Here is a 57,293-nt window from a genome sequence, read left to right as displayed (position 1 = left end):
TTGTTTGTTGCTTTATTGCAGGAAGTTGAGAAACTGACATTTGTAATACTCAACATCTGCCATCATAGGGTAACATGTGCAGCAAATTAGGATTTTCTTTTTGAAATTTGACACTTGAGAAATCAGAGTTTTGGCACGATTGTCAGCTGACAATTTCACGTGCTAGCAGTATGTGGTATAGTATATTATTCTTACTTTTGTATCTATAGTACTGTGCAATTGTTTTAGCCAGGTGAGGAAAAATGCTGGAAACAAAGAATGCTTTCAAAAATGGAAGTGTTAATCATTTATTTTCCTTCTGTCTCTTAATGTAATCCCAGATACATTTGATGATGTTGAGATCAGGGCTCTGTTGGGGCTATACCATCACTTCCAGTACTTCTTGCTCTTCTTCACGCTGAAGATAGTTCTTAATGACTTTGGTTGTATGTTTGGGGTCATTGTCTTGCTGCAGAATACATTTGGGGCCAATAAATAATCATTTATATTTCTGAAAGCATTTTTTGTTTACAGCAATTTTCACATCTGCCTAAAACCTTTGTACAGTAGTGTATATAAAAAAGAAACAATAACAACAATAATATCAATAAGGTCACCAGAACTGCTTTCAACTACTGAAAAATTAAATAAATAAATAAAATAAAACATAAGAACATTTTTATATCAAACTGACTCTGACAGATTGCTCTATGCATTTATGTCAAGCAGGTTAATCATTAACACTCTGTTAACCAGATTATCCAAAGGATCATTGGATTGAGCCACTACCAGAGTCCTTAACCGCACATGGAAACTTGAACATCTATTGAAATAACTTAATTGGCTCTCAGTTCAACACTGAATTATCTTTAACTTCCTTCTATTTAACCCAGCGAGACCTCTCATGTCATCAGGCGCAGATCTTTTAACTACTCCTAACCACACAGCAAAGTGTGCTTTCAGAAACTGTGGTCCTGTTCTTTGGAACGATTTGTCCGCTGACCTGAGGTCAATTATAAGTGTGTTTACATTCAAAAGCAGACTCAAAACCCTTTTTACTTTCATAGACTTACACTGTATGTGTTTGTGTGTGCGTGTTCGCTTGAATTTAATGTTTTTGTAACGTTTTCTTTTGTTGTTTTTATTGCCCTACGTACAGATCCGTGTAATTTTGATGTCTATCTTTTATAGGAAGAACATTGAGTTTACGTGTACTAAAATGTGCTCTACAAATACAATTCCTTGACAATTCATTGACATTGACCTCTTGTGTTTAAGTTTACAGTGTTCACATCAGTGCCAATCAACATTTTGTAGTCCAATTTAAGGTATTTTAAATATGGCTTCAACACATTTTAACCCTTGCGAAAGTCTTCTTCTAGGTTATTCTTGCCTTCTCTGTGCAACTTGGTTAGATGCGTTCGTTGTGTGTTGCTGTAGTGGTTTTTTGGCCACATGACAAGATAAAAATTCTGTGAATTAATCTGGCTCAGAGGTTAATATTTCACGATATTACACCAGCACCCATAGTTTTGAAGTCGGTGTGTACCATCAGTGGAGGTGTAACAAGGTGTATGCAGAAAACTCCGCAGCGGTTTGTGAAGCAGCACCCACTCCCCGAATTTAGCGGGCGGCGCTGTAATATTAAACAAGCTTCCACCGTGTCTTTGCGGGGTTGTCTGCCATCAGAGGAGATCAGTTGGCTAGCGGAACAACAGCAGCAGCAGCAGCGAAGGGTTCAGATTCAGAGCCCGAGACCGAGATTTATCACTGTATTCAGTCCTTATCTGAAACCGAAGGTAAAGTAGCCGTTCTTTCAGCGTGAAGAACCGGCTTATCTACGATAATGTGCACGGTAGGCTGAAGTCAGATATGTATCGTGGATGTGAACTCAGGAGTCTAAGAAAACCGTAGCGGTGTTAGCTGTTAGCTAGCTTGTTCGGCGGAAACGGATTTGTCGTGGATTAGCTAAAATGCTTAACGGTGTAGGGCATCGCTGCTCAAATCTTAAACGAGTTGTTTGTGTGTGTGTTTTTCTTTGTAACAAAATAGGTAGATTGGGATAGCAGTAATTGGCTCATTCGGCTGACTAACAAAAATACTTTTAGTACATTCAGTTAAGCGTGTACTCGTGTTTAGCTTAAAGCGTTCCCTGGCATCAGTAGTTTCCTTTAAGAATTAGCTACAGAAAATGATTAGTTTGAACAACAGTGGGGGGTGTCTTAGCCTTTTGGTGCCCACCATCATTACATTCTTTTCTCACCATTGATTTGGAAGTTCCTATAGGGTTCCCGTAGGGATAGAGATGTTTGTGTAAGACATTATGTAACGAGAAGACATGTGCTCGTGTTGTTATTTTTGTTGCTACCCAGAAAAGTGTGTGTGGTGGTTGTTGATGGGCAGATGAATTTGATAGGCGAGCAGATCAGTCAGTAGCTAACAGCTGCTGTGTCCTAGCCCGTGACCGTCCAGTTCATAATTACTATGTGCAGACAGGCTTTCTACGGTGGGCACAAAAGTCTGCCAGCCTCTGTCAAATTATTGTTTAAAATAGATCGTTAGTTGTTCAGCTGTTTGTTTAAGTGAGGCAAAGTAAACAAATTTACACATGTTCCAATTTAAAGCTATTCCATGAGTTTGATCACCTGTTCAGTGTCCCGTACCATACAATAATGCTAATTCCTTGTCTCCACAGGTAACTGGTCTTTTATGGAATGACCACCTCGCAGAGATATATTGAATCCAAACCAGCGGGTAAGTTGACACGCTGCTGTCACCATGCATAAGCCCTGTATCATTTCCACATGTGTTGATGTTCTGCTCTGCTGTCGTTGTCCCTTTTCACAAATGTGCATTAGCCCGGTTTGCTGACATGGAGTGGCAGACGCCAGCTGTGTCAGAGAAGTTCCAAAGCCGTTTTGGCCGCCGGCCCGGAACATCAGACAGCGGGGACACTGGTCTTGGCACATCAGCATCTGACAGTGCAGAAGGTGATGACTTTTGCTTGTTCTTCCTCTGCCTGTAGTGCCTGTTGTGTAACATTGTTTTGAAGACTGTCTCACTGCAGTGACCTGAACACATCCATTAAACAGTGTTGGGTTTGTTTTTCTAATGGTTGTGCACCCTTAAACCTCTGTTCTTTAAAATTGCTCACTAGAAAGTTGAGCGCAGTCATGAAATATTTAAATTAGGTAATGCTTGGCACTTAACAATTTTGGGGAGATGAAGCTGGAACACACTGTGTTGTCCATGGTGTTGTTTCTAGGTCTATTTATAGGGTGATAAAATGTTCATGATTCACCGCTGATGCCTGGGACATTTACAGAGATACTCCCCAGCCAAAACTGACCCAAGGTGCAGCTTGTACTGCTCCAGAGTTGAGGTTAAGTGAGAGGAGATGTTTGAATGCCAAGGCTGTACCTTGCCTGTGGCGGGAATATCACTGCTTTCACATTGTTCTGTTTAAAATGGGAATCTCCCAATGGTTTGATAGCTTGTGTGTGCATGCACTAGTGGAAAAAATAATGGACTGAAAGGCTGTGTTTAATGGATGGCCAGCTGGGATGGGTGGTCCCTGTTTCCAAAGGAAACATTACAAAATAATAGGCTGCAGAGTAGCAGCACTGTAGGCTTTGGGCTGGTATTTATGGGTGGATTGCCAGGCAATTGTCAAGGACAAGGAAAAATATTAGTGAGGTGATGGTGTCCCAGCACACTGAGTAAACTGATGGTTATTTTGGTGCTCTCCCTGTCACTATGGTGAATTAAACAATCTCTGCTCCTGGCTTTTTATCAGTTAGCTTTAAGAGAACCTGTGGAGTTCTTTTTTTTTTTTTTTTTTTTAAATTATTTAACCAGGAAAAAATGTCTTCAGAGTGTCCTGGCCAAGAAAGACAACAGTACAGTCAGTGGAGCATAAAACAAATAACACACAAGCAGAGATACAATAAGAAACAACCAAAACTTTCAAACTTCCAGTAAATACCAGTTATTAGTGTTAGTAGATGCATGCGTTCTGTCTTTGAAATAAATGAAAGCAGATGCCATTGAGGTGGCCAGGGTTATCTTACACCTCCTGAACATGTTAATCGCTGAGCTCGGCGCTTGTAAGACAATATTCCTATAACGGTCAGAGCTGTATTCAAGCGAATGGTTGGCAGGCTTGTTATTAGATACACTAATTGCTAGTTTTGCATTATTTTGTCCAACCCTCCACATGTTCATGTATTGAGTTGTGTTCCCTGAGCAAATTTCGTTTATAGCAATAGTTGTAAGCTATTACAGAGCTAAACTAGCAGCACTGACCCACTGTACAATCCTGAGTAGTTTGAGTGCTTTTCTGGATTTTTCTCTGGAAGTTTTGGTTTCCTGCCTTGGCTCATATCATATTCTCAAGATGTCAGTTTGATACGTTGAATAAAGGTGAAATTAAAATACAAAACAGAAGTCTCCAGACATTGTCTACAGTTTTGTGCTCTCCTTCAACAGACAGTTGTCCACTCTGTTCTCACATAGGCAAACTTGGAGCTGAGAGACTTTTCATTGGATGATATCTAGAAACGTTTCAGGCTATAGTGCATGTGGGAAACTGGCTTTAATATATCCAGTAATGCAGCTATTAGGCTTTTTTCCAACCACCTAGACTGATGGCAGTGCCTATAAATATAGCAGATAATTAGGGTTTGGAATTAAACTGCTTCCAGTTTAGCACCAGTATCAAATTGTCCAGTCCATTGCATTCTTGTGGCTCCAAGCTGATCAGTGCCTTTTAATCGGGGCCTTCATGATTTCCTGACTTTTGCATATTTTATAGAGGGACATCAAACTCATGGAAAAAGGTTTTTGCACATCATAGTCACACACAGGCCTTCTAAAAAAACAAAACTCTGTTTCTAAACTGTGTTCAGATTCAGGTATAGTAAAACCTCTGTGTCTAAGCTGAAAAACTATGTACTTGGATGATTGATCATGAATCAATGAGGGTATTGATAAAGAATCAGACCAGCAGGCAGAAGAGATAATGACATTGTTAACAATGATATCTTATCAGTGTCTTTCACTAAAAGCTACGATAATGAGTTTTTAGAGTCACCGTGAAGTGGGAAATACACTCGATTTGGTATACAAATGAACAAGTTTTGGGTTTTTATGTCTTTGGGTAGGAATGTGTGTTGAGCAAACATCTAACAAAGGTTGTTCTTGCTGAGGAGTTCAGACATGTTCTAGCCAGTCGTGATTCAGTGGAGCCTTGAGGCGTCTTTTATATCAGATGTGTTATGTTTAAAAAAAAAAAAAAAAAAAGTTTGTTCTTTTTTTCCCCCCACCCTATTTTGCCATGTTTGCTGTTTATTTTTGTGTGCAGTGATTATTCAGGGTGTCTTAATTTAAATCAGTTCTGGTTTAAGCTGGTAAGAGGTAGAAGTATCCCATTCAGTATTTGACTTTGGAGGTACACGTGTGATGTGTGGTTCAGTGGGAGGAGGCAAGGTGCTTAAATAAGCGGCACCCACAGATTGCTCTGTAACTTGAGAGGTGGGCTATAAATACCCCCTAACCTTTCCTGCGTGTGCCTGTTTGTATGCGTTCGTTCAGGGCTCGGTAAAGGCGAGGTCTTCTGTTGGAGGACAATACGGCTTTGGGCTTGCTCGTCGGGCGGCTGTCAGTCTTGGCTTCACAGGTTGTTCTGTTGCTCTCAGGAAATGCAGAAGACTGTTCTGTGTTTTGATTTAAAGCGTTCTGCCGCTCTGCTCACTTCCGCTCATTGTTAGAAAACATGCCACAGCCTCTAACACGTTTGCTGTGTTCGAGTGACTGCCCAATTTTCAGACTTCAACACTTCTCTGAGGTTTGTAGTGCTGGTAAAACAGTTGTGTAATGTGTGTTGAGGATTGTGGAGATGGCTGGTGTTGGGTTTTCCTGTGTTCCTAAAGTCATTTATCATCTCTGAAGCTTCCAGATTAACATTGCTGTATCTGCTTGCTTAGTAAAGTGGACTCTGTGTTTACTGAAGCTGTAGTACCCCATGTGTGTTGTCAAAATTTTGCTAATTATAGGGCTGAACTTTTTGTCTGCCCTTCTGCAGTAACATATTTTTATAGTGGGTTATAATTGTACATGTTTCAGGCAGGTATCAGCAGGTTTATTAACACAGTGAACACAGGAAATGTTTGTCATGTAACACGGAGCTCTAATTCTGTGCAGTGCTTTAAGTCTATTATAAGCCTATTCCCTGAGTTGAGTCAGTCAAAGCCATTTAATTCTTTCAGCGGTGACACCTCATCATCAAAGTAGGCCACCAGTAAACCCTGCTGCATCTACTTTACACTGCTGACTGAAAATAGAGAAAATGGCCTGCGGTAGCGCTCCAGATATTCTGCACTGGTTTAACAGGGAACATTTGTAGTGTGAGAGAAATCCTCTTAATGTTGTTTCTAATGTTTGTCTTCTTTTATTTTATTTTTTTAAGATTTCTGCAGTTCCAGCAGCAGCCCCTCTTTCCAGCCCATCCGCAGTCAGATCCCCATACCCACTGCACATGTCATGCCATCCACGGCCGGAGCCCCGGCCTCAAAGCCCCAGTCATGTGTCCAGGAGGACTGCCTGTCCTCAGCTGCAGGTCACAGATCTTCCTCTGGCTCCAGAACCCCAAGCGGCACCACGTCAAAGTCCTCCTCTCTCTCCAAATCAGCATCTTCGCCCAACTTGGATGCTGAAGTTGGCGTGGGAGGAGATCCCGTCGGGGTAAAGCCCGACTGCCTGAGTCGATACCGTAGTCTGGTGAATGGGCTGGACCACTCGCTTTTCCCAACAGACCATACGCGATTGGACGAGGGCCACAGGTTTGATACTCCTGCGGTGGAACCTACACTGAATCAGTCAGCCATTCTGGGTGGGTTATGCCCTGACATGAGACTCCGGTTACAGACCGGGATTAGAGACACTCCAGACTACGTGTCTGAGGCCTACAGAGGAAGTTTGGAGCACAGCTATAAAGTTCTGCCTGAAGCTAGGCCTGGCGTTCCTGGTACTGCAGAAGCCTCTAATCAAAGGGGCGGACAGCCTGGTGTGGCCGGATCTGCTGGAGTTTATACGAGTCCTCTTAGCCTTCAGACGCAGGCTCTGTTGAGAGAGCACGCAGGCTCCAAAGGTTATGAGCCGCTGCGGCAGGACAGATGCAGTGAACTTCCAAGCTGGCAGCAGCAACAGCAGCATAAACAACTGGAAAGCTTACGCTTGCAAATGGAACAAATGCAGGTATGTATCTCAATATAAAACATCTACTGCTGCAAGATTGTTGGTAAAGAAAGTGAGACCAACAAGTTTGGATTTCAAGTGTATCTTGTGACACTTTTTCCACACAATATATTTTGCTAGGTGGCAAAACAAAAAAGGCAGCTTTAAATGGGTTCAGATGTATCTGGGAAAATGTAAAAAACTGAAGATTTGTGGAGTAGCTGTTTGTTTGTAAAGATTAAAACTTGGCAAAAGAATAGCTTCTATACACAATGTATAGATTTTCCCATTTCTTTATTAATTACATATAAAATGTGGTCTAATACACATTTAAGTTTATTTTAAAACAGGATTTTAAACAGATCAATAACCAAAATTTAAATTTCAACTACTTCAACCAATTATATGCTGTCTGCAGATATATTTAATTATTCGATCTTTTGTTAACACTGACTTTTGTTATGTTTGGGAGCAGATGCTGACCGAGTGCCACTTTGAAGTGTGACTTTTAGCAGTTTATCAAATTTTTGCTTACAAATGAACACTTAAGTACACTAATGCAGTTTTTCTGGAACTAACACTGAACAAAAACAAGCTAAACCTGATCGTATTGAGAGGTAATTATACTATATGAACAGGCTGTACAACCTCTTGCTGATTCAAAGCCGAGATCGATGAGCTGCATTCACTCATTTCTAATACATAACGTTATTTATTGTATTTTAAATGCTTAGATATAATTTTTGTGTCCTTTCCCAATAAGCGTTTTTGTCCTCAACATACATAGCCTATTTGACATTAACAAAAGAAGTAGATGACAGGCTCGTGTTCATGTTTCTTGGGAATATATTTGTTATGCCAGTTTATTTGTTCTGTCACTGTCAGGTGGCTAGCTGTGTGCAGATTTAAACCTGTTATGTTGTCAGCATAAATGTGGCGTGTGTGGCTCTAAAATTATAAGTATTTAATGTAAAGATGTTGGCACTAAAGCAGAAATCAAACAGGTACCAGAGCTTATTTATTGATCATAAGAATACTGATCAGCTCCAATGTTACCAGTTGTACTATTGGCAGTGAACAAATAAAGAAACTTGGTGTCCTTTACTATTGTTTTATTAATAATATATTGTCCAGTTTGTATTTCAAACTTTATAATTTGGGGTTTAGAATCAGAAGTTCATCTTCCCTGTTTCTATATGTGCGTGAAGGCCATTGGCAGCTGCAGCACAGTGTAGCACGTACAAAGCTACACAATGAATTATGGTTCCTAAAGTCATAAGTACAAGTCTTTTGCATATAAAGGCAGAAACTCCAGCAGTCTGCCGGTAGCTTGAAGGGTTAATGATTAAAAGTAACCGTTTTGTCCTGAGTGCACACATGCATGACGAGCATCACTATCATTGTCTTTGTCCTGAATCCTGTTAATTTGTTTCTTATACAACATCAACAGTGAAAGCACAAATCACCAAGTAGTGTTGATAAGACTAGTAGTACCATTACAACCTTAACATTAGTCATCTAAAGTTTTACTGGAAAACAAACACTGCTGGCACTGCTAATTATTTCATAGCACAGTGACCCATGACCATGTGATTTGACAAAAAAGTAGTTGTTACTTTCGTGTTGCATATGAATAATTGGAGGTTATTCATGAGGCGTTTGCAGTACTCGGTACTTTAAAGCACTAGATCTGTTGTTGCTAACCCCTGAATTGTGTGAAAAAGTGGAAAGTATGCAGGTGTGTCTCATCACTTGTCCGCCACTGTCAGTTAACACTGACACGTAATACATTTCTCCCTCTCTTGTTACAGCTAATGGGTGGAGGAATGGGTCAGTACCCACCTCTATACTCAACACCGGTTCACTCTGAGTCGGGCAAGTGGGACGCGCTGGTCAAAGCCAGCGAGAGCCTGCTAAAGGAGAAGGAGCTTATCATTGAGAGGTAAGTGTTTGTAATGGGTTCACTGCTTTTATTAAATTACCAAAACAAAGCTTTGTGAATGTTTGTGTTGTTGTTGATGGTTGGACTTGGTTGTGATCGCAGACAAAAGCAGCACATGGCCCAGCTGGAGCAGCGTCTGAGGGAAAGCGAGCTGCAGGTTCACGGAGCCCTCCTGGGCAGAGGAGCTTCTTATGGAGATATGTATATGCTGCGTCTACAGGTTAGTAAAAACATGCTCAGCCTCCAGAAAGCAACGCTTAGGACTACTATACTGCTGTCATGTTGACTAACTGCACCCATATCTTACTCAGCTGAGTCTTTGATGTTGACTTGCAGGAGGCTCAGAGGGAGAACGCGTTCTTGAGGGCGCAGTTTGCAGAGCGCACAGACTCTGTTGTTCTGGAGAAAGCAGAGGCAGAGCGCAGACTCGCGGCAGTTGAGGCTGAGATGCGGCGACTGACCGAGAATCTGAAGGAAGCCTGCGAGAGGCACACGGAGGAGATGAAGAAACAGGAAGAAAGGGTTTGTGCTTACCCAACACGTCCTTATTAAGAGTCATGCACACGAGAACCACAATATCGAGACTGAAAACCTTTAAACCCTAATGATGGCCAATGCAATGGTTGTTTTTTTTTTATATATAAATAAAAACCCTGCCCAATACTTTGCTCTAGCATGTCCCAGTATTTGATATTAGCTAACAGCAGAGCAAAACACTTGACGTCCTTGAGCCCAAGGACATCAAGTGGGAAGTTGTTGTCTCCCACACAAGAAACAATATGGTGTAGATAAAAATCGGTCAGGGTTAATCACTCGAAGCCTGAAGCACGCTTCCTCTTTTCATTAAACAAACTTCTTTGAAACTAAAAAGTAACAATGGGTTTGTCATTTTCCTTTATTCATCATCAGATGATTGAGAAGGGCTGTAATCAGTATTGAGCGGCACATTTGGGTACCGTAATGTTATCAGATTAACGTGTGTTTATGTTTGCAGATCCGCAGTCGAGACAAGCACATCAGCAACCTGAAGAAAAAGTGTCAGAAGGAGTCGGAACTGAAGAGGGAGAACCAGCAGCGTATTGAGACTCTTGAGCGCTACCTCGCTGACCTGCCCACCTTGGAGGACTACCAGAACCAGAACAAACAGGTTAGGACACTAAACTTTAACTCCTTTTCGTTTGCTCAGGTGCACATGTGTTAATCATTAAACCTGCTCATGTTTGTTTGCTTTTTTAAAATAAGCTGTTGGAAGCTGAACATCAGGTAGCAGAGCTAGAAAGGAAAGTAAAAGAACTGGACGACTGTCTGGCGACGACAAACTCGCAGCTGAAGGAGAAAGACTCATACCTGGAGGAGCAGAAACGCAGGGAGAGGGACCTGCTGACCACCATTACTGAGTATGTGTACTCTTCTCTGTAGGCATGTTATTTCTCCTCGCTCTCAGTGTAAAAAGAAAACCTAATAACTGTGCATAATGAGTGTTCTGCGTTATTTTTGTCTTCATCAGTATGCAGCAGCGGGTACAGCAGGGCCTGGAGGATGGAGCCAGACTCCCTTCTCTGGATTTTGAGAAGCTTAGAGGAGAGAACAACAGTTTGAAAGAGGAGCAGCAGAGACTCAAAAAGGTCTGCTTGGTGTGGTCTTACATGTGCAAAGAAGGTTCACCTTTTCAGATCAGGACAGAAAACAAAGACAGGATTCAGAGTGTAAATATCACTGGATAAACTAGAATAACTAAGGACTATTTGTATGTAGGTTTATTAAAAAGTAATTTCTATCCCAAAGTAAAGATGCAGAAAGAACCCACTTTGTGCATTGACCTCAGATGACTCCTGAGCTTAGAGGAAGTTCATGTTCAGATGAGTTAGATTTACAGAGAAGTGAGTATTTCTCTGGGAAATGACTGTATTATGTGGTTTACAGCATGTTCTCTGCAGTGTGTACTGAATTTGCTGTGCTCATGTGTGCAAGTTAGATCAATAACATGGAAAATATCCAGCACACGCTGGTCGGTAACGCCTCATTGGTGCTTAAGTTGGTGTTGTTTTAATGCTCATTTCTTCTCTTTGCAGGTTATTGAGAAGCAACACAGGATGATGGAACAGCTTGGATCACAGATCCAGGTGTTTATCTCTTCACAGGGAATCTGAATGAGTGCGTGTTTGCTGTTTCTGTAGCGCGCAACATTTTTAAATCTTTTTTTTTTTTCTTTTGCAGGCTTTGGAGGAGCAGATATCTCAGGAAGAAAGCAGCTCTCAGGCTCTCAGAGAGGAGGTGCTGGCCAAAGAGCAGAACGTGTTAGAGCTCCACACAGCCATGAAGGAGGTGAGCTATATTAACCACCATCTCCAAAAAAGCACCAACTTTCTCAGTTTCTGTTTAATTTAGAAATCAGACCTCTGAGTCCTCAATAAAGCTCGACAGCTCCTAACACCGATGCCGATCATTGTGTTGTAGCTGTCGACCCAGAACCAGGAACTAATGGAGCAGAATTTGACGCTGCAGGAGCAGATGAGCGATCCAGAGCAAAAGTGCACTAACCAGGCTTCCTCTGTCCTGCAGCCAGCTGGGGCTAATCTCACAAAGAGACTGCATGCTGAGATCGCTTCCTGCCTCAGTGACCTGCGCTCACTGTGCAGCATCCTAACCCAGCGAGCCCAGGGACAAGACCCCAACCTGTCCCTGCTCCTTGGCCTCACTTGTAAGCACTACTCGAGTTTTTATTTCTGACCTTCATCTTTTTCACTGTAGTGTTGAATTTGATGTTTAAATTAAATGTAATCGAATGAGAACCAATTATGCATTGTTTTTCCAGCACCCCCATCCGTGGCGGAGCACGGCGAGGACTGGATGAATCCTGAGGTGCTGCAGAAGAAGCTGGTCGAAGTCCAGCAGCTCCGGCGCGATGTCGAGGAGCTGCGTAACGTAATACTGGACCGTTACGCTCAGGACATGGGAGAAAACTGCATAACTCAGTAACCTCGACAACCAGCCACGATGGAGGAAACTTGCGGGAACCTCTTCATCTCGGAGGACTCTTAACAGGCTTTTCTTCCACGCTTTGTTCCTGAATGTCAGAGGACTGGACTATAATTTCCTTGAAACGAGGACAAAGGAAAGCCCATATGGTTTAGCTTCTACTTCTCGACTGACTGCATGTCGAGTCTCAAGCCTGCCTGTAGCTCAGAGCCCCCACCTCCCCGCCCCCATCCCATTGAGTTCATCTATTTCAGTCCAAGGGCTAACAGAATATAACTTACCTCTAATACTTGATCCTTAAGCATTGTGTGTCTGTGTGTTTGTGTGCGCACGTGTGGGTTTTTTTTGTTTTTATAATGATGACGACATGATGCTGTCAGTTACCAAAACAGTCTTATACTTTTTATTCCACTTTGGTGGAAAACTCTTTGTGTAGAGGTCCTGCAAATATTAACTTATTTAAAATTTAATTTCCCTCCAAAGGGGAATTATCTGAGAAGTAGTTGACAATCAACTGAAAATATTTAACCTTTGCTTTTTACTTTTGCTTTTTTTTTTTCTTCCTTTTTTTAACGACTTTGCAAGGAAATGTTACTAATGCGCCATTTGAAATGGTGAACACTGTAATACTGGACTCTGCTGTGAGGTATGAGGCATAATAACTAAAAGAGGTTTAATACCAAATCAGCTTCTCACACCAACAGGCCTACCGTATACCAAAGAAACACCGGTCGAAGCAGTCGTGCAGGTGTGCGAGCACTCCTCGCTGCTGCAGGCTTCCTCCTGAATGAATTACCAACATGTGCCTTTCTGTCGCGTTTGCAACTTCAATGCTAATTTCATCCCAGACCAACCACAAAGGGCTGATTGCAGCTGACTCTTCCAGTATAACCGTTCACTCAGTGTGTCAACCAGTAGGACAGTCAATACATTCCCTCTGACACTGAATGTAGTAGGAAAAAAAAAAACGTGTTGCAAAGCTCGAGTTGGCCCTGGTAGATGATTAAAACACGGTGAAAGTCTGAGCGTAGATATAGCGTAGATTTCATGTCGATGACAGCAGACTCGCATTCAAGCCGAGCGGTGAACTGTTTGAGTAAATGTATGAATGAGAAACAGTATTAATCTTCAGTATTATTTATTGTTATTTTAGGGTTTTTTTGTTTGCATTGAAAACTCGGTGTGAAAGTTTTCTGGGTCTTCCTAACGTGTTGTTGCTGTAATAATGTGCTAACGTGTCTCAGCAAGCATCCACAGTGTGCAAAGGTCCCATGAAGTGTCTGTTAGATTGTATTATTTCTTTGTGGTTTGAGGTGTGATGAGATGGGATGTTCCTTCAGGCGTTTTGACTGTGGAGGTGACTGTGGAGGGGTTGGCTGGATCACCCCATAATCACGGGTCACATCGAAGTGAATGGAGTTTTTGTATTTGTCCTGACGGTGAGATAAGCCATTTAAAAGGGGAAAACAAAAACGAAAAAGCATGACACTTTATGGGAAGAGAAAGGGATTTTAACATAAAAATATGCAACAATGACTTTTATTATTCTGAACACCACCCAGGGACACACAAGCCATTTTTCATTTCATGGGACCTTTAAACTTGAGTAGCACAAGATTTCTCTTTGAAAAGTCGGGCTCCGCATGCCTTAACATCTCAAATGTTTTGCAAAAGGGAAAAAATATGTTTATATTTTCATACTTTTGTCCTTGTTTGTATTTGCATATTTTAGAAATAAAGATTTTCGACACTTGGTTTTGTTTTAATTGGTCTCAGATTGCTTTTATTTGTTTAACTTTGCAGAGAAAGGATGAAAAGACCAGACTGTTCCTGCAGATGTGTCAGCTGCACATTCATAATGAGTCCAGGGAAGAGATTGTCCTTTAAAAGACACAAATTAGGAGATTATGTCCTACCACCAGCAGCCTGAACCTTACTTTTATGTTTACTCAGAATTCTGAACGTATCATCCAAGTATTGCAGCAGAAACAGACTCATCAGACCATGCAACATTCTTCCAGTCTTAATCGTAACTTCAGCGTCCTGGTCTCAACTGACAGCAGCCGGTGTGGTCCTCACCTGCTGTAGCCCACCTGCTTAAAGGTTCTGTGTGTTGTGTGTTAAGAGATGCTCTTCTGCATATTGTGGATGTAACAAGTTACTGCTCCTTTCCCATAAGCTCTAAGCAGTCATTCTGTTTCTCCTATTTCACCCAGAGAACTGCTGCTCACTGAACGTTGTCTCTGAACTTTAGAGATGGTTGCGTGGAAAATCCCAGCAGACCAACCCATCTGGCACTAACCGTTCTGATGATCTGTTTGAACTTTAGCAGGTCAGCTTGAGCATGTCTACATGCACTGAATTGCTGCCATGTGATTATCTGATTAGATATTGGTGTTAATGATCTGTGTCCCTGTTAAGATAAGAGCAAAGGTATAAGAAACAAAAGGAATAATGGCTCATTGGGATTTTATTTCAGTGTCATGGGTTTGTGAATGCTTTTGGCCTCACTGTCACAGAACACAGTCGTCATTAATAACATCAGCAACACCTTTACTTCTGCTCACGCTCCGCTCTGCTGTGAACAGCACTGATGTAACAAGATAAAAGTAATTCTTTAATCTTCAACAGCTTTGTTGACGTCGGCCAGTGAAGGATCGGGCTTCCTCTGTCGCAGCAGTAGAGTGGCGTTTGTCACGATTCCACGCGACTGGAGCGTCTGACCTTCATCATCATAGTTGCGCTGTGGGAATGCGCTGATGATGTCATAACTGGGCACACCGCCCCTTCTGTAGTGCAGCGACAAACAAACAGCAGGCTGGGTCACGTGATTGTAAAAGCAGCGGTGCGGTCAGTGCATTGAGATGTGTCCTCACCTGTGTTTGTCCAGGAACCTCCGCAGGTCACCGACTGTTTCCGACGGGGACATTTTCACTATGTAAGTGTGGCTCCCGTCTTCTGACTTCACCTTGAGAGTGATGACATTACAGGCAGGCTGGTAGGCGCTGAAAGCCTGCAGTCTGGTGGCAGCCATGACGCATTATGGTTGTTAGAAAAATGTGGGTGAAAACTGGAGCGTTGCATCACAAACACGGTCACCAGCTGATGGCTGCCCTCATTTTCAGATCAGCACATACAGTAATCTCTACAATCTGGACGATCAGTGGCCAAATCGGGATTTAAGCAGGTCTTACATCAAGTGTGGTGTTCTTAAATTCCTTTAACCCACTTTGTACTTGTCATTTTTTTCATGTGGTATTCATTTGGTATGGCAAATGTTTTTAAGCCATGCTTATTTGCACAGCATGAGTTTGTGATGACTGACACCCTCTGGTAAGTCTGTTAACTGGCAGAGACAAATATTTATGCTATACACATAAAAAATAAAAGAGAACATTTGGTTTACCTCTCAGTACTCGCTTGCAGTGACGGTGTATCTATCAGTATCACTGAACTGCTGCTGTCCACATCAGATGTACCCTGGTAGAAGCACACTGATTATCAGTGCTGTCTTATATATACATGAGGACTTAACCATTAGGCCCTCTATAAAGATTTTCCCAAGTGTTGCTAAACAGAGAAACAGTGGAACTGAAATCAGAGATTTGTGCAGGCCTTTAATAACACTAATGACAATTAATGTTGATTTTGGCCTTCTGGAGCCTGGTCTTCACCAGGGGTGACTATGTTTTGGGGCACTGTCGTGATTAAAGACAAAGCAACAACCCAGACACAGGTTTACTGGTGACTGCTTGAGATTTTGCTCCCAAATCTTCACATATCCTTTTATTTTGATTTCTTCCACCTTGAAGAGATTCCCAGTTCCAGACACAACATAATACTGCCACCACTGTGTTTCAATGTGGGGACGTTGTTCTTTGCTTTATATGTCTCTCACTTCTTTCTCCAAACATAAAAAGCATCTCTTTGGCCAAAGAGCTCTAGTTTTGTCTCATCTGATCAAAGCATGTGCTACTAGTATCTAAAATCTTTCTCCAGGTTGTCCTTCAGTGAGTTTGGCATGAAGTTATCTGTTCTGCAGAAGTGGAGTTTTTCTTGTTCTGCAGCTTTGCAGTCCATTCCTGTGCTGGATTCTAGTGATTATCTTCTTTGAGACTATAATTCACGACTCGAGTAAGTCTGAACGGATTTCTTTTGTTTTTGGTAGCATGCTTTCTCAGGTGGCAGCTTGAAGTTTTTATAATGTGAGAAAATTGGAAGCTAACTCTCAGTTTCAACTTAGCTTCGAGCATTACAATGTTAAAGCTCATCATTGCACAGCAGTAGTGCCTGCTATGGTTTTTCAGGGAACTAATAATACTGATCCTGGTAATTTTTGCTTTTTTCTGAAATGGTAATAATAGTTGATGCTTTATAAAGAAAACTACAATGTTTACAAATGTTATGTTAAAAAGTCCTTGGTCTGTTTAAAAAAGCACTCGGAAAAATGTTGACGAAGCTTTTAAACTTTGTAGGGTGGCTGGTAATTTTGTCCTCATCTGTATATTTGTACAAACAGATAATTGCTGCTTCTCTACGACTCACCTGCAGCTTTGCCCTCAGCGAGTTCCTGATATCAATCACTCGGCCGGCCTTCACCACCAACTTCGGCAACTTGTTCAGGAACTGATCTGTGGTCAGCTTCTTGCCTTTGAATCAGAAGAAAACATGAGAATGACAGCAAAGTCTCTGAGGATCTGCACCGCGGCTTTGATCAGGGTGACGTTTGCAGAACAGACCGGGGAAGTGAGAACTCAGCGAGCTTGCTGATTCATCTTTGTCCCCACAAACAGCCTGTCCTTTACCAGGAAACGTTTCCCACGGGAGCCTAGAGTTGAATTCCTCGTATCGCCTGTCATGAAGCTGCAAAGAGAATTTTTGTGAAGACAGTCGATTGTTCCCAAAAACAAAATAAGAAAAGGAAACTGAGACTCACCTCAAAAGGTACACCATCCGGAAATCTTTCTTGAAGCTCAGATGGAAAATAGCCATCCATTAGATCTTGCATGCACTGCTGCAGGGACCAAGAGTTTACTTTTAACCAAGGAAAGATTCCAGTTTAATATAGACTTTGATTTTCCTTTTTTAGTGTAGCTAACCTGCGTGCTGTGCTCCTGATATGAGCGGAAAGGACCATCAAACATTACAATGCCATTCCTGTAGAGCCTCAGTGGAATGGGATCCTTTTTTGCCAGCTGTGCTCCTGTCGCTGTCATTTGCACAAAAGACTCTCCTTCCCCTAGGAGGACGTTCAGTTCTCTGATCCTCTGCAGCACGAGATCAAAGTTTATGTGGACACCTCTGCCACCAGAAGTCTCTGCAGAAGACAACAAAACAAAACAAAAACAGCACAGCTTTAACATACAAAAGACACGGAGGGATTGCAGGTCTGCAGGACTGGTGGATCTACCTCGCTCTGCAGGATCACCAGAGTCTGTATCTCCCACCCAGATCAAACCATAATCATTCAGAAAGTCCTGCAACAACGACAGCAGCTCAGTGAAACCTCCACACTGATAAAATCACGATCTCATACTTTATGAACACACCTTACTCACCTCCATCTCATGCACTTGATTTTGCAGTTGTTGGCACTGGCTTTCGAGATCATCTCTGCTCCTCGGGTCATGCATGCTTCCTAAATCCACACAATCATGAAAACGCTTTGATCGACTTAACATAAATCAAACTCAAGTCTGTGCCTGCTGTAGGTAATTACCTGACTTCTCCTGAACCCTCAGCTTCTCCTCTAAATCTGAAATCTGTTTATCCTTGGGAGGAATGATGAAACCATAAAGTGAGGTTTAAATATGTTTAAAGGATGGCTGGCAGTTTTGGTATTCGTTGAAGGGGTTGCATGCTCACTTTGCGCTCTATCTCCTTTGCATGGCTCCTCACTGTTTTCTCCAGGAGGGTCACTCGCTGCATCATGGCAGACATGAGGTCAAAGTTGGTCGGAGGACACCCTGGAAACCAGCAATTAAGTATTGGAAAAATAAAACTTATAATCATTTTGTATGTGATAAATAAAAGAAGATATATTGACACTGGAATATGAAGCATTGTGTTAAAGCCTACCTTTCTTTAATGGAGCTCCCGTATTTGAGGTGGAGGCTTCGTTGGTTGTAGTGTGAGAGTAATCAGAAGACTCATCGGCCAATTCAGCCTCAAATTCTAAAAACAAAAAGTATCATGGTTATAAAAGATGTTTTGCTATTTTTTCAACTGGAAAAGTTACCTGATAAACTTATGATCAGTTTCTCCAGTAAGATATAATTGTTATTATTCGTCAAATGTGAGGATTTGCTGCATTTTGCTCATCACAGTTTAAGTTATTTATGTTGTGGACACATGAATACTGTTAGATCTCCACACACTTTAAATCAAACAATCACAGTGTGTCTAAAGTGCAGACTTTGAGCTTTAATTTGAAGGGTTTAAAAGGAAAGTAGTTCTAGTTCTAGCTGGGATGTATTTATTTATTCTGTACTTGTACTTTACTGAATTTGCAGCGCTGCTGGTGATCTGTGAGTGCATCGTTACCTTTCAGCAGATTCCTCCTGAAAGGAACTTTTGATTTGCTCCTGCAGGTCGAAGAAAATTAAGTGTGGCGACATGATTGATACGTTTATTCTGCACAATAAAACTACAGTCCAGTTTCTACCTGTGTGGAGTTAATCACCTACCCTTGGTCTTTGTGAGCGCCCTGCAGAGGAGTGCGTTTGGTTTTCTTTAGCATCGACAAAGGAGAGCTCATTTTAAATCCAAAGCCTGAATATCCCACACTTATTTCTTCTTTGGACTTCTTTCTGTTCAGAGAATGAACTATAACAGAGGTTCAGAGGGATTTCCGGTGTTTTCTCAGTTTGTGTGGAGTCCGTTTCCAATAGCAACAATGTAACGTATAAAGTGAAGTCTGCAGAAGTGCCTGTTTCATCCAGAGGAGGTCGCTCTTTCTGTCCTCACTTTAAAATTATTAATTCATTTCCAAACTAAGTGATTGTAGTTTTTTTTAATGTGAGAAGTCATAAATATTTAATGTTTTATTCATCATAATAAGATGTATTATGAAATGTAAGCACTGGTGATGTCATGTTGGGAAACTAATGAGACAGAAAAACAAAACAAAAAAGCCTTTTTTTCATGAAAGATAAACAAACATTGATGAGTGGTGTTTCCTAAATTTGCCTTTACTATTTAGATGCCGTTAACCATGGATACTCAGAAATTATGACGGCAGCAACTAATCTTTGCCATAACATTTTTTCTTCCCAACTTTGACATACAGACATACCGCTCAGGCGGTAGAGCAGGTCATCTACTGATTGGAAGGTTGGTGGTTCGATTCCTGGCTTCCCCTAGTCTGCATGCCAAATATCCTTGGGCAAGATATTAACCCCAAATTGCTCTCCGATGCATCCATCGGAGTGTGAATGTGTGTGAAAGTTACTTAGAAAGCACTTAGAACAATAAGCTTGTGCGAATGGGTGTGAATGGGTGAATGCACAAGTTGTGCTCAGAAGAGTAGAAAAGCGCTATATAAGAACCAGTCCATTTACCATTTATGGTAGAGGTGGGCAGATTGATCAAAATATCGATACCAAAGCTTGTATTGGTATCAGATCAACACTAGCGCATTAGATTGATACTTTTTTGCCCTATCCTCTAAGTTCAGTATGGAGCCCACTGAATTGTATTCAATTTTTTGGGAGAAAATAAAAAATAAAAACACATTTTCTGTTGACTGTCACATTTATTGTATTTATAACCGATAGTACAGAAGTTGGTCCAAAGCCCTTTAGAGACAGGCACATTTACGTCACAGATCTCCAAAATAAAAGGTTTTGTTGTGCAAACAAATTACTGTGGAAAGTAATTAGTGGTTTAGTGATCATCTGTGCGTTTAATACACATTATTAGTCATATTTAAAGCACATATTCAACTGGATACACAATAAAATAGTACCTTCAGAAGCAATCTAATTACTTGTATAACCTAAGAATAATTCAGTGTCTAAGAATAATTCAGAATTAATAACCACAGTTTTCAGTTTAATACACCAGTTTACGCTTTAATTATGAAACCTGAGCCAAAGGCTTAATCATGTTGACCAGAATCCTCCAAAGTAAGTTTGTTTCAGTATTGTTTACACCATTGTTTCAGTCTCTTAACTACATAAATGCTGTCCATGTTATATTAAGCAATTAAAAACAGGATAGATAATACAGAATACAGATTTCATGCTGTAGCGCCTCAGCAGCAGCAGGGTAATATGCTTCCATAATTACATATTTCCAAGACGAATTTGCATGACATACAGCCCACGTGTAACACACGAGGGCTGTGTGCTTGATAGGTTGCTGAAGTATAACACTGATTTCATGGAATTTATTGACATTGACAGTGAGGTAGTGTTACGACATTAAGACATTAAGGACTTTGATAGATTCCATATCTTCCTGTCAGCCAGAGGACCACAGATGGAAACCTCTCTTGGGGAGACTAGTCAAAATCAGGTACACTTCGCATTTGCTAAGTCATAAAATGTGTTTCAACAGTTATTAACAATTAGTCAGGATCAGATTTATTTGCCAAGTAGCAACTACAAGGATGAAATCAATTGAATTATTATTCAGAATTTATTTTAGTCTCTCTAAAAATCTATCTTTATCTTCCCTGTCTCCAAGACTGGAACAAGTATTGCATCACTTTGCAGTGATCCTGAAGCATCATCCAACAACACACCAACCGCAGGGGATATGCATCGGTGATCTAAAGAGTGCAACCAGGCAGTATCACTTTATTGCCTTTCTATCTATCTATCTATCTATCTATCTATCTATCTATCTATCTATCTATCTATCTATCTATCTATCTATCTATCTATCTATCTATCTATTAGGGGTGCAACGATACTCGTATCGATATTGAACCGTTCGATACAGTGCTTTCGGTTCGGTACGCATATGTATCGAACAATACAAAATTTGTAATTTATTTTATCAACTTTCCTTCTGATGATGCTGTCTGTGTTGAGCGCTCAGTGAATCTGCGTTCGACTACTCCGCCTAGGCTGCACTGTCGAGCCTAGGCGGAGTAGTCGAACAAATATATATATATATTCTTCCTCAGTTCAGCAATCTGTATGTAAGGATCTGGTTCTGTTGATACAGAAAGAGAAAAAAGGGTGTATAATCATGTGCTACCAGCAAAAACCTCAGCCAACTTATTTACAGTTTTTCTCAGTCGCTTTGGTGCGTTCCTCAGAACACCATTAACATTTGCACAGCAGTTAGTGCATTTCCCAAAACAATTAGTGCAAACTGCAAAACCTAGTGGATAGCCTGCAAAAGCACGTCACATGCACAGAATTGATTATCCATACCTCAAAAGCAAGTATCCATGTCAATGAAACTGTCAGTGCCATCAAAATGAAAAGTCTTGACACCATCTTTATGAACAAGATAGTCAAATGGCATTGTCATGTTTCCACTATGACAGTTTATAATCTCAGTGTTTCCCATTGCAAAAACAATTGGTGACACCTGAAAATGCTGACAACAGCACTATGGCCTACCTGTACAGCCATCTGAAATGTGCAGTAAAGTCACTGTAGATGTTATGGGAGTCTTGGGAGTAACTGAGACACTGAATACGTACGTTTCACATTTCCATTGTGTAGAAATGTTTGTAATCCTACAGAATTGTGCAAAAGAAAAATATGCTACAGTCACTTGTTCACTGTAGAATACATGTAAACATAAAATCACCCATTTGGTAGAGCTGTGCACTAATGTGAACAATAAACATCACATGTAACAGTACAGTAAATCATTCTGGCACATCCAGACGTTCCTGTCTGTCTGGCCACATATTTTCATCTACATCACAACAGATGTTATCCCTCGCAATGCAGCGAGGAAAGTATCTCCTGGAGTGGCGAATCCATCCTCTGCAGGACCCTGCTGTGATGTCGTCACATGCTGCATCCATGGCTGCTAGCAGGGCCATTTGCTCATGTGGATGCCGGTCATAAACTTTCCACCTCCAGGCAGAGAAAAACTCCTCCATTGGATTAAGGAATAGGGAATATGGAGGGAGATATTCAACCAGAATTCTGTCATGTGCTGCAAACCACTCTCTGACCAGATGGGAGTGGTGAAAACGGACATTATCCCAGACAACAACATACTTGCTGAGTTGGCCTCCACCTCTCTCATTCTCAGGGACTAGGTCCCTGTAAAGAGTGTCTAAAAATGTCAGGAGATGTTGGGTATTGTATGGACCAAGAAGGGGGATATGGGTGAGGACGCCGTTGTCTGAGATGGCTGCACACATGGTAATATTCCCTCCGCGCTGACCAGGGACTTCAGTGGTTGCCCTCTGTCCAATGCGATTTCTTCCACGCCTTCTGCCTTTGGCCAGATTGAAACCTGCCTCATCAACATACAGTTTTTCTCAGTTGCTTTGGTGCATTTCTCACAACAGAATTAAACTTTGCACAATAGTTAGTTCAACCTCCACAACATGTAGTTGTTTTGGCACAACCTTGTGCAAATGCCTTTGGACATGAAGCAGTTGAGTAAGTACAAATATCTAAAGAATGGTCACTTTTGACTTGCTATTCATCACTATCTCCTTGCTTTTATCATGAATGTCACAATTATTTATACTTGTACCGGCTTAATAGTCATTGTCCTCACAACTAATAGTCTTCATTTCATTGCTTGTGTCAGTGCACTCAAAATTGTTGAACATCTTGTCAAACAATTTGTACACCCATTTTGAAAACCCTATTTTTAAGGAGTTTCCATGAAAATCTCCATAAATTACTTTTCTCAGGTGAACCTTATCTCACACTAATGAAAATTGGTGTGTGTTACTCTTACTTGCAACCAATGAAAAGCCTCTTCTACCCAGTCACAGGTGACGAGTGAAGGAGCTCCGTCACCAGTATGTACAGGTAAAACATGTTTGCATATGTACCTCTGTTTACTGTAAAAGTTTAGGCCATGTCCTGCACTTACATTTATGCATGTTACTGTAATCCTATTAACAATTCAAACTGTACAATCTGTTGTGCGAAATGCACCATTACAGACTTTTTCATTCTCATCCTTTGTATAGCGTATCCTGGAATTGGAAGCCAGGGAACCCCTGCACACGTTTGTATATCTTGACGAAGCGAGATTCAATCTCGCAAAAGGCAGATGGCGTGGACGAAATCACATTGGAGAAAGAGCCACCATTGATGTCCCAGGCCAACGAGGAGGAAATATTACAATGTGTGCAGCAATCTCAGAAAATGGCGTTCACACCCATATTCCTCGTATTGGTGCATACAATACACAACACCTGTTGGCTTTTCTGGACGCTCTTTATAGGGACCTAATCCCACAAAATGAAAGGGATGATCCTGGTGACAATCGGACAATGTATGTAGTGGTTTGGGATAATGTTAGCTTCCATCACTCTGCTGTAGTCAGGCAGTGGTTTGCAGCACACGACAGGATGCTTATGGAGTTTCTTCCTCCTTACACTCCATTCCTAAATCCAATTGAGGAGTTTTTCTCTTCCTGGAGGTGGAAGGTATATGACAGGCATCCACATACCCAAATGACCCTGCTAGCAGCTATGGATGCAGCTTGTGATGACATCACAGCAGCGTCCTGCAGAGGGTGGATTCGACACTCCAGAAGATACTTTCCCTGATGCATCGATAGAGCTGACATTCGCTGTGATGTTGATGCAAATATGTGGGCAGACAGACGGGAGTGTCTAGATATCAATGATTGATATGCAGCAGTGTCTGTTTTTCAGGGTTTTGTTTCATAACTACTGCAGTAAGGTTTACTGTCTAAGTGAGTTTATGTTTGCTGTAAAATGTTTGATTTGTTGTATTTCCCCAGTTGCACAATGCTGTGAACAGTTTCAATTAAATATTATCAAGAGTGCATATGAAGTGTCTTGATTTTCCTTTACAATTTATGGTTTTCAACATGCCATGGATGCTGTCCAGACTTGACATGTCATTGGGGAGCACCTACAAAGAAATCCGTCACAATGAGAACATGTTCAAACCATTTGATTTTGTGACCAAAGGTGCTGGTGTAATGACTTGTAATTGTGACAGCCCTGACACTTTGATATAAGTACTTGCTTTTGATGAATATATTATCTGTTTTGATTAAGGGACTTGCTTTTGAAGCATTGACTACTTATTTTGAACAACTGACTTTTCTTTTTGATGAAGTGACTCACTTTTGCAAGTTATCCACCATGTTTTGCAGTTTGCACTAATTGTTTTGAGAAGAGCCTTAGTAGTGGTGCAGAGATCAATTCTGTTGTGAGAAATGCACCAAAGCAACTGAGAAAAACTGTATATGAATGTGTGCAGTGTTTCCCTGGCTTCCAGCTCCAGTACACGCTTTAGAGAGAGACAGAAATGCAATGTCACAATATGCCTGTGTACAGTAACAAACAGTAATGCATGCATTTGGTAAAACACATTGTAGAGTATGTGCTGTGGAATTGCAAGTGTACTGCATGAAACTACGAAGTACTGTAAAACAGTTTGCAGTGCAGAACATAGAAGACCAGCTTTACCTGCACATACTGGTGACGGATCTCCTTCACCCTGTCACTGTTTCGTTCAAATGGCACTTTATACAATTGCTTCATGTGGATTTCATTTTTCTTGAGTACTCTGTCAATTGTTGAAATTGAAACAGATTCAATATTGCCAAATACCGTGTAATTCTCTATGACAGCGCTTTGTATTTCTCTCAGCTTTATTGCATTGTTTGCAATGACCATTGCACAAATGGCTTCTTCTTGCTGTGGGGTAAAAAGGGACCCTCTTCCGCCTCCGCGAGGTTGTCTTACAATCCTATGTGGTGCAGAGTGAACTTCTTGTGAAATTGCAAATACAGTACAGTAACATGTGATGTGTCTGAGATGGCACAGTACAGTACAGTGTATTACTGTTTGCATACCTGTTTTCCCTACGGAATGTTTGAATGATTGAACTGACAGTAGTTCTTCCAATATTGGGTTGCACCCTTCGACCAGCCTCCTCCATGGTGAGGCCGTGATTGACAACATGGTCCACAATTGTAGCCCTTATTTCATTAGGAATCCGCCTATATCTGCCTCTTCTCCCTCTTCCCCTTCCTCCCCGCATCCTCACCCCTCTTCCACGGTGCTGACCTTCCATTTTGTGTCACAGAAGTGTAGAAATGGTACACACTAGCTCCTGCGCAGTTTATATATGCTTGCCAATTGGGGATTCACAGGATTCATCCATAATTGACAGTGAACAAGTTGTTTGTCATTGGTTACAACTAAACTTTCACACGCCTCCTCATGAGTGACAGCTGTAATTCACCTGAGATCAACTGTTCAATTTCGGAGACATTTCCAGGAACAATGATACAGAAAGGTATAGGATTTGCTTGACAGATGGCCAATATTTGGCATGTGATAACTAGTTCAACAATTTTGTGTGTGATGACTCAAGCAATGGATGTATGGCTATTAGTTTTATTGGGAACGACTATTCAGCATCCATAGGTATGATTACTTTTGACTGACATGACATAAGCAAATGGAAATGTCAGAAAGCAGCAGGGAAATGTATGGAAGCAACTGATTCATGTCCAAAATCATTTGCAGTTTGTTCAGAGAGAGGAGAAATTGCTACTATGATGTGCACAAATGACTGAGTGTTGTGGAGGTTGAACTAATAGTTATGAGAATTTCAATTCTGATCTGAGAAACGCACCAAAGCGACTGAGAAAAACTGTATTATAAATGTTACAATCATTCCACTGGTGTCATTTCAATTGCAATGTAAAAAAAAAAATGGGTGTAATATTGTTGCACAAATAGAAATTTGTCTCATTTGAATGTCGTGCTTTGTATCTGTTCACCTCCTTGTTTGTGTGGTCCTCACACTTGTAACTAGGGCTGCCACAAACGATTATTTTCATAGTCGACTAGTCACCGATTATTTTTGCAATTAGTCGACTAATCAGATCATGCATCCGTACAGCTTATTGCACCAGCACGCATCTGCTCTTATATAACTATCTTTAGCTTACAGCTTTAAGTGTTTAAGGTATGTGCTAACTAAAGATAAAGACAAGATGATAGTTTATTAAATTTTAATGAAATCTGCAGATTGTTTCGGTGAGGTTTAATAAACTCCTTGCTATCTATAATATAACGGGAAACCGGAGTATATTCTTGAGCATCTCACACTTCTGATAATCAGCTGTCTGCTTGACGTTTATTCAGCTGTGTAAAAACTATAACTTTAATCTCAGCCAAACCGATTTACTCAGGAACCAAGAAAATACTGAAAAAGGCCAAACAATAACATTTTAAGTTATCTAAGTGACTTATATATGTTTAACCTGAGTAGCGAAAGACGGCGGTGGGTTTGAAAACGATTTGCCGGGAGTCCGGTGTTCTCACGGACTCTAGTGAGCCTTGAACCCCAGTTAGCTATCGAGCTGGTGGGTAACAGACACCGCCGAAAACATCAGAGTGCTTTTGAATATGTGGTGTCTTGATAAACTGTGCAAATATTTAAGGTTTACACTAGAGATGGACCGATCCGATATTACGTATCGGTATCGGTCCAATACTGACGTAAATTACTGGATCGGAGAGAAATAAAAAATGTAATCCGATCCATTAAATATCAAAAAAGCACCTCACAAACATGGCGACATGGCGTAACTCAGCTCATAACCATAGCACATTGGCGCAATATGCGTCACGTGATAGAGCGGCTGTGTGTATTTGTCGCCTCGCTACCAATCCGGCATTTCATCTCCGAGGAAGTGATCCCAGAGAGAAGTAAAGCAAGTGTGTAAGTTCATCTCTGAATGTTTGTAAAGCATTTCCACGTTAAGCTTAACAACCGATATATGGAGCGACTGCCTCTCCCTCTCCTGCTGCTACTTCAATCGTGATACTGATCAATGATCAGCTGATCGGCTTTTGTTTATCGCCCACTTCGCGCCAGAAAGAGGAAACCAGCAGCTGAACAACAGCAGCACGTTTAAGCTTGATAAGCTGTTGTTAGAATTTATTTAATATTACTTTCTACACCAGGATCTTTTTCTATGTAGCTGACTGCTGGTAACTGTGCAGGGGCGGATCTAGCAAAGTTTAGCCAGGGGGGCCGATAAGGCATGAACAGGGAAAAGGGGGCACAAAGACATACTTTCCTTTCTTATTCTCATTTAAATTCATATCGGTATCGGCAGATATCTAAATTTATGATATTGGTATCGGTATCGGACATAAAAAAGTGGTATCGTGCCATCTCTAGTTTACACAGCTACATTCTCGCCTGAAAATATGTTAAACGTTTATTTTGTGACCCAGAAAGAATAATAAGAGTAATATTAAAACTAACTAGCTGCCGCCATTGTTGGAAACTGAGCAGGGCTGCGCTGGGCTGCACCACGAATTCTGGGACACAGGTCCTTCTTCTTCTTCAGGGTTTAACAGCAGCTGGCATCCTTGTACATGCAGTGCTGCCATCTCCTGTTTCAGTCCGTTATTACACTCTTAAATCCTACTACTTATTCCTGCGTCTTTTGGGATGTTACAAAGTTTCAAACGATGCGTCGACTATTAAATTAGTTGTCGACGATTTTGATAGTCGACGTAATCGTGACTAGTCGACTAATCGTGGCAGCCCTAGTTGTAACCTACTTCTTTAGAGTGAGATGAGCTTCGAACAGGACTGCCTGATGAAAGGAGGCTGTCTGGGTCAAATGCACAATGGCATACACTACAAAGAGGTCCGACAGTTTCAGTCCAGAATGACAAAGTAACCATTCCTCTGAATGATGGACTGACATGTGCTGTGGATCAGGTTCAACATGTGTATCACTTTATATATATATATATATAATTATATATAATGACAAGCTTTGATACCATTAAGCTGTATTTGAACCCAAGGTACACCGTTGTATACCTTGGATGCTATATTCGGCGAAATGTAAATGTTTTTTTGTTTGCACACAACTGCATATTTGTTGAATGTTGACAATTTGTTGAAGATTACAGCTGTTACCTTTAAAAAAACTGCATTCATGTATTGTCTGGACATGATTATTTCAGAATATATATGATAATTGCATTATTTCAAAGGTTTATTTTTGACATTTTAATAATCTAGAGAGCTAGAACGTTAGCCACATATTAATGAGTCTGTCGAATAGAAATTGTTTTGATATATAAATTTAGTAATATAGACTTGGTTAAAATTGACTTTAATAGATTTTAATTTAAAAGATTCTGAAAACTGTCGTTTATTCTGTTTGTAATAAATAATAATGTGCCAAGTATAAAATGGATCAATAAATGTATACTATATATACACATCTTTTTCTCATTTCTTAAAAAAAATGAAATTTACATGTTTTACTATGTTTTATCTTTGTGTCAAAATAACACGTCTTTGTGTTGACTTACTTGACACAGAAGATGTGTTAAAGGAGCAGACACATTATTTTGTGTTAAAATTGACACGTGTTGTCCCTGAGCAGATACAGCACATGTGTTAAAATCTAACACGGTGTGAGATTTTTAACACACCCCAAAAAGGGTATAAACTCGCCATTGTATCGGGTCAGTAGTGATAAATGATCACGATGCGTTTTTATTGCTTTTAATAATCACGTTGTTGTTCAGACCCCACGTCACCGTGACCTGTTTATATTCCGCGTCTCGCCGCTAGGCGGCCCGGCGCAGGCTCGCTGTGGGCAGAGAGCGGGCAGACAGGGAGGATGCGGAGGCCTGCCAGTCCCACAACAACAACACATCTATCATCCACCCGGGGCGACTAGGCCGGTCCGGGCTATGGCTGCACCTATTGCACATTTCGACGACGACTGGCCGAACCTGGGTGATCCGAGCATGGTGTCACAGGAAGGGCTGCTGCCGCAGAAAGGCCGTGTCGCCGCCGCCGCCGCCGCGAGCGAAGCGGCGCCCGAGTCGCTCCTGTTTGGCGGTGATGATGATGATGATCTGCACGACAGCAGCTTCTCCCCTAGAGAGAACGCGGGGTTCCGGTCCATGGAGGATCTGGTGAACGATTTCGATGAGAAGTTAACCACGTGCTTCCAAAATTTTGACGCCAAGACGGAGAGCATCGCTCCCGTGGCCGTGATCGCCGAGGACACGCTGCTGGAGAAAGACGAGTGAGTCCACGGCCTGTCTACGGCAGGCTGCGTGTTTCCCATCCAGTGTGCATGTGGAGGCTCCAATACAGTTTAAAAAACACGGAAAGACATGTTGGGAACATTTAAAATAGGAAGTAAAGGCATCGACACATCACCTGTTATCAAGATATTCAAACTGAGTAAACTTTAGTTCAGATTAATCTTATGTGCCCTATATTAAAGATCGATATTGGCCGATACTCACAGTTGTTTTATTTTTAACCCATTTCTAAAATCAACATCTTTGTGATATTTTTAAGAGATACATTTGTTGCAAAATAACTGCGATATTATATTTAAAGCTGGTTAAAATAATTTTTTAAGTAGCCTATGTAATAATAATAATTTCATATCAGGGTAGGCTGCTGGTTGTTTAAAAAGTCACCTTGGGCATTTTTACCACATTTAGAAGTTGGGGATTGTTTTAAAGTGTTCATTCCAAAAACATTTACAGTTTCCCAACCTATTCACAAACTGAAAGGAAAAATCAACATTTTTAGTTTCACACTAGACTTAATCCATGTCTGGGAAACTGAGCCTTAAAGTGTTAAATTGAAAAGAAATGGGAGGTCAAGGGTGGAAAAATCCTCAACAAATCCTAAATAGGAAACATGAAACTTGGCTTAAGTGCTCCATCAGGAGGCATGATGCTTCAGCTCTGGGTGTAAGTGGCGCTTTTTAAACGTCATCATCTGTGGTATTTTCAACCTGATAAGCTGTGTAGGGGATTATACTTTTAACCTAAGCATCAGACCTGCTTAATCTGATTGTTATGTTTTTAGATGCAGCATTAAAAAAAAGTATTTCTGTGGTGCACACAGTCAGTACCAACATCCTTGCTGATAACGTAGGTTTGGTTTTTAGTAAAAAAATGTATCGCTAAAGGGGAATTCCAGGAATGCTGTGATTATCTCAAGTGCTGCAAACAGGAGAACTGTTGCTTTTGTTGGTAAAGATTAAAAATGAGAAAATAATCTTTAAAAATGCAAAGAAAAGATGAAGTCCATCCTGATATGTACCTCAAGAAGATATAGTTTCAGTCTCAAACTATAAATAGCCTCATTCTTTTTGCAGTTCATTTGTTTATTTTGATTGATCTCAACCTTGACATAGTTTGTAACACAGATGCTAAGATATTTACAGTCATCAGATCCCATTGGAAACATGTTCAGGCAAATGAAATCTGCAGGACAGCCTTTTAAAGACTATGTGGTTGAAAGTCTCGTGTCCCCTCAGAATCTGGAACACTCTGACGGCTAACTACGGACATGTGATGCCGGTGGACTGGAAACGTTCTCGAACGCGCTCCCTCCACGTTCCCACAATCAACCTGGAGGAGAAACCTGTGAGTGATCCCACTTCTTCCGGCCCATCCTATCTCTGTCTCATTTTTCCCTTCATCCCACCACCCGGCTCCCCTCCCTCCAATGCCAAATCCCTCCTCCGGTCATCTCGCAAATCTCAAATATTCATTGTGCCAGGGTTTAGTGCTTTGATTAAATTCCCTCCTCCTGCTCTGTTCCTGGTTAGAGAAAGGCAGATGTCGCGTTGGAGCTGTCTGACGATGAGGAGCTCAGGGATCAGCTAGACATGCACTCCATCATTGTTTCCTGCATCGCAGAGGAGCCCCTTTTCACAGCAGAGCAGGTACGTTACACAGCCCTGTCAGAATCCAGCATAGTTCACCCCAGAAGCAGCCACACTGGGTCAAGCCTGTATAGGCAGAGCTTAACATGGCTGAAATCTTTTCCACAGATGTTTAATAACTCGTGCTCGATGGGTTATTTTAAGAGCTGGCTCTTTGATGCAGGTTATTGAGGAGATAGAGGAAATGATGCAGGACTCTCCTGACATGGAGGCAGAGCATAATCCGTCACAGTCGGACCTGTCGATGCTCTCTGTGGACGTTCAGCAGCCCAACAGCTGCCCTGACTACGAGGAGAGTGAGTGTCTGCTGATCAGAACAGTGTGTTATGATGAGTTATTTTGTTGCATATTATATTAGTAATTTATGGGAATATGCTTTGGTGGTCCAGGGATGAAAGCCTTGAGCATTGCAGAGCTGAATGAGCGTCTGGAGGAGACTGAAATGAAGATCAGGAGGTTTTCAGAGGAGCTGGTTCAGCAGCTGGCTCTCAGGGATGAGCTGGACTTTGAGAAAGAGGTGAAGAACAGTTTCATCTCAGCCCTCATCGACGTGCAGAACCGGCAGAAGGAGTACCGCGAGGCGCTCAAGAAGAAGAAGAAGCTTAAAGGTGGAGCTGGGACATCGCAAGGTCTTCCGGAGAAAACATCTGTGAGTACTTTAACTTTACAGCCAGGTTTTAAGGAATTCTCACCAGGCCTGAGGTGTTGCTAGAGTGAAAGAGATCTTTCTTTTCTAGTGTCTGCTACATTTACTGTATCTTTTTTTCCCTTTGTTTTTCTTCCTTTCTTGTCAGCGCTTCAGCATGGAGGGGATCTCCTCTGTTATCCAAAACAGTTTCCGTCAAACTTTTGGGAGCGGGTGCAGTGAGAGACAGGTTACTGTGCTTTTCCTTTTCTCTGTGCTTTCCATCTGCTCTCGAATGGTGATGCCAAACCTAGGTTCCCACCTGCAGTTTATCTTTGGGTGTACCTACGTTGGGTATAAAGTATGTGGACAGAATAGCTCTAGTGAAAGTAGTTCAAATCCAGTTTGAAATGAGCTCAAAGGAACGTGTTTGAATAAGAGAGGTGTTGTTGAACAAGGGTTCTTGAGTTTATCTGACAAGTGCTACGTCAGAAAAATAAGCGTTGGGAACCACCCTAAAACACAAACGTCCATTCTACTCCGCAATCTCAAAACTATTAGTAAGATCAGACACTTCAGTTTAGGCTTAACGTGTTGTTTTCTTTAATATCAGTGTGTTTTCTCAATTGTTTTACAGTATTTGACCACAGTCATCCCTTACGAGAAGAAGGGACATCCTCCTTCGATTGAAGACCTCCAGATATTGACCAAGAGTAAGTTGCTTCACCTGCACTGTGCAGTTTGTTGCAGTTGACTTACTAACTCTGATTCATTCAATTCCCAGTTCTGCAAGCTATGAGAGATGATAGTGACAAGGTGCCCAGCCTCCTAACAGACTACATTCTCAAAGGTGAGCTTTTCTCTTGTGTTGTTACACAGGGTGCTTTGCATTTGAAGTAAAATAACATCACAGAGAGACTCCCAACAATCCCGTGTTGGCAGTACGTCTGCATATGTCATCCTTGTTCCACATAACCCAAAAGATCAATAGCAGTCAATTATTACTGTGCTGATGATGTAAGCTCAAAGGGACGCGGCAGCGGTTATATATGCTGCAACCATATGTTGTAAATCATTGATGCTCAAATTCGTTTGATTTCAGTTCATTACAAAATCCTCTGAAAGCTTCAACGTGAGTTTTTAACTCCAAGCTAGACTGTGAGAGTTTTCCTGCATCTAAACAAGCCTTTAGGGGGTGACTTTGGCCTGTGTACAGTGATGAAAACGGGTCTTCTCTATTACCCCATTAAAGCATCGTCCCCTTATGTGTCACCTTTTGATATGCCTGTTGTGGAGTTGGCTTAAAGTTTTTCGGAGACGTAATAAAACCTGATTGTGTAAAAGTCCAAATTTAACATCTGGTTTCTTGCTGGTAAATCTTCATTAAGTATTTTGAACACACCAGCAGATCCTTCAAAATCACTTTCAGACTGTAATGAAATCAGCAATAAATTTGGAAAATTACTTTTGGTACCACTTTATAATAGGGTCTGAACTAAGGGTGTAATTCAACCGGAATTTACTGGAATTAATATAATTTAGTCTGAAATTACAGTGTGATTATGTTAATCTACACATACTTATGGGTGAATGAACTACAATAAGGAGTGTATCAACAGAGTATAAGTAGTCAAGTTTTTACTGGAAAAATGTTTTACTGCAAGTAATTTCATTGTAATTTTACAGGAGAAAACACATTATATAGGAAGTAAGAAAAATTATATAGTAAGTACATAGTAACTCATTTTAAGTAGTGCGTGAATTACTTGAAGTAGTGCAAAATTCATTGTAAGAGGTGTGTTACTTCCAGGTAAGTTTGCGGAAGAGTGTAGTGTAGTGGCTTTTGTGTAGAAAACACAAAATAAACCAAAGATATGACTGAAATGTACAAATGAAAAACAAACCTAAAAGTATTCATAGCTAAAAACCCCAGTTTATTCTTGTTGTGGATATGCATTAAAATGATTCTATTAGTCTTTTTTCACTCATATTAATCAGGTTTTTTACCCCTCAGTCATAAAAGGCTAATGGGGTTAAATGCTGATGTCATCCACCCACAGTAGTTATTTCTTGCTTCACCCTGCCCGGTGGATGGGTGGGTGGCATGAAGTCTGTAAATGCAATAATCACTGACTCATCACTATACGACTTCACGGGCCTTGATGGACGTCCTGCGATGTTTGGTGGAGTTTGTTTTTTCTTGTAATGTTATATAACAGGGCAGGTGAATAGTGGAACATCCATAAAGCAAAAAGACGAGTTCAGTGCACCACTGCTTACAGTTACTTACACACTATTTAAAATTGCTCTCAGTATAATTTGAGTCTCCTTTCCTGTAAAAACCTGAACTGTTACCCTTTTATTCTGCACTGTGTACTGGATAAGGATTCGTAGGTAAATATAATTACATTGTAATTTCAAATAAAATACACTGAAATCCCATTTAATTTTTGGTGAATTACACCCTTAGCAATGGGTCATATTTTAAAAATGCTACTTGAATTGTAAACACTGTGCACATGATGTTTACCGAGTACAGAACTTTAGTATCTTTAAATATTTGCAGTCTGTCCTTTTGACTGTGTCGTCCACATTTCACTTTCTGTTTCATGTCTTTATTTTTTCTTCCTGTATTTCTTTTGTGCTATTCTTCAAAACAAATCGCTGCCCCACACTCGTAGCTCTGGTGTGAGCCCTGGATGGAGAGGTTTGTGACAGTTCGATTATGAATGTTGTGGTGGTGTTACTCATAATGAGAGAGCGCCTCCTCTTGACCACTGAACTGTAGTGCAGAATGACCCCGATGCTTTCCCTCGCACTTCCCCTCTCTCCTGCACGGTTGTTAGTGTCCAGACCTGCAGACTGTGACTCACAACCACTCACATAGAGATCTGTTTACCTAGCACTTAATATATGAGACACTGCTATAAGGATTAATAGTTATTAATCACAGCTAAGGCTGTATTTGAATCACTCGACCTGCACCAGAAATAGGTTTAGTTGCTCTTGTACATCCTTTTGTTTTTCCTCATCTTTATCTCCTGGATTGTTATTAATGCCTTATACTGAGGCTGTGTCAGCGGCTCCATGGCAGCTTTGTTAATATTGATCTCTGCTGTTGTTCCAGTGGTTTGCCCGACATAGACGAGAGGGAGGCTCTGCAAAGATTGTTAAGCGTGATGAAAAGAAGAAGAGGACTCATTGTTTTGTTTTTTTGCAAACATGAAGCACACTTAATTTATTCCTGGATGTTTTTACCTTTGTGTGTCCAATTTTTTTCCCCTGGATTTTCATTAAGTTGTATTTATTTTGTACAAGCACTATGATTTCAAAGCGTGTGTATTCTTGTGAATTTTTGTTTTTAATTGTCTCGCAGGGTGATAGTGTATCCTAAGTTAGTAAATTATATAAGAAATGTAGACTGGCCGTGCACTGAGCTTTGCTTATTGATTAGAGCAAAGCTGCACCGCGGTCGGCTTTGTGTTTATCGGAAGTGCTGAGCTGTACACGGAGCGGAGAACGCGATGCACAAAGCGCTCTGATACAGATGTTGCAGTGATAGAGGATCGTAATAGTGAATGTTAGCAAGCTTCTAAACTGATAAGCTTACACAGAAAATAACTTAAGAATTTTAAAAAAGAGGAGAGTGAACCACAAGATAGTATTTATTACAGTAGCACCTGAAACAGATGAGAGAGCTCTAAGGGAACAAGATACAAATAATTAAATACAAAATGATGAAGATTACTCAGATTATCTGAAACCTGTGTTTATAAACACAAAACTATCATATAGTTCAGTTTTCCATGTAGCCGCAGACAGAGGGGAGCCATCTGCTTTCATCTTAGCACACTGCAAACATGATTGTTATAATTTCATAGAAGATGACGTACTGTATTGATGGCTGAGGTGATTTAGTCTGGACTGATATTTACTGATTAACTTACTAACTATGCATTTGAGTGAATTGTGACCCACGCACTGTCTGTACTCTTGCCTCTGTGCATGGGGCGGCGTACACTACCAATGGGCATTGCTGTTCTCTATGTATTACTTTATACAAGCTGCCTTTGCCTTTGGCTGAACTTTTGTACATTATAAATGACTTATTTTCATTGAATGTCATGTTACTAAACCACAGAACCCGCTTCCATGTTTATTTATTTTGTAAATATTTTCTTGATAAAATATTGATGATATTGATAAAATCGCATCGTGTCGTTTCTTAATTTCAAACAATGCTCGCTATATCTTGATGCATGCTCAATTATCCAGGTAAGGAAATCCCACTGAAACGCTACGTTCATAAGGACAGGATCAACTTTTTGGGAATGCTCACTATAGTGACAATAAGCACCAGCACTTCTACCTCAAACAGCATCACCGAGAAATATATGCGCCTTGATTTTCAGTCAGTGGTTTGCAACAAAAATACAAAATGCAAGTAAAATGTACAAAATACTATAGATAGATGGCCTAAACACCCATATCCCCTTTATTTAATATCTTGCTATGCTTAAGGGGTCTGTGTCTGACAATTTTGTCAAAAATATGCACATAAATAACCTGCAGTGCTCATCCTGTTCCACCTCACACAAATGAACACATACCCATCCTGCTACTGAATTGATGCCATCCTGGAGAAGCTGCAGCTGTGCAGCTTGAATTGGCTGGAGGAGAACAAACAAACTGCAACTGTAGAGAAAAATCAGTCAGCCGGGATACGGAGGGAGGAATGGGCTGCATTTCTCTCTCCACTGCCTGCAAACTGTTCCCTTTTTGGGGGAGGACTACTTGTTGCCTCTCCAGCATATGTGCTGCCATTTTCAACAACGGGGGATTTAGGTTTGTTTTGTGGCTACAGGACCTGGGCACCTTCCAGTCATTGAGTCAACCATGAATTTGTCGGTATGCCAAAGAACTTGTCAAATATGAGCTTAAGCTGTGTGTCTGACACCTAAAGCTTGGATAGAACAGTCATACAACAGGACAATGATCGCAGCACATCAGCAAATCTACAACAGATTATCTGAACGAGAAATGAATCAGCATGTTGCAGTGGTCCAGCCAATTCCAGACCTCAGCCTGAATAATGAGCTTGTAAACCTGAATGAACTGAAGCAACACTGTAAAGAAGAATGGACAAAAAATCCTCCACAACTTGAGAGTCTGATTAAGTCATACAGAGTACAATTACTTCAAGTTAGCGTTGCCAGAGGTGGTTAAATCGTGGGATTTTTCCACACTGCCTCTGGTGTAATATGTCATGTGTTGCTGTTCATCCGAGTTTGCATTTTCATTATTTTTAAGGACTGTACACGTGAGAATGATAATTCTGTTTGCTTGCGTTTGCCAGGCTCTGTGAAATGTGGCTCTGTGGATAGTGATTGGTTGGAGTCTTGGCCAGTCTTCCCTTTCATTGCTGGCTGATGGTCAGTAAAACTCTATGGGCTTCCAGAAACATTTTAAAGTCAATTTCACAATAGTGAAATTACTTATTACACAAGTCTCTGCCACATGTCAGCTACACACCCTCCAGCTCATTTAGGCGATCCAGATGTAAGCTGTGGACCCCCCCCAAAAAAAAAAAAATCCAACCTTTGGCCCTTAAAAGAAATACAGCTGGCTCTGTGACAGGAAAACAAGAGATTAGATCGACAGTTCAAAAAACTAAGATAAAAGCCTTTTCATGTGTTCGTCATTTTAATAGTTGTTGCCGTTAAACAAAAACCGATGCAGGTAATTGACAAAATAGCTTCATCAACATGCCGATCCTGTTAAATTCTATTAATGTAATAAATGACTGCACACTCAAAAAGACAAAAGGATATCTGTAATTTATTGGTGTCTTACAAACATATGGAAAAACCAGCCATGCTTGTCTGAACACTGTTAAATACAAAAAGCTGCTCCCCATCCATCTCGCCTCAGCCTTTCAAAAGCAACACAAACCTCTGTCAAACATCTGTAAAACATTTGTTCTCTCTCAGATAAGATTTCCTCACTCCGCTCTGTGCCTCCAGCCCGAGTGTGTAAAACGCCACAGTCTGGCCAGCGCTCAGAAGCTGTGCTGCACCAAAACAGGCTCCCTGCATTGGATTTAAGGTATTTTTTCCAGGTATGATGGATGCTAGAGGACTTTGGATGGTGCTCTGCCTTCTCTTGTTGGCACACTGCTCACCCCAGCAGAACTCGAAGAAAAGAAATGGCAAAAAAGGTAGGACTTCATATTCACCAGCTGAATATAAAATCAGTGGCTTCTACAGGACAGTATTGTTAGAGTTCACCTTGTTTTTTTGTTTCGGTAATTTTGTGCAGAATCTGCCATCAACTCTACAATCGAGAATCTGCAGAGGCAAATTGATGACATTACTCGGGATCTGACCGTGCTGAAAGAGCAGCAAGCTTTACAAACAGGTGTAGACTTCTTCACAAACACCATGCAGTTAGATTTTTTGTAAAGAATGCCCCAAAGTTGCACAATCCACTCAAGTATTTGCTTCAGTTTGCAGGCTGCATGTCCTTTTCTAGTTAAACAGCTTTCTAGAGATGGAGAGCTGAAACAGATCCAGGGCTTTTGAACCACTTCCTCATAATTCCCTCTCTATCAGTTTGTCTAAAGGGCACAAAGATCCACAGAAAGTGTTTTCTGGCCAATCTGGTGAAACAATCCTTCCATGCCGCCAGTGAAGACTGCATCGCCAAAGGAGGCAGCCTAAGCACTCCTCTAACAGGAGACGAAAACGACCATCTCTACAGCTACGTACGCCAGAGCATCGGCCCCGATGAGCACATCTGGCTGGGCATTAATGACATGGTTACCGATGGCCACTGGGTTGACCAATCAGGCTCTAATGTGCGCTTCAAAAACTGGGAGACTGAAATCACCCAGCAGCCAGATGGGGGATCCAGCCAGAACTGCGCCATCCTCTCCATCACGGCCAACGGGAAGTGGTTCGATGAGAACTGCAGGGCTGAGAAGGCGTCTGTGTGCGAGTTCAACATCGTCTGAGAGACCATCTGTTGCTCCGTTTTTCAGTCTCTGACATTGCTTTGTAAGCATGAAGTGCAACATTATGAAATGCGCTGAAAAATAATGCGCTGCATCTTTAATCAGCCTGCATTTTCTCGGCCAAGCCTTCCAGATGTCAGTCCAGAACAGAGATTTCACTTGGTGCTCTTTGTATAAGCTACACCCACTTGTACATACACTCCATAAACAATGCTTTAAATATTCATTGAGGTAAACACTGGAGGGTTTGTCTTTATTTTTCTCTTATTAGATGCCAGTTAACATAACAAAATCTTTTCTTACTGAGTTACTAAGTTCTTTTTACAAAGTGCCTTTTCTGTGCCACCTTCTTTATTTCTAAATGTTAAGTTATGCTTCTCATGTTTTATTACAGGATATTAATGAACATGTTTACCATTTTATTCTTCTCTCCGATGTAAAAAAAACAAACAAACAAACAAACAAACAGCAGCAGATATAATGTGAATGTACTACTCCTCATACAGAAAAAAGCTTTTGTAACAAATCTATTACAACCAAAGGTAATAAATAAAACCTGGGTTATGATTGTTGTCATTTTCACGGTCACATCATACATTCATTTCCTCCATGAATAAACTAAACAAAAACAAAGCATGAGCATAGGGTAGTTTCTCGTTTAGTTTTGGTTTTTAAATAGGTGTGCCAAGTTGACTGATTCATTGTATTGTGCAACTGATTCAGTATGAACGTAAGACTCCCGCCTGTCCAATTTATACTGGAACTAAATCCAGCCTATTCACTAAGAGAGAATGATGAGAGTATGATGAGTACAGTCACGTAACACACACACACACACACACACACACACACACACACACACACTACATTTTGTGTTTGCATTCAAAGTACTTTACTCACCCAAATGAAGGCGACAGATCAACAAGTCTGAACACTTCCAAACTTCCGGATTTTAAAGGCTCCTCTAAAGTTTCTTTACTCACTGTGAGCCACTGAGACTGTAAAACATTTATGGCCACACTACGTGGGGAAGAGGAATTTTCAAGACCAAAGTCCTTCTGAAGCACTTTTCCTCAAAGAGGACAGATGCATGCCTTGAAAGAAAACTTTTCTCTTTCATCTTTAGGCTCATGCTAGAATAAGGGACATTTAAACTGCAACATATTACAGCTCACTACTAAATAAATACATTTTATGGCAGATGCAGCTGCTGATATAATGCAAATAAATGTATATTTTTCCTCATTGTAATCCAAACAAAGCTGTGTCTGTCCTCATAACAAATGGTGAAACAGGTTTTTTTAACTACTGATCAGTGCTGATCATGATATACAGTCTCAGTATGAACTAGTAGCACTTTAGGCTCGAGCTTCTCAAATGCTCGGTTTCAGTTTGGCACCGTCCCAGTAACACAAATGACTGAAAACAACTATAAGATCCTTACTAATTTCTAAAGGGAGCCTGACCTATATGTAAGGCTCATTTATGGTGTAATGACACTACAGCTAGAAAACAAAAAGCAACAATGAACAACAGAAGGACATGCTGCTGCAACATACGGCTGCTGCAGTCCAGACCGTTGTGTTCTGATAACGATATAATGTATTTACAAAATATCACAAATGGAAAACTTCATTTCCTGAAAGCAACAGAAGACCTCTTTATAAAAACTAAAAACCTGTGTAGAAGGAATGATTAAGTGCTGCTTTTGAAAAAGAAGAACCTTAACCTGAGACAAAACGCTGTAACAGCTGCAGACAGGTTTGGAAGCTGTTTGTGTGTGCCTCACTTTAGTGCAAAAGCTGCACTCAACACAAAAAAAGTGTCTTTTGGGGGTCTGAACAGCGAGCAAACACACGGGGAATAAATATCCCAAAGTTCAAGTGGGTCAAGAGAAAAATCAAAAAGTCGAGTCCAATCTTCTGCTCAGTTGCCGCCCTCTGGCTCCAGTCGAGGCCCCAGATTTGAAGACTGTTCGTCCTCACTTTGGTCCATCAGGGTTTGGTCTTGGCTCGGAGACCTGTTGGGAAGTGGAGGACCCTTCTGTGACGAGAGCAGTGGCTTTTGAGAGTCTGTGTGTCCCGTGAAATGTTGGTATGTTTCTCCATAGATGCCAATATCTGCACCCTTTTTCAGCAGGTGTGTGTAGACGAGTGTGTCGTCGATGGAGGTGTACACGTGAGCGTCATCGTCTTCGTGTGTTTTCGGGGGTCCGTTGTATCCTGGCAGGAAGTTGATGCCATTTGGATTATAGACAGAGACTTCGTGATTGAGCTGCTTCTTCTTCTTCTTCTTCCTATTTGGCAGAAAAGAAGATCGGAGCTTTTTTAAATTAAATTTACTGATAAATTATGCTCGCTATGATTTTCGATGAAGGACAAAAATTTCTAGCAGGTTGAGGAGAGCAGATAAGTAAACAATGTGAAAATACCCATGTTAACTGTAAAGAAAAATAATAAAACTCAAAGAACAAAGGATAAAAGAGTAATACTCACCTAATCACCACACAGACCACAACCAGCACCATTACAAAAATGACCAGCAGAGCAGCCACCACACTCAGGATGTTGATTAGTAAAAGGCCTAGAAAGAAAAAAATGGCAACAAACACCATAGTCAGCTTTTTCTATCACATTTTTCCCTGACATTGACAGACGGATGGTGGACGCTCCTGCAGTGATGCAGACACTGCATCAATCCGTTGTGGTAATGAGAGCTGAGTATGACAGCAAGGCTCTCGATTTACCGGTTGATCTACCATCCAACCCTCACCTATGGTCACAAACTCTGGGCAGTGATTAAAAGAAATGAGTTTTCTCTGAAGGGTGGGAGGTCTCTCCCTTAGAGAGAGGTAGGTGGTTCGGGAATCTGACTAGGATGGCTTCTGGGAACCTCTTGGCTGAAGTGTTTCCGGAATTTCCCACCGGAATGATGCCCTAGGACACACCCAGGACATGCTTGGGAGATTACATCTCTCAGCTAGCCTGGAAATGCAGCAGTATTCCTCCAGATAAGCTGGAGGGGGTAGTTGGGAAGAGGGAGGTTCTGGGTGTCCTTGCTTAGGCTGCTGCCTCCTGAAGCTGAAGAATTAATAAAAATATAGATAAATACAATCCTGGTACTGGAGCTTTGTTCTTGCACAAGAGAGAAAGAAGGAAAGTAACTGCGTAAGTAACTTTTCCCCCAAACAGAACATTGATTAAAAATCAGCAAAGCAGAATAAAACTTTGCACTAAGGTTAAAAAAAGAAAACAGTTTCAGTATCCATGACCTCCACGCTCCCAACTTTGAAGCCATACTACAGCTTCATACTCCTGTATGCTACAGCTGCAGCAGTTCTTTAGGCGAAATACTAATGCCAATCAGTCAGTGATGATACTTTATGTAAATACATCTGGTGAGCAGAGCACCAACAAATTAAATTCCTCAACAAGCTGCGTATGACATTTTACCAGCCCATCACACCTCCAGCTGTACGGCAAGTCTGTGTATGAATCTCATTTCTTAATGAGAAACCAAAAGCACAGAACAGAGCAAAGTCTTCACTTCACACAACTGGGAACCAGTGCTCAGTCTGGGCAAGCAAGTCATGTTTCTGTGACACATCACCGATGACACATACTGTCATTCTTTCAGAGCCGTTAAAACAACCTGCCCTGACTGAACTGACTGTGCACTGGTAGGATCACATGGAGGAGGCTTTTGAAAGCAAGCTGGCCAAGTTTTAAGGACTTGTTTCGGGAGGACTGCCAGAAAAAGGTCATCTTCCTGTTGAAGTAGGCTGCAGAGTCCTCACCCTGCCAGGTGTGAAGAGACCACACAGAAACACAGCTATCAGGACTGCAAAAGAAGCAGCTGATGGAGCCTCCAGGTGGATTAAGTGGGGAAATCTGAGGCTTAATGTCAGGACCTGATCAATCCCTGGCTGGGTCGCCAATCCGAATCACCCAAGGAATCTAGGAAAGATCACTGATGATGCTCGCCAGGATGCATCTTTCATCTACATATGCACAACAGTGTATTGACCGAAATGTTCAGCTGGCTAACATCCTTATCAAGGCAACAGAAACAAGCTGATGCATGCTGAAAATTAAAGTTTGTCACATTTGTCTTCAAAAGCCAGAGGACCTTGAGTGTCTGGACAAATTTTCATGGAAATTCATTGAAATATTCTTGAGAATTATATATCTATTTTTTAAAAATCAGAAAATTATGATATAGATTAAGTAACTGTAAAGTTTCCTCTTACCATTGCTCTTCTGCAGGGAGATCTTGGTAATTACGCTGAAGTTTCCTCTTTCAGGCAAACAGTTGGACATGTTGAGGTAGAAGCTCTCAGAGACCGTGAGCTCGCTATTGGCCACCTCATCCTCCCTGTGGCTGTAGTCCTCCTTGGGGCTGCCCATTCTTTGCACCCGGATGTTGGTGTGGCGGTTGATGCACTTGGGCTGGCTGAGCTTGGTAAAAATCAGCTGCGCCTCCATCTTCGGAGGAACTGAGACAATCCAGGAGACGGTGGAGTAGGCCTTCATTCCCGCTGGCCAAGCTGGAGTAGCCACAAGTTCTGGGGTGTCTTTCTTTGGAGAAACGGTGAATATGTATCTTTCTGAAGGTTATTGCAAAAAGAAAACAATGTGAAATATTAATGGTTATTTAATGTTCTTATTTTATTCAGCTTATCCCCTTCAAGTGTGCTTGTTTTTACCTGTAATCTCTTTTTCAAAACTGGCATTCAACACAGCCGATCTTGGTGCTTTAGCATTCATGCTGGACCACCATGTGACAGACACACTTGTGTGAATGTGGACGGTCTGTATGGCTCCGTTGGGGCAGAAGGTCCCAATAGTTGCTCCATTCTCTTCTGCCACGTTAATAGTGACGCTGTCATCACATAGCTGTCCAGGTAGGGACTGCTTAAGGGGCCCGGTGGGAGAAATCAGCTTTACCGTGCCGTGCTGACCGGGACGCAGTATCCACGTCACACGGCTCAGAGGTGCAGGGAGGCATGATGGCAGCAGAGGCACCGACAGACTGACTGGATCAGGACATTTACCAGAACTACAATCTGAACGGAAAGAGGTTCTCAAATGAAACTGATAAAGTTCTTTACAGTACAATGAGAAGCACTTTTAGTAGAAGGTAGTACAGATGTTTTTAAACACATGGTCTGAACTAACTTTAATGAACCTGTAAGCACATGTGAGTACTAATGTATTTGCCAACAGCTGTAACATCTCCTTTGAGCACCCAAATTAGGAGGCGTGTATATAAACTGAAAAATAAAATATAATAAAATATAACTTAGTAACAAATCTAAAACAGCAGTGAATATTTATCCTTAAATTACACTATATTACAATGCATTTTAAACGCCTTCATTAGTATTATTATTATTATTCCGTCTTAAAATCAAAATTTTGAATATTTTCAGCTGAACCAACTCTGATTTGCCTGAAAATTATATGGATTAAAAGTAAATAATGAACTTCGCCTTGGTATAAGAAATACTTTATATTTATTTATTTTTTTAAAAAGATCCCACCATTCACTTTCCAGAATTATGATAAGAAAAACCAGTAAAAATTTCTTTTGAGATATTCAAATATTGCCTCCGATTTTAAAATGAGAAACACGGTGGAAGTCAGACTATTTCTCAAAAATTATATTTTTAAAATTATTTAATATATTATGTAAAAAATTCACAGCAATCATTTTAAATATATGTTCAAATTTTGGACCATATAATTTTTAGCCAAATCTAAGATGATTTAGATTAAATGACAAAAGTATTATAATGAATTATTGATGATACATCTGTGGATTTTACACAGTGAGGCTTAAACAGCTGATGAAACGAGAGTTTAAGTAAATCTTGAGTTACCTATGACTTGCGTGGCTCTGACTTCCATGTTGCCAGGAAAGCAGTCCTCAAAAGACAGATCAGCACTTGATGTGACTGTGATGTTGTCTTTTTTCGCCGAGTTTATTTTCATCACGCAGTCAGGGGTCGATGTCACCGTGGAAATGTTGAGAGAAAGGCCCTCAGTTTTGCTGAGATCTACTCTACATGGCACTGGAAGGGTTGGGGGCAACAAAACAAAGCACGTACAACAAATGTGATTCCTCAAACTTTCCTGGAAATTTATCAGTGCTGTCATACATGACTAAGAGATTAGGCAATTTAAGAGTTTGCCTGGGCTCAGAAACAGGCCATAACACACACTTTCCAAGTCCCTCCTATTCACAAATATTACAAGAAAGGGAACATTGTCATACCACTGACTAATCAAACTGCACCTTTGTTGTAACCTTTAAGACGATAGAAAAAGAAAAAAGAAAGAAACTATTTATACAAGTACATGCTGCCACATGCAGAGCAGGCAGCACACATCTCCCCAACAGCAAAACCACTGTACAAAAGAAACTGCAGTACTAAATTTAGCCATGTGGGACCCACACATTATTAATCGGTTTTGGAAATGGAGCTACACTTAGTAACTACGTGTTTGAAACACTTGGAGTCAGACGAAGCATCAGCATCACCCAACACCTTACAGTGGGAGAAACCACAGACCAGACTATCTGAGCTCACCCTCTTTAATAATACTATAGCTAAAGACATAATGTGATGGAGCTTTTAACCCCTGTGACTAACATGCTTCTGGTGCTTGTTGCTTACTTGTGGGTCAGACTGCACTCATCAGCTACACACCTGTAAAGTCTGGTATGTATTTACACAGTTGTGCTGCTCTAACATAGAAAAAGTTTGACATATAGACATGTCACTGCACATAATAACACCTTCAAAACATGAAGACATCCTCAGTATTCACTTGTAGTCTTGTTAGGGCCTTTTGATTAATTACAAGTCCAATACGCAATCTTCTTTCAGCTCCATTTTTGGTCTCTACCAACTCACACTTTTGTTACCAAATGCTCCACAAAGTGCTTATATGATACAGACCTGTTGAAGCTGGGCTGGAAGCAGACACCTTGAGGGTGAAGGTGAGTCCAGGAGAATCAGCAGGTGCTCTCTCCATCTCGCAGTTCCTCAGCGTGAGCAAAAAGTCTCCCTGGTTCTGGAGCGGCTGTGTGTCATTTAGCCCCAGAACCGATGTCACCCTGCCTTTCTGGTGGTACTCCACTGCTACTTCCTTCTTCACACAATCTGGCTGTGTGAGGTTTAGAAACTGAAGATCAACCCTGTGTTTGTGTGGGACCTGAAAGTACCACTCCATGATGTCATCATCAGGAAAGCTCTCTGGGTAGTCCGGCGAGAGCAGCTCTGAGGAAGAGGTCCCTTTTGGTAAAGTCAGAGAAATTCGGGCAAGAGCTACAACACACACACACAACACACCAAATAAATTGAAATTAAAACAAAAATTGTTAAATGACACTGTAATTTTGAAAGAAACACAAAACAATGAATGTAAACTCACACTTGATTTTTTCCCGCACAGTCACATCAAACTTGTCATTTTGCAGCTTCTGCTCTGCTGGGACGTCCACAGAAAAGCTGCCGCTTTTCAAAACCTGAGCACTGCTGATGGTGCCACTTCTGCAGTACTTCCCCACAGCCACATTGCCTGTAGACTGGAAGGCCTGGAGGGTGTAGGTGTGTCTGTCTGGACATTTCTCAGATGGATTGATCTGTTTAAGACCCGTGTTAGTGAAATCTATTTGGAAAGCTTTTGGCGCTGCGGCTGCTAGATTCCAGGTAAACGTGCGGTTAAAACGCAGCACATCAGTCGAGCTGAAGTCAGTCTGGATGATGTGGCCACTGCATGACTTCGTGGTGCAATCTGAAAAGAGAAAATGAATCCACTCATACTGCGTTAGTCCACTAAGGACATTCAGTCTCACTGATAAAATAATCAGATATCACACAGACACTTACTTATACGCCGTACAATTTCTATACTGAATACATCTTGAGGTCTGGAGCATTCAAGCTCCACTGACACAGTACTTCCACTGAATGAGTTCAGAGATTCAATACTGCAACGTTGTGTGTTCCCTGATCCTGTACACACTTGGCAACCTTTGACTTTATTATTATTTCTGATGTTTATAGTGGCTCCTGGTTCAGCAGTGAGAGTCAACTTCTGGGCCCCTGGAAGCAAACAGAGAGTTATAGTGAGCAAAGGGATAAACATGTGTGACCTGTGTCATATCTGGAAATAACACAGTGAAATTCCATTCACAAATAAAACTGACTGCTGTGATGGATGAAGCTTGTCTTAAGTGTTCCTGTGACTAAGCAGGTCTGTACTGAGTAAACCTGAGCAAGCTCAGCACATAATATGGTGCTTCAGTCAGGGCTCTGGGTCGGCCATAACCTAGTTTACACTGAAATGTTTGTTATTCAAATTTACACAGGGGCAAAACCGGCACAGCCCATATCAAATGACACACTCTGGGAGCTTCTTGAAAGGGATTTTCTTGCTTCAGCTGTTTTCAGCTTCTGAGTGAAGACAGTGTCAATATTTAACGGACAGATCCACCAACCCACCAATATTTCACACTAAATCTCTCCCCCTGGTTCATATTTAAGGTTCGGATTACCTGACACGGTGGACACGATGAACGTAAGAAGTAAAATCCACAGAAGGGCCGCGCCTGTTGATACGGACATGCTGCCCTACAGTGAAGCTCTGAAACTTTCAATCCTGAGAGAAAAAACAAAATTAAAATCAGCGGACACATTTCATCGCTTCTTGTCTGGAGCTGGGACGCCACATTTTCCTCTGCGTTACATCAAGCTCACGGAGCAGCTGTTGACACAACGAGTCCACTCCCTATGTGAACGTGTGCCAGCAAGGAGGGAGTGTTGAGGCCAGGTGATGTTTAAAGGCGTGGCTAGAATCGCCATCTTGGCAGGTAGGCGTGCTGACGCGTTACGACACGTGATGTAGAACAAAAGTGCTAAAATAAAGTGAAATTTCTGGAAAATATGCAGAGTTTGATATATGATATTACCGGAAACGATAAAACAGGCTCAGTCCTCTCATGACAATAAAATCTAGATTTAGCCTGCACTGCTTTTAGACTTAAGAAATGCGATTAGTAACAACTGTGCTTGTCTTCTGTTTCATGTGAAAATCTTTATGATCGAGTGTAAAATAGCAGAACAGATCGAGGGAGTTGTGCCACACCCTGTTTCTAGGGAAGAAATTGATCATGTGACCGCACATTTATGGAGAGTCCGACATTTTTCTCATCCTGCAAAGAAGCGCCTCGTTGCATGAGAATTAAGCACATTTAAGTTCAAGTGATTTTTGCCTTTCCAGGTAAAATTTCTGTGATCAAGGTATTTTGATTATTTTGTCTGTTTTAAACAAGTTTGAAAACATTTCACAAATGTGTTAGTCCTTTTGTAAGCCACACTATGAGTCTATACGCCTGTAGTTATGCCACAGAGTTATAATGTGGAGGACAGGCAGAGCTTCCACTCCGTTAGAGGACGTAAACAGAGCTGTGAACTATAGTGAGCAAGGTGGAGAAGGGGAAGTCCATTCGGGTGGCGAAGAAGATGCACATATGCAGGATGACATTAAAACGATCTATGGAGAAGAAAAAGATAGATGGAAAAGAAACAAGGCCATTAAAGGATATAAAGGAACTGCACTTGCCTGTCCAGTCTTTGACGACCATATAGAGAAAGAACTGGCAGAACATATAAAGGCACAAGCAGCTTGATGTGTTCATTTCTTTGTGCATACTCAAAAGCCAGTTCACGGTATTTGAGTATGAACAAAGAAATGGATCAAAGAGGCAAACGCAGGTTGTGTTGTATTTATTTATTAAGATGAAGTAATTGGGAACATTAATCATAATAATTTTCCCCTCTGGATTACAAACGTCCTTCTGTGACAAACTAAGTTAAAGAAAAATTCATTTTTGTCCTCACGATAAACTGGTCAGTCCGGCCAGCAGATCACGTGCTGCGTGGTCTCATTTGGAGTAATTTCTTCTTTGTCTTCTTCTGGCAACCCATTTAATTGGAGCAAGGAGTTGTACTGCCCTCTAGTGGAAAAGAATGTAATTGTTCTGCCCGTTACTCACCGCTCGCTTAGAGTAGCTTCTTGGATGGGAAGCTTGAAGCTGTAATATTTACTTAACCAAAAAAAAAAAAAAAGAAAGAAAAGAAAAGAAAAAAGAGGGCGGATCGTATTGAAATTGGCACAGGAAAGAGAAACAAGTTTGTTTAAGACCACTGAAAACTTTTATCTGCACTTGTTGTCTGCTGGATGTTGCTCTGGAAGGAGAAAGCTTTGGTGTTCTGTCCTATTCAGAGGAGAGGTTTGGAGTCTTCTCTCACCCCCATTCTCTGCGGCCTGCTGGAGCGGGGGGGCTAGGAGGAGGAGTTGGCCGTCCGACTGCGGTCTGGGGTGTGGGGCCTCCCTGCTGCTGCGGAGTCGGGGCGGTCTGCCTCTCCCCACCGCAGGGAAAAGGGTAACACCACCTGGGTCTGGGTGCAGTTCCCCCCTCCAGGGTCAAGGGTACCTAGACCCGGTTTGTAGAGTACGCTTGGGGAGTGTGATCGTGTGTACAGCGTCTCTTTATGTCTGTCTCCACGTTGGTTGAGTGTGGAGTAAGTGCATATGAGAGCATGAGGGTGGGAATGGATGTTTGTGTCTGTGTGTGCCTGTATGTCTGTGTCTATATGTCAGGTTGGGTGTCAGGCGCCACCTCTCTGGGGACATCTCAGGCCCTCCAAGGTTTGGAGGCCTATCTTCCCCCACCACCACTTCCCCTGCCAGTGGCGGACTCCCTCAGACATCGGTGCGTTGGTGGTTCTTTGTGTCTGGGGATGGGCGTCCAGGTACACACCGGCTCACTCCTTGGCGGCCGCTTATCGGGGCCTGGAGCCTGGGGCTCGCTCCGGCCATTTCGGAGGTGGGGTGCCCCCGGCCTCTCGGCCTGGGGCTCGGTCACTCAGGCGCAGCTGGCTGCCGGCGGAGCTCACGGGCGCGTCACTGCAACCCCCCCTGGCTTCTGCTCCGCGGCTGCTGAGTGAGCCCAAGCGCGTCCATGCTCACAGGTGTACACACGGGTGATCACACCCACAAACTACACCCTTTTTGGCTCCTACCTCAAAGCACACTGTGTTCTGTTGATCTTATGTGCTGCACAATAATGTTTAACATTTAGTATTTACTGTCATATTCCCATATATCATTGTGATGTTGTTTATTCTATTACTCTTGTTCTCTTCTGCTTGTTTTCTTTTTTCTTTCTCAGCAGGTGATCCAGGTGATTGATAGATGCATTTTTTTCTTTTTTTTTCCTGCCCGTTCTGTTGGTTTTTGTTTTTTGCCCTTCTCCCCCGTCCCTCTTCTCAGCTGTTTCTCTTTCACTCTTTCTTTCTCCCCTTCTTTCCCCCAGTCAAGTCTGTCCCGTATTCAGCAAGTGAAAATAAAATAAACAATAAAGGGTGAATCAAATGGACCATTATGGCAAGGCTGGGATGATCAATTTGGTAAAGTAAATCTGTTGGGCATCTTTCTTTGCCTTTAGACAATAATTCTGATGCAAAAGAGCCAAACGGGACAGGCCAAAAAGGAAAAAAAAGACTTTTGGATTTTTATGCACTACTTAAATGTACTTAATTTCTCCCCTTTCCTTTAAAATACCTGATATTCTGTAATACTAATAAATAAGTCATGAACTTTATAAAATTACTTGTGCACTACTTAAAATTAAATAAAATAATTTCTGTTTTCTGTAAAAACCTGACTTCTCACCCCATTATTCCAGTGTACCTGCTTTAAGTTATTGCAGTCAAATAACTACACTGAAATTAAAAATAAAATACACTGAAATGCAGTTTAATTGCAGGGGAATTATGCCACTAGTCTCCGATGAGGACAAAGGACTCATCCCATCGTGACACATTAAAAAAGCAATATATTTGACCTTACTATGAAATAAATATGTTTTATGTCAGATGCAGCTACAGGGGATGATTGAGAGCAACTTTTGCAATCGAAGAGCCTTTAATCTGGGACAAAACGTTGTAACAGCTGCAGACAGGTTGTTTGTGTGTGCCTCACTTTAGTGCAAAAGCTGCACTCAGAAAAGGTGCTTTGTGAGGCAATCACACAGGGAATGAATATCCCAAAGTTCAAGTGAGTCAAGAGAAAAATCAAAAAGCTGAGTCCAGTCTTCTGCTCAGTTGCCGCCCTCTAGCTCCAGTCGAGGCCCCAGATTCGGGAGCTGTTCGTCCTCACTTTGATCCTTAGGCTGGTAAATCATATTCTGGTAAATTGTATTGTCCACCGGGGTTAGGATTTTGCTTGGTGGCTTGTTGGGGCGTGGAGGGCCCTGCTGTGATGAGAGCAGTGGCTTTTGAGAGTCTCTGTGTCCTGAAACAGGTTTATATGTTTCTTCATAGTTGCCAGTCTCTGCACCCCTTTTCAGCAGGTGTGTGTAGACGAGAGTGTCATCAATCTCTTCGTACACATGGGACTCATCATCTTTACAAGTTCCCAGCACGTCTGGGGATTCGTATCCTGGTAAGAAGTTGATGCCATTAGGATTATAGACAGCAACTTCATAATTGCCTTTCTTCTTCTTCTTCTCCTTCTTCTTCTTCTTGTTCTTCCTGTTTGGCGGGAAAAAGGAGAAGATTGGGATTATTTTCTGTTTTATTCAGCTATTGATGGGTCATCCCCTTTGAAAACACACTAAATAATAGAAATACTCACCTAATCATTACAACTAGCACTATGACAGAAATGACCAGCAGAGTAGCCACTACACCCAGGATGATGGTTAAAGGTGCTATAGAGGAGAAACAATTAACTTGGTTAACATTTGGATCACATTTTCGACTGTGCAGTGGTTGTAAAAAAGAATTCAACAATAAACAGAATTGCTGAAGCTGAAAAATCGTTCAATTATCGTTTATCCTCCCGAGTGTGAAGCTACACTACAGCCTCATATTCCTGTGGTGCCTTACACCAAATGCTAAAGTTATCAAGCTGATGTGATCTGGTCACAGTGCTGCAGTTCTTTTTGTCATAAACCAAAGTCTTGGAAAAATCTGGACCTAGTGATGACGAGGTTTTACCCAGACTATCGAGCCTCCAGCTGTTGGGCAAGTTTGAAATACCTTCCTAACCTGTTTGCTCTGGGGAGTCATGCTCAAACACAGTGTTGTGACCTCCCCAGGGTGTACCCTGAACTGCATAAGTGGAAGAAAACGTAACATTTGGGGCCTTGTTTTCGCTCTCTGTGGTCATCACTTCAAACATCTTCTACATTATGCAATGACAGAGCTTTATGCAAAAATCGATTAAAGCAGTTTTAGATTTCCAAAAGCAAATATTTTCCCCGGGAGTAACTCGGAATAACATCTCATGTATTTATTGTTAATGAAAGTACAAACTATGAATGAGTGAGTGCTTAATCTCGGATTGACACAATATATATATATTTTTTGTCATTGAAGTCAGTGCCGTTTTATTTTTTCAGACCTTTTGAACGGGGTGGGTAAGCAGACACCTTGAGGGTGAAGGTGAGTCCAGGAGAATCAGCAGGTGCTCTCTCCATCTCGCAGTTCCTCAGCGTGAGCAAAAAGTCTCCCTGGTTCTGGAGCGGCTGTGTGTCATTTAGCCCCAGAACCGATGTCACCCTGCCTTTCTGGTGGTACTCCACTGCTACTTCCTTCTTCACACAATCTGGCTGTGTGAGGTTTAGAAACTGAACATCAACCCCGTGTTTGTCTGGGACCTGAAAGTACCACTCCATGGTGTCGTCATCAGGAAAGCTCTCTGGGTAGTCCGGCGAGAGCAGCTCTGAGGAAGAGGTCCCTTTTGGTAAAGTCAGAGAAATTCGGGCAAGAGCTACAACACACACACACAACACACCAAATAAATTGAAATTAAAACAAAAATTGTTAAATGACACTGTAATTTTGAAAGAAACACAAAACAATGAATGTAAACTCACACTTGATTTTTTCCCGCACAGTCACATCAAACTTGTCATTTTGCAGCTTCTGCTCTGCTGGGACGTCCACAGAAAAGCTGCCGCTTTTCAAAACCTGAGCACTGCTGATGGTGCCACTTCTGCAGTACTTCCCCACAGCCACATTGCCTGTAGACTGGAAGGCCTGGAGGGTGTAGGTGTGTCTGTCTGGACATTTCTCAGATGGATTGATCTGTTTAAGACCCGTGTTAGTGAAATCTATTTGGAAAGCTTTTGGCGCTGCGGCCGCTAGATTCCAGGTAAACGTGCGGTTAAAACGCAGCACATCAGTCGAGCTGAAGTCAGTCTGGATGATGTGGCCACTGCATGACTCCGTGGTGCAAGCTGAAAAGAGACAATGAATCCACCCATGCTGTGTTAGTCCACTCAGGACTTTCAGTCTCACTGATAAAATAATCAGATATCACACAGACACTTACTTATACGCCATACAATTTCTATACTGAATACATCTTGAGGTCTGGAGCATTCAAGCTCCACTGACACAGTACTTCCACTGAATGAGTTCAGAGATTCAATACTGCATTTTTTAATAATTGATCCTGTACACACTTGGCAACCTTTGACTTTATTATTATTTCTGATGTTTATAGTGGCTCCTGGTTCAGCAGTGAGAGTCAACTTCTGGGCCCCTGGAAGCAAACAGAGAGTTATAGTGAGCAAAGGGATAAACATGTTGGGTCCTGTATTATATCTGGAAATAACAGAGTGAAATTACCATTTAGATGAGATTAAATTCACAAATACAACTAACTGCAGTGACAGATGAAGCCTACGGCTTGTCTCCTCCTATAACTAAGCAGCTCTGTATTGTGGAACAAGTTAGAATCCAGATTAGCGATCAAGAGGTATAAAATCACTGCGTACTAGCTAATCAGTACTCCAGTGAATAGCTTCACCATTCAATGAAGATTCGTTGGAATCTAAAATCTAAAGTCTTTGTGTTTCCCTGATGAGCATCAGTAATGAATACAAATTATTACATGCAGCTTTACTCTTTAGATTTTTTTATGCCAGCAAACATTTTTTCAAAATTGATTATATGATCATAAAACAGGACACCTACACTGTATTAGCTGACCTCTCACCAAATTTCTATGTATACACAGAGTCTGCACCTGATAGAATAAAAAATCTATTATGGGGCTGATTGTCACAAGGTATAAAACACACACACACACACACACACACACACACACACACACACACACACACACACACACAAAACACAAAAAATTTAATTAAAATGAAAACAAAAATTGTTACATTTTAAAAGAAACACAAAAAAGTGACTGTAACTAAACTCACACTTGATTTTTTCCCGCACAGTCACATCAAACTTGTCATTTTGCAGCTTCTGCTCTGCTGGGACGTCCACAGAAAAGCTGCCGCTTTTCAAAACCTGAGCACTGCTGATGGTGCCACTTCTGCAGTACTGCTCCACAGCCGCACTGCCCGTAGACTGGAAGGCCTGGAGGGTGTAGGTGTGTCTGTCTGGACATTTCTCAGATGGATGAATCAGTTTAAGACCCGTGTTAGTGAAATCTATTTGGAAAGCTTTTGGCGCTGCGGCCTCTAGATTCCAGGTAAACGTGCGGTTAAAACGCAGCGCATCAATTGAGCTGAAGTCAGCCTGGATGATGTGGCCACTGCATGACTCCGTGGTGCAAGCTGAAAAGAGAAATTGAATCCACCCATGCTGTGTTAGTCCACTCAGGACATTCAGTCTCACTGATAAAATAATCAGATATCACACAGACACTTACTTATACGCCGTACAATTTCTATACTGAATACATCTTGAGGTCTGGAGCATTCAAGCTCCACTGACACAGTACTTCCTTTTAAATAATTCAGAGATTCAGCGTTGCATTTTTTAATAAATGATCTTGTACACACTTGGCAACCTTTGACTTTATTATTATTTCTGATGTTTATGGTGGCTCCTGGTTCAGCAGTGAGAGTCAACTTCTGGGCCCCTGGAAGCAAACAGAGAGTTATAGTGAGCAAAGGGATAAACATGTTGGGTCCTGTATTATATCTGGAAATAACAGAGTGAAATTACCATTTCGATGAGATAAAATTCACAAATATGACTAACTGCAGTGACAGATGATTTCTCCTATAACCAAGCAGCTCTGTATTGTGGAACAAGTTAGATTCCAGATTAGAGATCAAGAGGTAGAAAATCGCTGCAGTACTTCGGTAAATAGCTTCACCATTCCTGGAAGATCATTTGGATCTACGTGGGAAGAATGGATGGCATCTAAAGTATTTGTATTTCCCTAATGAGGATCAGTAATTTGTTATTGCAGCAAATTGTTATTGTTCTATAGTCATCATTATATGATCATAAAACAGGACACCTACACTTTATTTGCTGACCTCTTACCAAATTTCTGTGTATGCACCGAGTCTGCACCTGAGAGAATAAAATAAATCTATTACGGGGCTGATTGTCACAAGGTATGGAGTAGGTTGTCCCTGTAGTTATCAACGGGGTTTCAGTAAAAGAAAAAGTGAGTTAAAAAAGAATAACAACAACCTTGTATTTAAGCTGTGAATTTGAACCAGTGATAATTACTACGAATTATGTATGTATTATATATGAGAAATCTGCAGTGCTTTAACAACCTTTATTAAAGACACAATAAACACTGAAGACAGATTCCACATCCATGATTTTGAATTGATGTCATTTTGAAAAAGCAGGTTGTTCTGTATATTTGTTTAAACAGACTTTTGGTGCAAGATTTTCCAACTGATAAACCGAATTCAATACCAGGAATTCAATTTGAATAGGGATCCACAGGACATGTGGAACAGCTTAAGTCTACCTTACTACTAAAAGAAGTGCAAACTGTGCATTGCATTGTCATAGGAATGCCTGTATGTATTATGCCATGTATTATTTTGGTTAATTAGAATGTGTATAAAATGTTGTTAGACTTGATTGTAATCTCTTTTATACTGCTCTTTAACATGAACCAAGAATGCCTGTTCAATCAGCTTCATGAGAATAATTGGCAGCTATTCGTTATTCTGGTTAATAAAACTCTCTTATCAAGGAGTGCTCTCTTAGTGCTGCTGTTTATACCTAAGGTGATGGCTGCACATTGGAGCTCTGAAACTTTAAACTGGATACATTTAAGCATTCAAATCTCGTTCCCCACAGCCTAATAAAGGAGATGTGAAAATTGCTTCAGTTTCTCAGCAGATCAAGGTGAAATTAAATTGATTGATTGAACAGGTATTCTCTGTGTCCTCTGTTCTAATAATTACAACAAAAAGTTTCATTAGTGCTGCTATCATCTTAAATATATTAATAAAAGTTTCTGGAGGTCATCCAAGGTCCACCAGCCCCTTTCTTTACTGTGAAAAGGTTGTGAAACATAAACCAGTATTGTATACATATATATATATAAAACAATCGCGACCTTAACACATGTTGTAGATGAGAGAAGCAGTGAAAACACGTCGCTTCCAGCCAGAGAAACTCGGGGCATAACCGGCTGTGTTTTAGTTTTTAATCTGTCAGCTGCGGACTCTGTGAGAGTAAAGATTAACTATAAAAACACAATGATTTAGGATCATACTTTAATGCGTATAAAACAATAACAATAAAATTTTTCATTATTAAGTTGCGTTTTAGAATCTGTATATTTCTGCTGTTCATCAGGGAAACACAAAGACTTTGGAAGCCATTAAAAACAAAAGTCTCATGTCCACACTCAGAGGTCTCAGAGATCTTCCGGGAAATGCTGCGCTATTTTCTCGAAAACTGATCAGTCAGTGGTGATTCATACCCACTGATCTCCCGTTGACCACTTCCGCTGTGGACTCGTTATATGGCGTGGCGATTTACCGAAAACAGCCGTACTCAGTATCACCTGACACTCACGCTCTGAGAGCTTCTTGAAAGGGATTTTCTTGCTTCAGCTGTTTTCAGCTTCTGAGTGACATTAGTGTCAGTATTTAACGGACAGATCCACCACCACACCAAATCTCTCCCACTGGTTCATATTTAAGTTTCAGGTTACCTGACACGGTGGAGACAGTGAATGTAAGAAGTAAAATCCACAGAAGGGCCGCGCCTGTTGATACGGACATGCTGCCCTACAGTGACGCTCTGAAACCTTCAATCCTGGGGTGTTAACTGAAGCTCAGCTAGTTGTTGTTGACTCCTAATTGTGAAAGTGTGCCAGCAAGGAGGGAGTGTTTACGCAAGGTAAAGATTAAAGGCGCGGTCAGGAGGACCATATTGGCAGGTATAGGACACAGATGCGTTAGGACAGCCCTGTAGCCCAGTAAAAAATAAAATCCTGAAAAGTATCATGGAGAATTTTTAAAAAAGAAGCTAATATACGAGAACTGTTGCCTGAAACGGCAACTCACCCTTAATCACGTCATTTCAATAAAGATGTCACGATTTAAGATCGCATTGTTATAGAGCCTTAGTTAATGTGAGCAGGACGCCTAACACCTGTGACTGTCTTCTGTTTCTTGTGAAGTTTTTTAATCTTTTAATAGATCGTTGAGTCCAAAACAGTAACCCAAAGGATATATTGAGGTATTTGCTGAATAAGAAATTGATAACTATAAATATGGTTACTCCCAACTGGAAAGATTTA

At 41.3% G+C, this 57,293-nt stretch overlaps 6 protein-coding genes and 1 long non-coding RNA gene across 11 annotated transcripts; 4 read left to right on the top strand and 3 right to left on the bottom strand.

The window, feature by feature from the left end:
* The first annotated feature begins 1,636 nt into the window (after positions 1-1,636).
* On the top strand, positions 1,637-13,899 carry cep85 (centrosomal protein 85). Of its 5 annotated transcripts, none has more exons than XM_086310900.1 (14): positions 1,637-1,778; positions 2,675-2,733; positions 2,838-2,969; positions 6,446-7,233; positions 9,024-9,154; positions 9,257-9,374; positions 9,491-9,676; positions 10,149-10,301; positions 10,397-10,551; positions 10,662-10,779; positions 11,227-11,277; positions 11,372-11,479; positions 11,717-11,855; positions 11,970-13,899. In XM_086310900.1, the coding sequence occupies exons 2-14, from the start codon at positions 2,694-2,696 to the stop codon at positions 12,131-12,133; spliced, it is 2,283 nt and encodes a 760-aa protein (XP_086167026.1). In that variant the 5' UTR covers positions 1,637-1,778; positions 2,675-2,693; the 3' UTR covers positions 12,134-13,899. The 5 variants fall into 5 exon arrangements, with proteins under 5 accessions (XP_086167026.1, XP_086167024.1, XP_086167025.1 ...); XM_086310898.1 differs by having other exon boundaries at positions 11,612-11,855; XM_086310899.1 differs by having other exon boundaries at positions 1,688-1,834; positions 11,612-11,855.
* A 50-nt stretch (positions 13,900-13,949) lies between these two features.
* Positions 13,950-29,404, bottom strand: ubxn11 (UBX domain protein 11). Its single transcript, XM_086310896.1, has 15 exons — positions 29,064-29,404; positions 18,820-18,942; positions 18,677-18,717; positions 18,212-18,307; positions 17,999-18,099; positions 17,853-17,904; positions 17,692-17,771; positions 17,544-17,610; positions 17,233-17,450; positions 17,070-17,147; positions 16,873-16,996; positions 16,679-16,782; positions 15,540-15,613; positions 15,010-15,153; positions 13,950-14,922 (listed from the first exon to the last, which is right to left on the bottom strand). Exons 1-15 carry the CDS (start codon positions 29,402-29,404, stop codon positions 14,751-14,753), a joined length of 1,815 nt encoding a protein of 604 aa, XP_086167022.1. The 3' UTR covers positions 13,950-14,750.
* LOC147318788 (uncharacterized) lies at positions 14,701-21,017 on the top strand. Its single transcript, XR_015131494.1, has 3 exons — positions 14,701-15,071; positions 16,133-16,267; positions 16,653-21,017. It is a non-coding gene; the product is annotated as an uncharacterized LOC147318788 (long non-coding RNA).
* Positions 29,405-29,994: 590 nt separating the features above from the next.
* Positions 29,995-35,036, top strand: fez2a (fasciculation and elongation protein zeta 2a). Its single transcript, XM_086309783.1, has 8 exons — positions 29,995-30,047; positions 30,620-30,728; positions 30,914-31,030; positions 31,194-31,326; positions 31,420-31,679; positions 32,293-32,368; positions 32,440-32,505; positions 35,032-35,036. Exons 1-8 carry the CDS (start codon positions 29,995-29,997, stop codon positions 35,034-35,036), a joined length of 819 nt encoding a protein of 272 aa, XP_086165909.1.
* A 2,445-nt stretch (positions 35,037-37,481) lies between these two features.
* Positions 37,482-39,239, top strand: clec3ba (C-type lectin domain family 3, member Ba). The gene is made up of 3 exons (XM_086310895.1): positions 37,482-37,872; positions 37,974-38,072; positions 38,267-39,239. The coding sequence occupies exons 1-3, from the start codon at positions 37,776-37,778 to the stop codon at positions 38,665-38,667; spliced, it is 597 nt and encodes a 198-aa protein (XP_086167021.1). The 5' UTR covers positions 37,482-37,775; the 3' UTR covers positions 38,668-39,239.
* Positions 37,528-47,652, bottom strand: LOC147318784 (CUB domain-containing protein 1-like). Its single transcript, XM_086310894.1, has 9 exons — positions 47,233-47,652; positions 46,565-46,780; positions 46,107-46,469; positions 45,632-46,000; positions 44,549-44,740; positions 43,373-43,732; positions 42,917-43,273; positions 41,163-41,250; positions 37,528-40,963 (listed from the first exon to the last, which is right to left on the bottom strand). Exons 1-9 carry the CDS (start codon positions 47,300-47,302, stop codon positions 40,594-40,596), a joined length of 2,385 nt encoding a protein of 794 aa, XP_086167020.1. The 5' UTR covers positions 47,303-47,652; the 3' UTR covers positions 37,528-40,593.
* A 2,758-nt stretch (positions 47,653-50,410) lies between these two features.
* On the bottom strand, positions 50,411-56,836 carry LOC147318783 (uncharacterized). The gene is made up of 8 exons (XM_086310892.1): positions 56,703-56,836; positions 54,429-54,641; positions 53,971-54,333; positions 53,082-53,294; positions 52,624-52,986; positions 52,149-52,517; positions 51,378-51,453; positions 50,411-51,274 (listed from the first exon to the last, which is right to left on the bottom strand). The coding sequence occupies exons 1-8, from the start codon at positions 56,770-56,772 to the stop codon at positions 50,842-50,844; spliced, it is 2,100 nt and encodes a 699-aa protein (XP_086167018.1). The 5' UTR covers positions 56,773-56,836; the 3' UTR covers positions 50,411-50,841.
* Between the last annotated feature and the right edge of the window lie 457 nt (positions 56,837-57,293).

This window comes from Aulonocara sp. 'chitande type north' Nkhata Bay, linkage group LG11, assembly GCF_057382095.1.
Source record: "Aulonocara sp. 'chitande type north' Nkhata Bay isolate Kocher_YH1m ecotype deep benthic linkage group LG11, A_spYH_male_GT1.1, whole genome shotgun sequence".
Lineage (NCBI taxonomy): Eukaryota > Metazoa > Chordata > Actinopteri > Cichliformes > Cichlidae > Aulonocara > Aulonocara sp. 'chitande type north' Nkhata Bay.
Note: the sequence above shows the minus strand (reverse complement) of the source record. Positions and strands in the feature narration are given on the sequence as shown.

Excerpts from the sequence above, each read along its gene's own strand:
- LOC147318784 (XM_086310894.1), bottom strand. The coding sequence starts at position 47,302 with ATGTCCGTATCAACAGGCGCGGCCCTTCTGTGGATTTTACTTCTTACG. Across the intron at positions 46,781-47,232 it reads CATCGTGTCCACCGTGTCAG|GGGCCCAGAAGTTGACTCTC; the intron begins GTAATCCGAACC and ends GTTTGCTTCCAG. Across the intron at positions 43,274-43,372 it reads TTTTGAAAAAGAGATTACAG|AAAGATACATATTCACCGTT; the intron begins GTAAAAACAAGC and ends AATAACCTTCAG.
- LOC147318783 (XM_086310892.1), bottom strand. The coding sequence starts at position 56,772 with ATGTCCGTATCAACAGGCGCGGCCCTTCTGTGGATTTTACTTCTTACA. Across the intron at positions 54,642-56,702 it reads CACTGTCTCCACCGTGTCAG|GGGCCCAGAAGTTGACTCTC; the intron begins GTAACCTGAAAC and ends GTTTGCTTCCAG. Across the intron at positions 51,454-52,148 it reads TTACCCACCCCGTTCAAAAG|CACCTTTAACCATCATCCTG; the intron begins GTCTGAAAAAAT and ends TCTCCTCTATAG.
- ubxn11 (XM_086310896.1), bottom strand. The coding sequence starts at position 29,404 with ATGGGAAACACGCAGCCTGCCGTAGACAGGCCGTGGACTCACTCGTCT. Across the intron at positions 18,943-29,063 it reads ACCATGCTCGGATCACCCAG|AAAGAAGTCCAAAGAAGAAA; the intron begins GTTCGGCCAGTC and ends TTCTCTGAACAG. Across the intron at positions 16,997-17,069 it reads CGGATGGTGTACCTTTTGAG|CTTCATGACAGGCGATACGA; the intron begins GTGAGTCTCAGT and ends TTCTCTTTGCAG.
- cep85 (XM_086310897.1), top strand. The coding sequence starts at position 2,792 with ATGTTCTGCTCTGCTGTCGTTGTCCCTTTTCACAAATGTGCATTAGCC. Across the intron at positions 9,155-9,256 it reads AAGGAGCTTATCATTGAGAG|ACAAAAGCAGCACATGGCCC; the intron begins GTAAGTGTTTGT and ends TTGTGATCGCAG. Across the intron at positions 10,302-10,396 it reads ACCAGAACCAGAACAAACAG|CTGTTGGAAGCTGAACATCA; the intron begins GTTAGGACACTA and ends TTTTAAAATAAG.
- fez2a (XM_086309783.1), top strand. The coding sequence starts at position 29,995 with ATGAAACTTGGCTTAAGTGCTCCATCAGGAGGCATGATGCTTCAGCTC. Across the intron at positions 30,048-30,619 it reads ATGATGCTTCAGCTCTGGGT|AATCTGGAACACTCTGACGG; the intron begins GTAAGTGGCGCT and ends GTGTCCCCTCAG. Across the intron at positions 30,729-30,913 it reads TCAACCTGGAGGAGAAACCT|AGAAAGGCAGATGTCGCGTT; the intron begins GTGAGTGATCCC and ends GTTCCTGGTTAG.
- clec3ba (XM_086310895.1), top strand. The coding sequence starts at position 37,776 with ATGATGGATGCTAGAGGACTTTGGATGGTGCTCTGCCTTCTCTTGTTG. Across the intron at positions 37,873-37,973 it reads GAAAAGAAATGGCAAAAAAG|AATCTGCCATCAACTCTACA; the intron begins GTAGGACTTCAT and ends AATTTTGTGCAG. Across the intron at positions 38,073-38,266 it reads GCAGCAAGCTTTACAAACAG|TTTGTCTAAAGGGCACAAAG; the intron begins GTGTAGACTTCT and ends CCTCTCTATCAG.